Source organism: Muntiacus reevesi, chromosome X (assembly GCF_963930625.1).
Source record: "Muntiacus reevesi chromosome X, mMunRee1.1, whole genome shotgun sequence".
NCBI classification, from domain to species: domain Eukaryota; kingdom Metazoa; phylum Chordata; class Mammalia; order Artiodactyla; family Cervidae; genus Muntiacus; species Muntiacus reevesi.
In genome coordinates, this window is record NC_089271.1 from 91,878,226 (window position 1) to 91,950,314 (window position 72,089).

Below are 72,089 nucleotides of genomic sequence, written 5' to 3' on the forward strand. Positions count from 1 at the left end.
AGGCTATGATTTTGATGGTAAATTTAATGTGCCACGAAAAGAATGCATTAATCTTGTTTTCCAAGTCAACTGAAGCTATTGAGTACTTGCACTGGATTTGGGGATATATGGAATTTGAGATCCATTTCAGCACAAGCACCTGTTAGTTCATATTCTAAGATAGTCCTGAACAGAAATTGAAACAGATCTTGTTTATATGATGAGAAAGCTAGAATGATTATCTTTTTTGTCCACTTGAATCCACTGTATTAAAATATTTTTTCACTCCAATTGTTATTGTGTGATAATTGCTTTAAAACAACTAATATTTTATTCACTTATTCTTTTATTTTATTGACTCTGGGGATGGATTAGTATGCTTCAATTTCCATAGAAAGTTAATGTCAAGTTGATTATTATACTGATATTCTTGTTTAATCAACTGGGGAAGCTTAACAAATGGATGTAGAAAGAGTTTGAGGGGATACTCACAGGCAGAAAAGGAATATACCACAGGTTGCTATGGATAGCAGTCACTACCATCACTACATTCACAACCATCACTGTGACTGTATGTGTATGTCTGTGTATTTGTATATGTTGGGGAAGGTGACATAATATATTGAATAAGCTATGTCTCAGACTTCTGTCACTTGGAATAAATTGTTAGTGTCTCATGAGAAGAGCTGGAAGTAGCTGAGTCACCAGTTATTCATTCACTTTCCTTGATTCTGTATTCTAAAATAGCCTGACAGCCGTATAGGGAAAGCCTAGCCAGCGTTTGATACTTTGAATTGGATTCCATTGATGGACATAGACTAAAATTTGGAAGATCAGAAAGAAGGCTAAAGTTTTCCATTCTTTTAAGAAATCTGATGTTAATTTTATGCATTTATAAAATTTTATATTTTTAACTTTGACATATATTAAAAATTCCCCTACAAAATTGATATTATGTATTAGAAAAAAAAAGAAACTTTAGTGAAGAATTAAAAGCTCTCTAAATTGTTCTATATATTGAATACACAATTATCAAGAAATTTTTATAGCTAAAGAAGGAAATTCTAATATTCATATAGTGTTGGTAGGGTGCTAAAGTAGCATCAATATTTTCATTATACAGGGCCATTATGGGCTCTACTTTTGCTGTAATTTTAAAAGAAGTTTCCTTTCTCTTTATCGTTCAGAAATTTTGAATGCCTTTTAATTTCCACAACCTACATCATACAAAAAGCTCCAAGGTAACAGCTTGAAATTGCAATAGGGTCTTTGGGATAAAAGTGAGAAAAAATAAAAAATTTCCATGTATCTTAATGTTCTTGGGAGTCATGTTAAAAACATGTTTTAATTAATTAATTAATTAATTATTATTTATTTTTGCCTCACTGTGCAGTGTGTGGGATCTTAATTCCCCAACCAGGGATTGAACCCACACCTCCTGTATTGGAAGCACAGAGCTTTAACCACTAGACCACCAGGGAAGTCCCCAGCATGCTCTCATTTAGAGAGAACTCCATACCTGGGATTTCTTTTTCATTAGGTATATGTTAACTAACCACCTAAATAGTGATTATTATCATAGAGATTTCAAATTATTACTTTTACAGGACATACCTATTTATTGGTTAATAGAAAACTTGTTGTTGTTCAGTAGCTAAGTCATGTCCGACTGTTTGAGACCCCATGGACTGCAGCATGCCAGGTTTCCGTGACCTTCACTATCTCCCGGAATTTGCTCAAATTCATGTCCATTGAGTCAGTGATGCTATCAAACCATCTCACCCTCTACCACTCTCTTCTTTTGCTTTCAGTCTTTCCCAGCATCAGGGTCCCTTCCAATAAATGAGCTCTTCGCATCAGGTGGCTAAAATCTTGGAGCTTCAGCTTCACCGTCAAACCTTCCAGTGAACATTCAGGATTGATTTCCTTTAGGATTGACTGGTTTGATCTCCTTGCTGTCCAAGGGACACTCAAGAGTCTTCTCCAGAACCACAGTTTGAAAGCATCAATTCTTTGACTCTCAGCCTTCTGTGGGCCAAATCTTACATCTGTATACCACTACTGGAAAAAACATAGCTTTGACTAGATGGATCTTTGTCAGCAAAGTACTGTCTCTGCTTTTCAATATGCTGTCTAGGTTTGTCATAGCTTTTCTTCCAAGAAGCAAGTGTCTTAATTTCATGGCTGCAGTCAGTGATTTTGGAGCCTGAGAAAATAAAATCTGTCACTGTTTCCACTTCTTCCCTTTCTATTTGCCTTGAAGTGATAGGACCAGATGCCATGATCTTAGTTTTTTGAATGTTGAGTTTTAAGCCAGCTTTTTCACTCTCTTCGTTCACCTTCATCAAGAGACTCTTTAGTTCCTCTTCTCTTTCTTGTATCAGAGTGGTATCATCTGCATACCTGAGGTTGTTGATATTTTTCCCCACAATCTTGATTCCAGCTTGTGATTCGTCCAGCCCAGCATTTTGCATGATGTACTCTTCGTAAAAGTTAAACAGGGCGACAACATACAGCCTTGTCATACTCCTTTACCAATTTTGATCAGTCAATTGTTGCACATAAGATTCTAACTGTTGCTGCTTGACCTGCATACAGATTTCTCAGGAGACAGGTAGGGTGGTCTGGTATTTCCCTATCTTTAAGCATTTTCCACAGTTTGTTGTTATCCACACAGTCAAAGACTTCTGCATAGTCAATGAGGCAGAAGTAGATTTTTTTTAAATGGAATTCCTGTGCTTTTTTCTATGATCTGATGGATATTGGCAATTTGATCTCTGGTTCCTCTGCCTTTTCTAAACCCAGCTTGTACATCGAAAGTTCTTGGTTCACATACTGCTGAAGCCTAGCTTGAAGGATTTTTTAGCATAACCTTACTAACATGGGAAATGAGGGCAATTGTATAATAGTTTGAACATTCTTTGTAATTGCCCTTCTTTGGGATTGGAATGAAAACTGATTTTTTTCTGTCCTGTGGCCACTGCTGAGTTTTCAAAATTTGCTGACATATGAGTGCAGCACTTTAACAGCATCATCTTTTAGGATTTAAAATAGCTCAGCTGGAATTCCATCATGTCCACTAGCTTTGTTTGTATTAATGCTTCTTAAGACCCAGTTGACTTCACACTCCAGAATGTCTGGCTCTAGGTAAGTGACCACACCATCGTGGTTATCCAGGTCATTAAGACATTTTTTGTACAGTTCTTCTGTGTATTCTTGCCACCTCTTCTAAATCTCTTCTGCTTATGTTAGGTCCTTGCTGTTCCTGTCCTTTATCATGCCCATCCTTGATCTCTCCAATTTACTTGAAGAGATCTCATTTCTTTCCCATTCTATTCTGTTTAATGATTTTGTTTTCAGCCTAAGGGAAATGGAAATCATTCCACCAAATGGTGGAAAATGAATCATTATTTTTGTTAAAACCATGGGAATGAAAAACTCATTTGGACATATTTTTCTGTAATGGCCCTTAGAAAAATTTTAATTTATTAGGTATGAATTTGGAAAGATTAATTTTTGTTTCTTATATTAATTTTATTGTGGGCAGGAAAGGGTCACGTCAGCAAACCTTGGTTGTTCAACCATGTACATTTCAAAGAAGGACCTGTGTTCTGACTTTCCCTTGGCTGGTTCTGGGAATAACTTCTGAGCCCTTGGTATATTCAACCTGATAAGTTTGCTTTTATATGTCTGAGTTCCTGGGCCATGCTGTATATATTTGACCAGTTAAGTTTGCCCCAACAATGTGATTCACTGTGAATGCCTGTTTTTGCTCTGGAGGATGAGCGAGAATTAGAGTAGCTGTGATCAGCTACTTTACCTCTAATAAAAGCCTCCAAGGATCAAGTGAGATTCTGTGATTGGCATACATAATTTCTGATAGGATTAGATGTGTCCACATGTGATGCTTCTGGAAAGGGACACTTGGAAGCTTGCACCTACTTATTCCTACACTTTTTCCATATGCCTTTTCCCTTTGCTGATTTTAATCTGTGTTCTTTCACTGTAAAAAACCATAACCATGAGTGGAAGCATTTCTATGAGTTCTTTGAATCCTTCAAGCAATTTATGAAGTTGGGGGTGGTCTTGGTGGTACCCAGAAGAGTTGGAATTAGAAGTAGAATTCTCTAGAATGACCTTAACTCACTGAAGCATAGTAATCACATTACCTGGAAAAAGAAAGAATCAAATCTTTGATGCTTGAAGGGATACTGGGTCACCTATTATATGAGACAGCAGCTGTGCTTCAGTCAGTCCCTAAATACATAAGGAAATGAAAAATAATGAGAAACAAACTAAATATAAAGTTCTTTAGTTACTTTAATCTGTAATGGATAAAATGAAAGTAGAGTGTTGGGGTGGATCCTAGCACTAAGCTCAGAGACCAGCAAGTCTGAGATACAATTACTAGCCTAGAGCTGCTACCAAAGGGAAGAATTTTACTGAAACAACAGATAGCCCATCTTTGACCTCTAATCACAAAGAAGATATTACAGGTAAGCAGGAGAAGCAAACATGAGAAACTACTGAGACAAGTGGGTAGGGTATTAAAGAGTTTTCTCCTTCTGTGGATCAATATCATTAGCTTCCTGAAAAACGGATTGTGATAGTTACTGATGTAGGAACAGTCTCCTTGGTGTTGAATGTTGCAGAATGGAGGAGCATGTTTGGATTGATTCAGGGCCCACTGTTTACTATTGAAAAAATGGCTCTACACCATCTAAACACTCAGCAATTTCTTCCCAAGGGGATAGCTAGCCTGTGGACTGGATAAAAGCTACTATAAACTTGTTTACCTTGAGAAAGGGAATGATTTTCCCCCTCTTTTAAAAGCAAAATGGAGTTCTTAGGGTGAAGTGGTTGATATGCTGTATATGCATTCTATGCTGAATCAGCTTTACAATGATCAGGAGGTTCAACTACTTAATACATCTCTTACCCAGGTCATGGTAAATGTTTTGATTTAGGGAGACTCTTTTGCATGGTTACCACATGTAATGTTGTTGCAAAATCAAGCAATGATCCAAGAAGCTGTATCAGATTTATCTCAGCTTCCCCCTATGGGTCTCACAGATGCTAAGAAAATTGGTGTTTCACACAAAAACAGAGAAAGAAAGGGGGGATAGACAAGGAACTTGCTCCATCAAAGTAGAAGTCTTTAAATAGTTGTTAAGGAACAGCATGGGGGCTTCCCAGGTGGTGCTGGTGGTAAAGTGTCCACCTGCCAATGCAAGAGATACAAGAAATGCAGGTTTGATCCCTGGGTTGGGAAGATCCTCTGGAGTAGGAAATGGCACTCCACTCCAGTATTCTTGCCTAGGAAATTCCATGGACAGAGGAACCAGGTGGGCTACAGTCCATGAGACCACAAAGAGTTGGACACAACTGAGCACATACAAGGAATGGAATGAATAAAGTAACATTGATGAGGTTCAGAGTATTGTAATGGGAGGATATGAGGATACAATGATTGATAGAATTAAGGTCAATATTTGAATGAAAACTAAATGTTTGAATGGCCTTTAGGTGAAGTGGCTGTGTTTACTTTTCCTGCCTGTATGATTGAGGATGTATGTCTGCTGGGGAATATGTTATCTTCTTGTATGGGAAAATAGAAGGAATGTAAATTCACCCTTTGGCCAGTATTGATTGGATGTGTTAAATGCTATCCTACAGAATTTCCTAAGTCCACCCAGGTTGTTACTTTGAAATGGTGTAGAATATTTGGTGGAAAAAAGTAGACTACCACTTTAATTAATTACATGTTAGAATCTGAAGCACTACAACCAACAAATTCTCTCTAAATAGCCCTGCATAGCTAATGAACAGACAGATGGCACCTGGAGACAAATATAGAACTATTAAGGTTTGAATAATGTATCTCATTTAGCATCATCAGTCCAGAAAAGTGAAAAATGCAAGTTAAAAAGGTGATTACTCAGTGACTGATTTTGAAAATATTTTTTTCTTGATGCTAATCATGAAAATGAGTCAATTACAATTTTTCTTTATGTGAAAATAGTCTCAATTTACAATTTATTGTATTGCCACATGATTATTTGAAATCACTGGCTTAGTGTCACAATTTGATTATCTGATTTTTGTATTTTATGCAGGTATAGAGTGCAGTGGCAATGACACAACACACTGAGGATGTCATGTTAATATCAGAAATTGAAGAGCAAGATACAACTCACTCAAATGTAATGGTGACACACATGACTAACAAAGACTAGTTGAAAAATCCAGCAAATATCCTAATGATATTCCTAATGGTGAATTTCATATGAATAACATGTGCAAGAGCTGTTAAGAGAACTGATGTGGTTTGGGAAAGAATCCACATAAGTTTTAAAAAGGGAAGAAAAGAAAGTTTTCATTCATTTACCAAGTGAGGAAAGGGGTCAGACACATAGACTGGTGTTGACACTGAAGGGTGGAGGCTTGAGTCTTTTATTGACTTTAAGGGGCAAGGTGCAGAAAAGAGGGAGTAGTCCACAGTTGTATCTGGGCTGGCTATGCTTCTATCAGTTCAGTTCAGTTCAGTTCAGTCGCTCAGTCATGTCCGACTCTTTGCAAACCCGTGAACTGCAGCACGGCAGGCCTTCCTGTCCATCATCAGCTCTATTTTCATTCAGAGGCTCTTTAGTTCTTCACTTTCTGCCATAAGGGTGGTGTCATCTGCATATCTGAGGTTATTGATATTTCTCCCATCAATCTTGATTCCACCTTGTGCTTCTTCCAGCCCAGCGTTTCTCATGATGTACTCTGCATATAAGTTAAGTAAGCAGGGTGACACTCTACAGCCTTGTTGTACTCCTTTTCCTATTGGTAACCAGTCTGTTGTTCCATGTCCAGTTCTAACTGTTGCTTCCTGATCTGCATACAGGTTTCTCAAGAGGGAGGTCAGGTGGTCTGTTATTCCCATCTCTTTCAGAATTTTCCACAGATTATGGTGATCCACACAGTCAAAGGCTTTGACATAGTCAATAGAGCAGAAATAGATGTTTTTCTGGAACTCTATTGCTTTTTTGATGATCCAGCAGATGTTGGCAATTTGACCGCTGGCTCCTCTGCCTTTTTGAAAACCAACTTGAACGTCTAGAAGTTCAGGGTTCACGTATTGCTGAAGCCTGGCTTGGAGAATTTTGAGCATTACTTTACTAGCGTGTGAGATGAGTGCAACTGTGTGGTAGTTTGGGCATTCTTTGGCATTGCCTTTCTTGGGGATTGGAATGAAAACTGACCTTTTCCAGTGCTGTGACCACTGCTGAGTTTTCCAAATTTGGTGACATATTGAGTGCAGCATTTTCACAGCATCACCTTTTAGGATTTGAAATAGCTCAACCGGAATTCCATCACCTCCACTATCTTTGTTGACTAGCTCACTTGACTTCACATTCCAGGATGTCTGGCTCTAGCTGAGTGTGAGTGATCACACCATAGTGATTATCTAGGTCATGAAGATCTTTTTTGTACAGTGTATTCTTGCCACCTCTTCTTAATATCTTCTGTTTCTGTTAGGTTCATACCATTTCTGTCCTTTATTGAGCCCATCTTTGTATGAAATGTTCCCTTGGTATCTCTAATTTTCTTGAAGAGATCTCTAGTCTTTCCCATTCTATTGTTTTCCTCTATTTCTTTGCACTGATTGCTGAGGAAGGCTTTCTTATCTCTCCTTGCTATTCATTGGAACTCTGCATTCAAATGGGTATATCCTTCCTTTTCTCCTTTGCTTTTCGCTTCCTGTCTTTTCACAGCTATTTGTAAGGCTTCCTCAGACAGCCATTTTGCTTTTTTGCATTTCTTTTTCTTGGGGATGGTCTAGGATGTGTTTTTTCCAAGAATCTGTAACTTCAAGTCTTCAGTAATTTTCCAGTCCTTGGATGTCTGAAAGTGACTTCATAGTGTCCTTTGACAGGTGCTACTCTATTTTGAACAAAGATATATGGGTTTATAGGAGTCACTGAGACATTCCATAGCTAACTTAAACTAAAATGCTCTCATTGCCTTTCTCTGGAAATAAGAAAGAAATCCAGCATCTTGTTGGGTCTTTTGAATTTTGAATGCTCCACCTCTGCGACTACTGCTAGCTCTAATCCATAAAGCCATCTGTAAGAAGATCATGCTTGAATGGAGACCTAAAAAACACCAGGCTATATCTGAAATGCGTAAATAGCTGAATCAGTGATTTTGAGCCCTTATGATAGACTCTCAGATATGATTTTAGAAATATCTGCAACTTGCCCTTATGCAGATTTAAGCTTATGGCAAAGCACATTAGAGCTGCCCAGCAGTGACTACTGGAAATTTAGACCAGAAAGTTTCAAGACATGGAAACATACTATACACTGTTTGAGAGACAATTATTGATTTACTAATTAGCACTTATCCTATTTTCTCATGGGTGGTACCCTATGCATAGCTCTCAATTAATCAACACATAGCTGCTTGGTTTATGGTTGTCGTTTACAAGGTGGATGGGAAGCATCTTCAGAAGGCTGCTGCTGTATAATATACTAATGGAAAAGCTCTGATTTAAGATGATAAAAATAAATCAGCACAATGGGCAGAATCCATGCTCTTTGCTGTGATGGAAGAATTGAATAGCAATAAAATTGCAAAAGTTTGGGTTTATTCTGACACAGTGGTGGGATAGATGGAATAGGGAGGTGGCCAATGGCTTGGCTATATGGTCGGGAAGATGGGTAATGAACAATTGGACTCAAATGATTCCTGTATGTGTCACATGTGGGGGTGCTCAGTCACTCAGTCATGTCTGATTCTTTGCGACCCCACAGACTGTACCCGCCAGACCCCTCTGTCCATGGAGTTTTCCAGGCAAGAATACTGAAGTGAATTGTCATTTCCTTCTCCAGGGAATCTTCCCAACCCAGGGGTGGAACCCATGTCTCCTGAATTGGCAGGCAGATTTTTTAGCACTGAGCCACCTGGAAATCCCAATATGTCACAGCCATATGGAAATCATTATAGGAATTTAAGAGGCACATTGAAGAATTGCCTTCTCAAATCATAAGGTGACTCTCACCCCGATCAGAATGGCTGTCATCAAAATGTGTACAAATAATAAATGCTGGAGAGGGTGTGGAGAAAAGGGAACCCTCTTATACTGTTGGTGGGAATGCAAACTAGTACAGCCACTATGGAGAAGAGTGTGGAAAGTGAAAGCGAAGTCGCTCAGTCGTGTCCGACTCTTTGCGACCCCGTGGACTGTAGCCCTCCAGGCTCCTCTGTCCATGGGATTCTCCAGGCAAAAATACTGGAGTGGGTTGCCATTTCCTTCTCCAGGGGATCTTCCTGACCCAGGGATCAAACCCAGGTCTCCTGCATTGCAGGCAGATGCAGGCAGATGCTTTAACCTCTTAGTCACCAGGGAGTGTGGAGATTCCTTAAAAAACTGGAAATAGAACTGCCATATGACACAGCAATCCCACTGCTGGGCATACACACCAAGGAAACCAGAATTGAAAGAGACACATGTACCCCAATGTTCATTGCAGCACTGTTTACAATAGCTAGGACATGGAAGCAACCTAGATGTCCATCAGCAGATGAATGGATAAGGAAGTTGTGGTACATTTACACAATGGAATATTGCTCAGCTATAAAAAATAACACATTTGAGTTATTTTAATGAGGTGGATGAAACTGGAGCCTATTATACAGAGTGAAGTAAGTCAGAAAGAGAAACACCAATACAGTATATTAACACACATATATGGAATTTAGAAAGATGATAACAATGACCCTATATGTAAAAGAGCAAAAGAGACACAGATGTAAAGAACAGACTTTTGAAGGGTGGGATGATCTGAGAGTATAGGATTGCAACATGTATATTACGATATGTAAAATAGATGATGAGTGCAAGTTTAATGCATGAAGCAGGCATTCAAAGCCAGTGCTCTGGGAGAATGCATAGGAATGGGGTGGGGAGGGAGATTGGAGGGGGGTTCAGGATGGAGGGGTGACACATGTATACCCGTAGCTGATTCATGTCGAGGTATGGCAAAAACCACCACAATATTGTAATTAGCCTCTGATTAAAATAAATAAAGTTTTTAAAAAAATCATAAGGTGATTGGAATCAGCAAAAGCACATTCTGATGCCCATGTTTGAGGCAGCCACTTGGGTCCATAAAATGAGTAGATAGGGTAGCTGCAGTGATGCAGAGATGGCAGATCCTTAATACAACCTACTTGTATATTCTGAGGTACAGAATGCCTCAGAATATCCCATCTTCCAGACAGAGAGGGGAAATCTACAGAGGAAAATGGAGCAGATCCCCTGCGGGGGGAAAGACCCCACATAGCTAGCATCTACAGTACATCAGACTACTACTGGTAGCCTTGTGCTCAGTTGCTCAGTCTTGTCTGACTCTTTGCAACTCCATGGTGTAGCCTGACAGGCCATCCTCTGTCCATGGAATTTTCTAGGCAAGAAAGGGCTGCCATTTCCCACTCTTGAGGATCTTCCCAACCCAGGGATCAAATCCTCATCTCTCGCATTTCCTGCATTGGCAGGTGGATTTTTTTTTTTTTACCACTAGTGCCACCTGGGAAGCCCACTGGTAGCCTTAAGATAGTCTTAAATAGGTCCTGACAGATGGTAGATATAAATTCTCAAAACTCTATAAAGGATTGAAACAGAAGATATTATACCAATTAAGACCATCAGGTTACATTTCTTCAGTCAAGAGTCATTTTATAGTTGATAAGTTTCAACAATAATTAAACAGACATTATATCAAGTGGTCGTATCATACAGCATATCATCCTCAGAATAGTGATTTGATAGAAAATTGGAACAGTTAATTAAAACAGTAATTGTCTAAAATGAGTGGATGTAAAGGCATGAAAGGGCTTCCTTGGTGACTCAGTGGTAAAGAATCCAACTGCCAATGCAGGAGTTGCAGGTTAGATGCCTGGGTTGGGAAGATACCCTGGAGAAGGAAATGGCAACCCACTTCAGTATTCATGTCTGGAGAATCCCATGGACAGAGGAGCCTGGAGGGCTACAGTCCATGAGGTTGCAAAGAGTTGGACATGACTTAGTGACTAAACAATAACAACAACAAAAGGCATGATAGCTCAGTTTTACACACCTTCATGCATGTGAGCTCATATTCAATGGGAGAAAGGGCAAGATATGATCCTCATTTGATAGATTCTTATGTTTTTCTTGGGGAATTTGCAGGAAAGTGATATAGACAAGGGTGCTGGAACAACTATACAATGCTTCCCCCAATTATTGCAACTTTCTTTTTTTCCATCTGATTCAGTGATCCTGTAACTAGGGCTGCAGGTGCCAGATGCAGAGATGATCCCTAAGCAAGAAACTGTAACTATATTTTTAAGCCTTTCTTTATATCTTTAAGCCAGTATTCCTAAGTGTCTGATGAGATGGACTGTGATAGGGTCCACATGGGGTCTCATTGATAAGATGGTTCATTATGTCAACCTCGCAAACAAGGAATAAATCACAGTGATCCTTGAGACTGACCAAATTGCCCAAATGGCATCCTGTTAGCTCACTGGTGCCTATTTTCTCAAAGCTGCGAGACCACCAGATTCAAGACCTCCAGCTACGTGATCATCCCTGCAGAGAATTTTTCATTGGTGGGATATAAGAAAGACCCTGACAGAAAGGGAGGATGCTGGTTCTCCTTAAGAGCCAGCCACCCTCTCTTTTCCCTCTAATGCATTTCCCTTTTCTTGCCTGACTGCCTGGCTTGCTCTCTTTTTCTCTGCACTCGCCTTACATTCTGGTGCTGAAACCTGGGAGGGAAGATCCACTGCAAGTGGGTGGTCCCCTCCCTTGGACCTTGACGAGAAACTAAGATGAGCTCCGAGATGGGACTCTCAACTTGCCTTGCTGGACTGACAGCCACACACCGGCCCACATTTCATCCATCAGTTACAAGGGTGAGTGAAATCCCATTTTCTTGGATCCTCTCTCTCTCATCTTGTTTCCAAGTCCTAGCACTAGGCAGGAAGATCCCCATGGCCCTCGGGGCCCTCAGCCTTGTGCCCCTTCTGACTTTGAAATAGGGGACGCCCATTTCAAAGCAGACTATTATTACTCTCTGAGAAAGTCCTGAGAATGGGGACGCCTTTTCTCTCGGACCTTTCTCCTCGTGTTTTCTTGCCCTCGTCTAACTTCCCTATTAGCTACAATGTGAAATTCTCAATCCCAGCCCTCAAAATCTACTCCTCTAGGATGTCTTCTCCGAAACCTAAAAGCTGTGGGCTTCCAAGGGGAAATAAGACCAAAAAAACTTATTTACTATTCTAACACTGGCCACAATACAGACTTGATAACAGCTCCCACTGGCCTGAAAATGGAACTCTAGATTATAATACTCTATGGGACCTCGATATCTTCTGCCATCGAATGGCAAGTGGTTAAAAATCCCTTAAATTCAGGTTTTCTTTGCTCTCTGCTCTAGACCCTCTCTCTGTGAATCCTGTTCTACTTCTCAAATACTCTTAGCCCACTCTGGGCCACATCATCCTAATATAATGTCTCCTGATCCCTGTTCAGAATTTTCTTCTTGTTCCTTCGACCCTTCCTACTGCAGCCCACCCCCTATCGCTCCCAAATCCCTTGCAGCCTCTCCAGATACAGTTCCACAACCTCCACCTTACATACCCTCCTCCCTCACTACTACTCAAGTACAGGCTGACTCCAAAGCTCCCAACTCCCCTCCCCAGCTGGTGCCTGAGATAAGCTCTGAGGCCTCAACTCCACCCTATACCCTGAGGGTCCCAAGGCTTTATCACCACCTCCCTAGATCCCCTCCCCTTCAGTTCAGTTCAGTCGCTCAGTCTTGTCTGACTCTTTGCAACCCCAATGAATCGCAGCACGCCAGGCCTCCCTGTCCATCATCAACTCCTGGAGTTTACTCAAACTCATGTCCGTCGAGTCGGTGATGCCATCCAGCCATCTCATCCTCTGTCGTGCCCCCCCTTCTCCTCCTGCTCCCAATCCCTCCCAGCATCAGAGTCTTTTCCAATGAGTCGACTCTTTGCATGAGGTGGCCAAAGTATTGGAGTTTCACCTTCAGCATCAGTCCTTCCAATGAACACCCAGGACTTATCTCCATCAGGATGGACTGGTTGGATCTCCTTGCAGTCCAAGGGACTCTCAAGAGTCTTCTCCAACACCACAGTTCAAAACCATCAATTTTTCCAAACTCAGTTTTCTTCACAGTCCAACTCTCACATCCATACATGACCACTGGGAAAACCATAGCCTTGACCAGACAGAACTTTGTTGGCAAAGTAATGTCTCTGCTTTTTAATATGCTATCTAGGTTGGTCATAACTTTCCTTCCAAGGAGTAAGTGTCTTTTAATTTCATGGCTGCAGTTACCATCTGCAGTGATTTTAGAGCCCCCCAAAATAAAGTCTGATACTGTTTCCACTGTCTGCCCATCTATTTCCCATGAGGTGATGGGACCAGATGCCATGATCTTAGTTTTCTGAATGTTAAGCGTTAAGCCAACTTTTTCACTCTCCTCTTTCACTTTGATCAGGAGGCTTTTTAGTTCCTCTTCACTTTCTGCCATAAGGGTGGTGTCATCTGCACATCTGAGGTTATTGATATTTCTCCCGCAATCTTGATTCCAGCTTGCGCTTCTTCCAGCCCAGCGTTTCTCATGATGTACTCTGCATATAAGTTAAAAAAGCAGGGTGACACTCTACAGCCTTGATGCACTTTTTTTCCTATTGGTAACCAGTCTGTTGTTCCACGCCAAGTTCTAACTGTTGCTTCCTGACCTGCATACAGATTTCTCAAGATGCAGGTCAGGTGGTCTGTTATTCCCATCCCCTTCAGAATTTTCCACAGTTTATTGTGACCCACACAGTTGAAGGCATTGGCATAGTCAATAAAACAGAAATAGATGTTTTTCTGGAGCTCTCTTGCTTTTTTGATGATCCAGCGGATATTGACAAATTGATCTCTGGTTCCTCTGCCTTTTCTAAAACCAACTTGAACATCTGGAAGTTCTTGGTTCATGAGAGAGCCTGATGAACTATGGGCGGAGGTTCGTGACATTGTACAGGAGACAGGGATCAAGACCATCCCCATGGAAAAGAAGTGCAAAAAGGCAAAATGGTTGTCTGGGGAGGCCTTACAAATAGCCGTGAAACAAAGAGAAGTGAAAAGCAAAGGAAAAAAGGAAAGATATTCCCATTTGAATGCAGAATTCCAAAGAATAGCCAGGAGAGATAAGAAAGCCTTCCTCAGCAATCAATGCAAAGAAATAGAGGAAAACAACAGAATGGGAAAGACTAGAGAACTCTTCAAGAAAATTAGAGATACCAAGGGAAATTTTCATGCAAAAATGGGCTCAATAAAGGACAGAAATGGTATGGACCTAACAGAAGCAGTAGATATTAAGATCAGGTGGCAAGAATACACAGAAGAACTGTACAAAAAAGATCTTCACGACCCAGATAATCACAATGGTGTGATCACTCACCTAGAGCCAGACATCCTGGAATGTGAAGTCAAGTGGGCCTTAGAAAGCATCACTATGAACAAAGCTAGTGGAGCTGATGGAATTCCAGTTGAGCTATTTCAAATCCTGAAACATGATGCAGTGAAAGTGCTGCACTCAATATGCTAGCAAATTTGGAAAACTCAGCAGTGGCCACAGGACTGGAAAAGGTCCATTTTCATTCCAATCCCTAAGAAAGGCTATCCCAAAGAATGCTCAAACTACCGCACAATTGCACTCATCTCACACGCTAGTAAGTTAATGCTCAAAATTCCCCTCCCCATACCTGGTCCCAAACAAATTTAAAGCAGGAAAGGTCACCGCAGGTCCCCACTTCCCCTGCTCCACTGCTCCCTTTAGGGGAAGCAGCTGGAACAGAAGGCACTGTTCGGATTCCTGTCCCACTCTCCCTCACTGATCTATTTCAGATTGAAAAGCATCTTGGCTTCTTCTCCTCAGACCCTGATAATTATCTAAAAGAATTCAAGTAACTTACCCAGTCTTATAACTTAACCTGGCATGATATTTACACCATACTTTCCTCCACTCTTCTCTCAGAAGAGAAGGAACGAGTATGGCAAAACTCTCAGGCGCATGCTGATGAGATACACAGGACAGATGACACTAAGCCCGTAGGGGCAACAGCTGTCCCCTGAGATGATCCCAAGTGGGATTATCAGGCAGGGAGACCTGGATGAGCAGCCCATAATCATATGATTGTTTGCCTCATTGTGGGCCTTCAAAAGGCAGTTTGATAAGCTCTGGAAAATAACTCAAAGACTAGATGAAAACTCAGCACAAAGTCTAGTCAGGTTAACAGAAGTGCTACAAAAATATATAAAATTAGATCCCACTTCAGCAGAGGGCACCGTTGTCCTTAACATCCATTTTATCTCCTAGTCGTCCCCAGATATCCAAAAGAAACAAAAAAGGCAGAAGAAGGCCCTCAAACCCCTCAACAAGACCTTGTAAATTTAGCCTTTAAGATTTTCAATAACTGGGAAGAACAGACAAAGCTAGAGAAGGCCCAACAAGATCAGGTCAAATACCACCGTTTAGCCACTGCCCTACATGGTTCCAAGCCTCCATCAACTAACAAAGAAAGGAAGTCACCTGGCCCTGCTTCAAGGATGGCAAAGAAGGCCACTGGGCCCACTCATGCCTAAAGCCAAGGCCCCCTCCAGGTCCATGTCCCAGCTATGGCATAAAGGGACTTTGAAAGATCAACTGCCCAAATCTCCCTCCAGGGATCTGGACATCCCCTCCTGGTCCTGAGGAGGAGTCCTCTGACCCAGCTCTGCCCAGCCTCCTCAGACTTGCTGCTGAAGGCTGAAGGTGCCCAAGGGCCCCAGGCCCCCACTCTCATCACCTGTACGGAGACCAAGAAAACTCTTACAGTAAGCCAATCTCCTTTCTCATTGACACAGGGGCTACTTACTCTACTATGCCTGCCTACTCCAGTAAAACCAAGGTCTTTCAGGTCTCTGTTATGGGGGTTGACAGATTAATATCTGCCACGAATAACCGAGCCTCTACCTTGCACACTTCAAGATACCCCATTTTCCGATTATTTTCTCATACTCCCAAAATGCCCCACTCCTATTCTTGGGAGAGATCTTCTCTCAAAATTCAAAGCCTCTATCACTATCCAAGCCCACCCTCTGATCTAGCCTGGCTACTGCTCCTCAACCCCTCTTCCTCTTCCCCCGCCCCATTGCCCTCCTTATCCGTAAACACCATAGTTTGCCTCTCAACCCATCTGTTGCCTCTCACCATGCTCCAATTCATATCCGCCTCAAAGACCCCTCTAAACTCCCCAATCAACCCCAACAATGCCCTATTTTCCAAAAACATCAACAAGGGATAAAGTCTATCGTCACTAAACTCCTACGTCAGGGCCTCTTGCACCCAACTTACTCTCCCTATAACACCCTTATCATACCTGTCAAAAAGCCAAATGGTTTCTATTGCTTGGTCCAGGACCTGAGACTTATCATTGCAGCTGTTATCCCCATACACTCAGTAGTTCCAAATCCCTATGCTCTTCTCGCTCTCATTCCCTCTTCCACTACCCACTTCACTGTTCTAGACCTCAGAGATGCCTTCTTTACTATCCCTTTACACCCAGAGTCTCAAGACCTCTTTGCCTTTACCTGGACTGATCCAGACAATCATCACTCCCAACAGTTGACATGGCCAGTCCTCCCACAAGGCTTTTGTGATAGTCCTCATTTCTTTGGCCAAGCTCTAGCATCAGACCTAACCTCTCTTGACCTTCCTCCAAGTAGTCCTCTAACATGTGGATGATCTCCTCCTCTGTAGTCCTTCGCTTACACACTCTTAACAACACATTATACAACTCCTCAATTTTCTAGCTGATTGAGGTTCTTGAGTATCTCCTAGCAAGGTTCAGCTCTCTCCTCCTAGAGTCACCTATCTTGGAGTCCTTTTAACACCAACAAAAAGATATATTACTACTGATAGTAAGTCCCTTATATCCACCTTACCACTCCCTACATCAAAAACAGAGATCCAGTCCTTCTTGGGGTTAAATGGATATCTACACCTATGGATTCCTAATTTCATCCTCTTGACACAACCCCTATATCAAGCTACCCGAGGAGATCTTTCAGAACTCCTAGAGAAAAATCAAATATCTTTTCAACCTTTAACACCTTTAAGCAAACCATTCTCTCAGCCCCATCTCTAACACTCCCTGACCTTTCTCTCCCCTTTATACTCTGTGTTACCGAGAGACACAAAATTGCCCTAGAAGTTTTGGGACAAAATCAGGGCCCCTCCTTTACCCCTGTTGCTTATCTATCAAAGCAATTAGATACCACAATTCAAGAATGACCAGCCTGCCTACATGCTCTGGCAGTAGCTGCACTCCTCGCTCAGGAAAGTAAAAAACTTACTTTTGGACCACCCACTGTCATTTGTTCACCACATGATTTTAAGGACTTTCTCACAAATCCATGACCCTTCTATCTCCTTCACACATTCACCTAATTCATGTCACCCTTCTTGAATCTCCCGAGTTTTCCTTTGAATGCTGTCCTACTCTCAACTCTGCCATACTTATCCCTAGTTCTTTTGAGCCCTCCATTCATACTTGCAAAGCGGCTTTAGAAGACCTGATGTCCCATTTCTCCCACATTTCCTCAACTCCTTTAAATAACCCTGACTTTACTTGGTATGTTGATTGCAGCTCCTCTATGACATCAGAAGGAAAAAAAAAAGTAATTGTATATGCAATTGTCTCTGACACTGAAATTATTGAATCCCAACTTCTCCCCTCAGGAACCTCTTCCCAAAAGGCAGAACGTATTGCACTAACTAGAGCCCTTACCCTTGCAGCTAACAAGAGGGCAAACATATACACTGATTCTAAATATACTTTCCACATCATACACTCACATGCTGCCGTCTGGAAGGAATGAGGGCTTCTGTCTACTAAAAGCTCTCTCATAACTAACACCCCACTTATACTCCAACTTTTAAAAGCAGCTAACATGCCAATTGAAGTAGGCATCATACATCGCTGATGTCACTAGGTAGCTTCAGACCCCATTTCAATGCCCCTGTCTGGGGCATTGATATCACAGACAGAGAAGCAAAGCAAGGTTCACTCTGACCACCAGCTCAACATCTTATAGTAATCCCCAACATAAAGCCCCTTTACCTCCCTGAAGAAAAATACAATACAAGAAGAAGCACAACCACAAGGTGGCTGGTTACAAAAACAGGGCCGATATGTCCTTCCCCAATCTCAGGCCACATAGATTCTTACAGGCATTCATCAGGCCCTACACTAGGCACTAAATCTTTTTATCATCTCTTAAGACCTCTTATCACCTATCCTAGCCTTCCTTCACTCCTAGAACAAATCACTCACTCTTGCATTATCTGTTCCTCAGTTTCTCTGCAGGGATCCCCTAAAGCCTATTCCCTCATTCCCAACACATCAGGTTCCAGGACATATCCCAGGAGAGGACTGGCAAATTGACTTCACTCACATGCCTCCAACATGAAAAATAAAACTCATGTTCACTATGGTATACAGTTTTTCAGGGTGGATTGAGGCTTTTCCTATGAGATCAGAAACTGCCTCAGAGGTAACACAGTTTCTCATACGAGAAATCATCCCTCGCTTTGGCCTCCTACTCTCTCTCCAATCCAATAATGGACTAGCTTTTCTCTTCCAAATCACTCAACAGGTATCCCAATCCCTTGGCATAACCTGGAAATTACATATTCCTTATAGACCCCAATCCTTTGGAAAAGTAGAAAAAGCAAATTATATTCTCAAAACGCACCTAACCAAACTCTCTCTAGAACTACAAAGGCCATGGACTGAACTCCTTCCCATGGCTTTGGCTCACATTAGGGCTACTCCACAGGCCCCATCTTTCCTCAATCCTTTTGAGCTCATGTATGGATGCCCTTTTCTCTTAGGTCAGTTCTCTACTGCTAGCCCCTTGCTGGGAGAGTATCTTCCCACGCTTAACCTCATTAGACACCTCATGAGAGAACATGCAGATTGCTCTCTCCCAAAGACTCATCAAAGGAATTCAGCTGACTTAACACTCATAACCCAGAGTCCTGCTTAAAACCTTACACCATAAGGATCTGCAACCTCGATGGACTGGTCCATCTGTGGTTGTTTTAACCACACCAACAGCTGTTAACTAGCAGATCATTCCTCTTGGTTTCATCTCTCTAGATTAAAGCAGGCCCCAGAAAACTCTCCATCTCTGCCAAGAAACATTCCCTGCTCAGATGCTCCTCGCTACACCAGCACTGTTCTGGGACCCACCAGGTTTTGACTGGATCGAATTCCAGAAGAAACAGAACAGCCAAAAGCAAATATTGATAAGTAAAACAAAAACAGATGTATTGGCTACTAATTGGAATGGGATTTCCCTTACTTACCCTATTCACAATAGGACTTTACTCTGTGTCTTCCCCTGAGTGGACTATCATTCAAAAGCTTTCTCTCTGTTTTACCTACTCCATAGTTCTTGGTTTTTTTGGGGGGGGAGGGGGCGTGGCCCTTCTCTTACTGTGATCAACCTAGATGAATTCATTATCCACTTTCCTTCACATAGTAACACAAGCCATTACCTTTCCTGGAAACACCAATGTTACTGATCTCCCCTTACTCCTTGACTTTATAACTGATCTTTGGCTACAGGGAGATTTCAGAGTTCACACCAACCCAAATTGATTTCTACACCTGGATTCTTATTTTTATCACTTTCTCCCCTTAGTCATAAGACATCACATCATTATTTTACTCTTATTCCCTCTCCTTTTACAGTCCAAACTTCCCATTAATACCTTTCTTATAACTCACCCTGTCCCAAACCTTGCCTACCTATTCAGAACTCTAAGCCTGACACATTGTTTACTCAATACCTCAAACCCAACCCTAGCCAGTGGTTGCTAGATTTACTTATCCATTACCTCGCCCAGAAGATCAGCACTCCCCATTTCCACAGATAAATCGACTCACAAAAACACTCCTCTTTATCACACATATAGAGGAGAATCTCTCTTTTAATCATACATATGTTATTTATATTCAATTGATCAAGTTCACAATCCTGACAAGATACTGACCTACCTCCTTACAGATCTCACTTCTACTCATAAAGGACCAGCTATAGGAGGACCCACCACTTCTGACATTTGTCTACAACAACAGGCTCATTTCTGTTTTTCCAGACAAAACTCTATAAACAATTCTTACCCCCAACTAGGAAATATTCTGCCACACCTCTGTAATCACATTTCACATATCTCCTTCCCTTCAGGCCGATCTATCATGTCTCAGGAACTGCAGGGCATTCTCTTACTTTCTCAGGGAGACTTCCTTCTGTACATGGGGTAAATACTCCTCTTGTAGGGGCTACACTGGTGAGTTCACTGTCAGTTACAGAGACTACTAACAAGTTCCCAGAAAGACTGGTATTTGCTATTGATTTAAGCTGTTGTCTTCTTACTCCTGGAATATTTTTCTTATGTGGAACCACTACCAATTTAAGTCTTCCACTTACTGGACAAGAACATGCACCCTGGTATATCTGGCCCCAGATACTTTTATTGCTCCTAACAATCAGACCCTTTTATCCTACTAATTCATAACCAACCCAGATGGGAAATTCAACTCATTCCTCTATTAATCAGTTTAGGAATAGCTGCTGGGATTGGAACAGGGACCGCAGGACTCACAACCTCTTTAAATTACTATCAAAGCCTTTCTAAAGACTTCACTGAGAGCCTAGAAGATAGCTACCAGCCTTCAGTTCAGTTCAGCCACTCAGTCGTGTCCGCCGTTTTGTGACCCTATGGACTGCAGCACGCCAGGCCTCCCTGTCCATCAGCAACTCCCGGAGTTTACTCAAACTCATATCCATTGAGTCAGTGATGTCATCCAACCATCTCATCCTCTGTCATCCCCTTCTCCTCCTGTTGTCAATCTTTCCCAGCATCAGGGTCTTTTCCAATGAGTCAGTTCTTCGAATCAGGTGGCCAAAGTATTGGAATTTCAACTTCAGTATCAGTCCTTCCAATTAATATTCAGGACTGATTTCCTTCAGGATGGACTGGTTGGATCTCCTTTCAGTCCAAGGGACTCTCAAGAGTCTTCTCCAACACCACAGGTCAAAAGCATCAATTCTTCTGTGCTCAGCTTTCTTTATAGCCCAACTCTCACATCCATAACATGACTACTGGAAAAATCGTAGCCTTGACTAGATGGACCTTTGTTGACAAAGTAATGTCTCTGCTTTTTAATATGCTGTCTAGATTGGTCATAACTTTGCTTCCAAGGAGCAAGTGTCTTTTAACTTCATGGTTGAAGTCACCATCTGCAGTGATTTTGGAGCTCCAAAAAACAAAGTCTGCAACTGTTTCCAATGTTTCTCCATCTATTTGCCATGAAGTGATGGGACTGGATGCCATGACCTTAGTTTTCTGAATGTTAAGTTTTAAGCCAACTTTTTCACTCTCCTCTTTTACTTTCATCAAGTGACTCTTCAGTTCTTCTTCACTTTCTGCCATAAGGGTGGTGTCATCTGCATATCTGAAGTTACTGATATTCCTCCAGGCAATCTTGATTCCAGCTTGTGCTTCATCTAGCCCAGTGTTTCTCATGATGTACTCTGAATATAAGTTAAATAAGCAGGGTGACAATATACAGCCTTGATGTACTCCTCTTCCTATTTGGAACCAGTCTGTTGTTCCATGTCCAATTCTAACTGTTACTTTCTGACCTGCATACAAATTTCTCAAGAAACAGATCAGGTGGTTTGGTATTCCCATCTCTTTCAGAATTTTCCACAGTTTATTGTGATCCACACAGTCAAAGGTTTTGGGATAGTCAATAAAGCAGAAAAAGATGTCTTTCTGTAACTCTCTTGCTTTTTCAATGATCCAGCGGATTTTGCCAATTTTATCTCTGGTTCCTCTGCTTTTTCTAAAACCAGCTTGAACATCTGGAAGTTCAGGGTTCACGTATTGCTGAAGCCTGGCTTGGAGAATTTTGAGCATTACTTTACTAGCGTGTGAGATGAGTGAAATTGTGGAGAAGGGAATGGCGAACCACTTGAGTATTCTTGCCTTGAGAACTTCATGAACAGTATGAAAAAGCTACCAGCCTTATCACTATCCAAAACCAGCTAGATTTCCTGGCAGCCATGGTCCTCCAAAACAGAAGAGAATTAGACCTCCTCACAGCAGAAAAAGGAGGCCTATGCCTATTTTTGAAGGAAACCTACCATTTCTATGCCAATAAATCAGGCATTGTAAAGGAAAGAAATCTGACAAACAGGGCCTTGATAACATGTCAACACCCCAGTAATTCATGGGAAAACTGGTTAAGCAATTGAAATTCGATGCCCTGGGTCTTTCCTTTTCTAGGCCCTCTCCTTCTACTTACCCTTATTCTAACTTTCGGCCCATGTTTAATGCATCTGTTTTCAAAATTTCTTCAGGATCGCTTACAAGCCTTCACCAACTGAACTGCCCACGAGCTACTTCTAACTCACTCAGATTATCAAAAACTTCAACCTCACACAAATCCCCTTGATCCACATTCCAGCCTTTTCTTATCTCACCCCCATGACACCCCTGTCCTGCATGAAGCAGTTATAGAAGATTGACCTTCAGCCCTTATCCTAAATCAAAAAAGTGGGAATGATAGGGTCCACATGGGGTCTCACTGATAAGATGGTTCATTATGTTGACCTCGCAAACAAAGAATAAATCACAGTGATCCTTGAGACTGACCAAATTGCCCAAATGGCATCCTGCTAGCTCACTGGTGCCTATTTTCTCAAAGCTGTGAGACCACCAGATTCCAGACCTCCAGCTACGTGACTTTCCCTTCAAAGAATTTTTCATTGATGGGATATAAGAAAGACCTTGACAGAAAGAGAGGACACTGGTTCTCCTCAAGGGCCAGTCACCCTCTCTTTTCCCTCTAATACATTTCCCTTTTCTTGCCTGACTGCCTGGTTCGCTCTCTTTTTCTCTGCACTCACCTTACAGACTGTACCTTACATACACCTGGCAAAACTGGGCTTGACAGTAAATGCATCTGTATTGCCTAATGATCCAGAAAGCCCATTAGTTCTGTATTTATATCACCTTGTCTTACATGGATGAGAACCTATGCTCTGGACCAACATAATGGCTAAACATATCATTTCTTTCAAAGATAGAAAAGTCGGTGTGAAAATCAATGCAAAATGGAGAGAAGGAGCAATATTAGTTGAGGTTAAAAGAATGACTAAATGAAAAAAAAAAGAATGACTAAATGAGCTATGGAATAATGGAAATTCACTATTGATGTCTCAAGAGAGTCTCAGAGGTGAAAAAGGTTATCATCTCTTAGCACAACTAGACTCTAATGCTCAAAAAGATGAAGTCACATATTTTCCAAGACCACCCCTGCTTTTTGAACCAGATAGGGTCAAATAGAAAGCCGCAAACCCAATTGGCATTACTTTTGGAGGGATTTTGGTCATTCAATATGATGAAACTTGCTTGCGTGCTAAGTCGCTTCAGTCGTGTACAACTCTGTGGGACACTATGTACTGTGATCTGCAAGGATCCTCTGTCCATGGGATTCTCCAAGCAAGAATCCTGGAGTGGATTGCCATGCCCTCCTCCAAGGGATATTCCTGGCCCAGAGATTGAAACTGTGTCTCTTACATCTCCTGCATTGGTAGGCAGGTTCTTTACCACTAGCACCACCTAGGAAGCCTATGATGAAACCTGCCCTATAGTTAATGACTGAGGTCATTAGGAAATGGCAACCTGCTCCAGTATGCTTCTCTGGGAGATTCCATGGACAGAGGAGCCTGGTGGGCTACAGTCCATAGAGTCACAAAGAGTCAGACATGACTGAGTGACTGAGCATGAGTGGAACACTAGCAATGTTCCAGTATCTTTTGACTCTTATTTTTCAGTTTATATCTAGTACAAAGGGTATCATTTGGGAAGGCATTTGCAGAAACTACTCCCTACTGAGCAGTTGGTCCATGGAGTATATAGCTCCTGACAGACTAATTAATCTGTGTTATAAAAAACTGGAAAGGTCCCTGGTTATAACGAATGAAAGGTACCAGCAGCCTTCCCACCATGTCACAATATATTGTGCACAGAAATATATTACTCTTCTTTTTGTGGATGAAATATGAAAAAGATTCTTGGTGGGAGTAAAGCAGTGGACATCACATGATACGTTTGAGTTCCCCCAGGGAATGACCCCATCTTGAGCAACTACCTTAATCAAATGTAATATGACAATATTGATACCGATGAGCCAATGTATTAGTAGATTGAGTGAAAGCCTTCTCAGTGTATAACACTGATAGGAAATGATTGGTCTAGGATGGGCTGGATTTAGCTAACCATTAGCTATAGAGTATGTTAAATAGTTCTGCACAAATTTATCACAAGGTACAAATAATGGTAGATTAAGAAGGGAAATGAGTAGTCAAAATAGTATTAAATATGAAAATATTTTCCTTGGTAGGATGGATTAATCATTTTATTAAGTCTATCCCTTCCCTATGGTGGCTTCTCCACTCTTAGGCATATTCATGATTATACTATTGCTATAGCTGTTATATAAATGCTACACCAAATGTAGATGCACAGAAAAATGTGATAATTTTTCTACAAGAGGATTTACATCAAGTGTCAGGGAAACTGACTGGGCAGGAAAGTATTAACTAAGCTAGCCTGGATTCCTCAATTCCTGCATTTTCTAAAGAAAGTTCTCTCTTCAGAACCAGCCTTTGACTAACTCCTGGGAAATAATCTCTGTGTGCTGGAATATTCTACCTGACCAGTTTGATTTTGTATGTCAGGTAAGTTTATAATTTACGCTGAAGGCCCATTTTAGCTTGGGAATGGGAAGAGGGGCAAAGGCTTAAATAGTTGAGGTCAGTCACATTCATGTGTGCTTGACTGCCCCAGAATCCCTAGTCACCAAAGCTCAGGTGAGCTTCCTCGGTTGGCAATGCTTCACATGAGTTGTCAACACATTGTTTCTGGAGAAATTTAAGCATATCTTTGTGTAAATCCACTGGGAGGGGTCGCCTGAAAACTTGAGACTGGTTTCTCCTGAATATCATCTCATGTACCTTTTCCCTTTCATATTTTGACCCATTTGACCTGAATTTTCACTGTAATAAACTGTAACTGTAGACATAACAGCTTTAAAAAATTTACTTGAGTCTTTAGAGAAAATGAATCAGCATGAGGGTGAAACAATTTGTGTATTTAAAGATAGGCCACGTGGAGGAAAATTTAAGTCAAGATAAATAAACCAAGTTCAGAATGTTCCTTAATGTGATTTTGTTCATTCATTATTTGGAGTGGTAGAGATTAGAGTGGCTGACCTCTCAACTATGAATATGACCCTCAGAATGAACATATGTATCACAGTTTCCATACAATGCTACACTCATGTAGGAAGTATGGTAACATTTTGGTTTTATGAGCATCTGTGTTATTGTTTTAGACTGATCATACAGAATTACAGGCAGAGAAGGTGGAAAATCTGCATCATTTACAGGCCTATTCAAAGTCTATCATCATAGTGTGTTTGTATGTGTCTTGTTTTTGTGGGTTGAGGTATATATATTTGGGGTTGAGGATGCTTTATTAATTCTTTATTGTGGAAGACATAGTGGCAGCTCTTGTTAAAAGAATCCTGAAGAGGTTGCGTCACCTGCCTCTTAGTTGATTTTATGAACTAAGATGATAGGGCACCTATGCTAGATGGGGCAATTTGATATTTCATAAAACAAAGATCTCTCTACTTTTCTATGCAAACTTACTTGTTTTAGAAACTTTCTTAATAGTGCCTTAATGATGTGTCATATGCCATTATATATCTGCATAGAATAATAATCATTTTCGTACTTTAAGAAACACACACAAATGAGGTTATAAGACAGGAGTTGACATTTCTTTTCAGTGAATTTTCAGATATTTGATACCTTATATTTTGGAGGTCATACTAATCTCTGTCCTAATTACTCAACTCTGCCATTGTAACAGGAAAACAGCTGTAGACGTCAAAATAAAAAATGGAGAGGGTAACTCTGTTCAAATATGATAGATTTTTTTTAAAGGCAGTGGGCCAGGTACAGTCACCAGGATTTAATTTGCTGACCCCTGTTATAAAGGATTAAATTTTAAATGTTTGGGAAAATCTAATACTATTTTAGGGGGCTCTAATTCATCATCACCTTGCTTACAACTACTCACGTAGCTGAGCACCATTTTGAAAACCAGTTCTCTAAAGGAATATTTGTCTTTTCCCACCAGTCATTTAAATCTCAACATGGTTTCCCTTTACCTGTAGCATAAAGCACAAGACCCTTAACAAAGACTGTTTTATGTCAGTTTGAGTGCCAGCTGGTAGATATTATTGATGATGCAGTAAGTAATTTATTCTATTAATTATTTTTGAGAAAAAAAGTATAGTCTTTTCAGTATGCATTACTTACTTTCTTGCATGAAAGAGGAAGCAGATGGTAGGTGAGGGATATCTGAATCCCTTAATCAACATTCTTGAGAGTGTGCATAGGTGCTGTGGCCAGGACTCTGATAATCATGTTTGTCCTTTACCACCTGCCTCCCATTTGTATCTGATATTTGAGAATACCACAGGGAGGCAGGAAATCAAGGGCAGAAAGAAGCAGGTTTCCTTTCCTTTCTTCTTCCTTTTGGTCTCAGTGTCATCCCAACAAAGGCCCTTCACATAGCAGTGGTTTCAGTAGGAGCACTAAGGACAGCTTTGATATTTCTTCTTATTACAGGGACGTTGGACATCACACCCCTTCAGAAAATTCAGCAGCATCAAAAATGCACAACATGAGAGTTGTGAGTTAAGTTTTATTTGGGGCAAAATGAGGACTATAACCTGGGAGACAGCATTTCAGACAGCTCTGAGAAACTGCTCCCAAGAGGTAAGAGGGAAATGTCAGTATATATGTGATTTTGGTGAAGGGGGAGTCCATGAAATCAAGCATGTATTTTTGAGGAAGATTTCTGCTAGTCATAAGGAGCAGATGTTATCATGAAAGCATTTACTGCTTTTCTAGATATAAGGAGATGCAAGAATTAATTGGGCCCATAAAATCAGCTTCTGAAAATATCTTATGTGAAGATCTGTTCTGCCAGATTTTCCAGAGCACAGAGGGCCTCATTTCTGGCCTCCAACTTGAACTCCCTTCAGGAGGTGTTGAAGGTCAGCAGCTGTAGCCGCTCATGCGATTTAATCCTTGTAGAGGTAGATGTTGTTGTTCAGTCACTAAGTATTGTCTGACTCTCTGTGACCCCATGGACTGCAGTATGCCTGGCTTCCTTATCCTTCACTATCTCCCTGAGTTTGCTCAAACTCATGTTCATTGAGTCAGCGATGCCATCCAACTGTTAGGGGAAGCACACTGACTGAAACCTTCCATCCTGGCCAGGCACCATAGTAACTATTTGCATAAGTTGTTTTACAACAGGAGGTCCTGGTAAGGAACACAGAACTAATAAGCCTCCACCAACTGGAAGAGTTCTGGAAAGGTCAAAAGGAGACACCACAGGTCCAACCACCTCCCAGAATCCTTCTCTCTAGCATCCATCTTGACTGAACAAGGCATGCGCCACCAGGAAGGACTCTGAGTCAGAATGATTGGTTAAAGACAACCCAGAAACTAATCCCATTACCATAAAACCCAAGACTGTGAGCCACGTGGCAGAGCAGTTCTCCTGGGTTCCCTTACCCTACTGCTCTCCACCCAGGTGCCCTTTCCCAATAAAATCTCTTGCTTTGTCAGTACATGTGTCTCCTTGGACAATTCATTTCTGAGTGTTAGACAAGAGCCCAGTTTTGAGCCCTGTAAGGGGTCCCCCTTTCCTGCAACACAACCATCTCATCCTCTGTTGTCCCCTTCTCTTCCTGCCCTCAATCTTTCCCATCATCAGGGTCTTTTCCAATGAGTCAGCTCTTCACATCAGGTGGCTAAAGTATTGGAGCTACAGCTTCAAGTGCCAGTTTGTAGTTGACACCTCTTTCTCCTTTACATCTGAGTTCTAGCACTCAAGAAGCCTCTGAGATCCTAAGGTTCAGCACCAACCAAGCTTCTCTCCTTCCTCAGAGATAAGTTCTTGAGCTTGTGGAGTCTCTTCTCAGAGTCTCTTTAAAAGTCACCATTAGCTGCCCATTCTCCTTTCCTCAGAAGTCTGGGTTCCAGCAATTAGGGTCCCGTCTTCCCTCTGTTTTTATATTCATATCCCGTTGGTTTGCCCTGCCCTAGGAGTGGTAATTCCTTCTTGTTCTTCCTATCGCTGTATAGCATTAGTCTTTCTTTTTGTCTATTTAAATATCACTAGCCTATTAAGCAATTCCTCCTATTAAATTCTCATTCTTACAAACGTGTGATTTCTAAACAGAAATCCAACTTCAACCTGACTGATATATGTGTATTTCTGATTGGATCCTGCCTTTGCTTTTCATGACTACATCTTGGATCTGCTGTTTGAATATCTCTCATAATTGGTGTGTGTGTGAGTGGGGATTCTCTGTCAATTTTTTTTTCTTCAAATATTTCTTCTTCCCATATTTGTCTCCATATCCTTCTGGAAATCCAGTTATATGTATAGCTTTGAAATCACATTTTGTCTCCTATGTCTTTTATATAGCTTTTTTTTTTTTTTTGCAGTTTCTCTAGTTTCATCTGTACTTTTAAAGCTAACATATATCTCATTCTTTCTTTCTTTGCTGTGTCTAATTTGTTATACAGTTGAATCCTTATTTCAGCAATTTGCAGGAGGGGAGCTAGGCTTCCAGGTTTCTCCCATTACTTTGGTATAGAAGGGAGGGAATGCAGAAACAAAGGAGAAGCAGTCAGGAAATAATAGTGCAGCTATAGGGCAGGGTCCGGGTTCCTCCTCAAGGGATATACATTGAAATCTTCTGCAGGAACTAAGGCCCCCACCCTTGTGGAGGATGGCAAGTTTGCTTGAGAACAAGATTCCTGAAGCAGTGCCTTACCATTAACGAATCAGAAGAAAGTCTGGACATAGTGGAAGATAATGAAGTCTCTGACCCTCTCACAGAATAATTAATTTCCCTTTCTCCCTTTGAAAACTTCCATGACCCATCAGAATCTTTGGAGTTGGTTTTTTGATAGAATCTGCCTTCCCCCAGGTTGCCAGCCTCCTGAATAAAGCAACCTTCCCTTTCTACCCATCACTGTCTCTCGAGTATTAGCTTTCAAATGTGAGCAGCAAAACCTGAGTTCATTAACAACAGGGCAGTTAAATGGTTTTACTGAAGAGATTTTGATATCAATTGTTTATCTTAAGAATATGTTAGTCTTTTGGTAGAAAAATAACTCAAATTATTACTCATGGGCTTTGTGGAATGTGCCCCATCAAAGTGATTCATATTAAGATGTAGACAAGTGAGACTTCTGAGGGATGTGAAAATATACTATGGAATTACTTTATTGGGTTGGCCAAAAATTTTGTTTGGGTTTTCCATAAGATCTTACAGAAAAACCAGAATGGAACTTTAGGCCAAGCCAATAAAAAGGTTATTCATATAGTTTATAAAAAATATATGTATGAATACAATATTTATATTTTTCAGTACTATTTCACTAAACATAATCCCTTCCAGGTCTTTCTGTGTTGTTGGGAATGGTAAAATTAAAATTATTTTTTATTGGCAAATAATATTCCTTTGTAAATATATACCACTGCTCCTTTACTAAATACTGTATGTTTTCACTTATAGTGGAATTTGAAAAATAAATGAATGCATATAACAAAACAGAAACAAACTCATAGATACAGAGAACAAACTAGTGGATGTCCATTGGGGAGAGGGGTCGGGAGGGGCAAGACAAGGGAAGGGGATTAAGAGGTAAAACTACTATATACAAAATAAATAAACTACAAGGACATAATGAACAGCACAGGGAATATAATGAACATTTTATAACTTTCTATAAAATATCAAATCATGTTGTACACCCAAAACTAATGTTACATTGTAAGTCAACCATACTTCAATAAAAAATAATAGGAAGAACAGGAAGGTGGAGGAGTACGTGGACATGGAGTACATCTCTCTCCACAGATACATCAGGAATACACCTTCAGACACAGAAGTGCATGCAGAACACCAGCTGAGAGTGTACAAGAGTACCTGACCAGGGGAAAAAATAATACGTAGAACCACACAAAACTCGGTAGGATGAAGGAACAAGGGGGAAAAACAGAAGTGTTGTAGGACTGGACCTGCCCTCAGTGAGTGGGGGAAATGAAGCTGGGGTCTGATCCCCACATCAGGGCAATCATCTGAGTTAGAGGAGAAACATTTAAGGCTGAGAGTGAAACAGCTGATCTGTGGCAGCCTAAATGGAATGAAAATCAGACAGTCCTTGCTACAACCATACATACCCCAGACAGGAACGCTGGTCCCCTGGAAGGTCCAGTGGTTAGGAGCTGAAGTTTAGGGACTGTGGAGCAATCCCAGGGCGAGGACTGCTGTTGACTGTTGAGAGACGGATTCAGGGAATGTGAGGGAGGAGACTGTGGGGGGAAATGCTGGTGCAGGAAAGCCAGGCAGCCATGGAAGCAAGGTGATACTGCTGAGTCATGCGTAGAGGTTGGAGCCATCACCATAGCCTCCCTCTCCCCACACACCAGCATCAGCTGCTGAACAATAGAGAGGCTGGCCCATCAAATGCCTTACACATTGAACCACAGAATAAGACCTCACCCGGGATGCTCCTTTAAGTGACTGATGCACCTAACTACAGAGTAGGACACCACCCAGGGTGCCCCTTTAAGTGCTTGATGCACTGATCTAGAGTAGGACCCCAGGCAAGGGAGCCCTCTAGTGCTTGAGCAGGTGGAGTTATGTAGAAAGACTGGCCAAAGAGGCCTTCTGATCACCAGCTACAAGAGGTTCGAAAAAAGACTGATAGGGCCTAACTCTTGCGGCAGAGGCAGTCTGTGTCCCTGCACACTTGGCGCTGCCAGGGTCCCCTCAAGACAAGCAGTTGTGCCACCTTCACACTCAACTATCACTGGGGCAGATCTGCCACAGGCCAAAAAAAAAAAAAAAAAAGTCTTGCATCTATGCAGGCAGGGTCACTTCTGTCATGTCTGACTCTTTGCGACTCTGTAGACTGTGGCCCACCAGGTTCTCTGTCAGAGAGGGGGTTCTCCAGCAAGAATACTGGAGCGTCTTGGCCAATACTGGTTACCATACCCTTCTAGAGCACCATATTTCCTGCTGCCCTAGCCTCCAACCCCCCTGAGTATCTGGTGCTGCCAGAACCTCTGCGACCCAAGCAGCTGCACTATCTCCACACCTGATCCTCACAGGGGCAAACCCAAGCCCTCTAGGGCAGCCTCAGGAGCAAAACCCCAGTGGATGACTCACATGTAGAGGTGGAAATAAAGCCACAGTTGAGACACAGGGGCAGAGTGGCTAAGGAAGAAGACCCAAACCCTAACCACCAGTTGTACAAGCTGTAGATTAAACCCACACAATCAACTAGGCAGACTCTGTGTCTATGGAATATGTAAAAGGCCATTGAGAGCTTCCACAAAAGAAAATCCACTAGTTCTGATAGCTGTGGACATTGGAGGCAAGAACACACAGGAGTAGGACCAGATTAGAATCTGAGCTGCCCCCACAGCAGGTCCAAAAATCAGCACAGAGCTGGTAGGGCATCCTAGGGAGGTAAGGTAGACTGTGACTCCCAGTGAGAGAAAGGACTCTGACAGTGATGACGCAAGAGAAACATTATTCTTATTTTTTGACTAGTTCTTTAGATTCTTTTGGATTTTTTTTCATCCCCCTCCCTTTTCCCCCTCTGTTGTAGCTGTCGATTTTGTTGGCACTAAGAAATCCAATTGTGCTTTTGAGCTTTTTTTTTTTTTCTCAGTCACATTTTTTTATTATTGTCATAAACCTTAGCCTCTACGTTGGGCTTTTGCAGTTCTGTGGAGTTTTTCCTTTTTTTCTCTTTTTTTTAATTTTAATTTTTTAAACCTAATATTATTTTTTCTACATTTATTCCTTTGCTTTTCCTATTGTTCTTTTCCCCTTGCAGTTAAATTTCAATGTATATAAATCTTCTTTATCTGTCTCTATTTAACTTTGCATTGTGAGGCGAGCAGAAGTAACACCATGGCAGGCAGCTTAGATTAGGAGTAGGCCTTCCTACTTCTGGGTGGTAAGATTATCAGGCCACCTGGATACAACCAATCAGCTTAACACTGACCACTGTTTGCCAATTAGGAACAGGGCAGAAACCCCCGGGAAAGTCCCGAATGCGCGAAAGTTTTGACCAATGAAATTGCTTTGCAAACTTGTAACCAATCCACTTAAACCAACTACCAATGGCGTGTGCTCACCCTATAAATTTGTGTAACAGCTTGGGCTCGGGGCTCTCTGACCCCACACCACTGCGTTGGATGCGGCAGGAGCCCTGACTCGAGTCAGCAATAAACTTCCCTTTTAGTGAGTTGCATTGTTTGAAGGCCTTCTCTCTTCCCGCTCGGGGATTCAGACATTGGGCATAACAGCATATCTATTCTTCCTTACTTTTCTTTCTCTCCTTTCCTCTCAACATATTTGTTAGTTTTATTTTCATTCCTTTATTCCCCAATTGGCACCTTGCTTTAGTTTTGTTTTCCAGTTTATGCCTTGGTTAGTTTTGCTCTGGTAAATATAATTTTTTTTTTCCTTTGTTCACTGGGTCAATCTATTGTACTTTATTTTTACTGGACTCTTTTCACTTTGCTTATGGGTGTATATGTATATGTGTATATTCAATTACTTTAATTATTATTTGCCTGATTTTGTAACTGTGATTTATCTGGGGCTTATCTTTGGTTTCTCATTTTGGGATATTTGTTTTAATCTCACTGAATACCATAACAAACCACTTGTGAAATCTTCATTCCTGACTGAGATCAAGCCCTGAGCCTTTGGAGTGGGAGCACTGACTCCAAGACCCTAGGCTACCAGAGAACTAACCCTAAGGAGTATCAAATAGTGAGAACTCCAGCAAAGGAAACCACTTGCATACAAGACCCAGCATCACCCAACCACCAGTAGCACCCTGTGCAGGATGCTTCATCTAAACAACAAACAAAACAAAAATATAAACTCAATATCAGCATACAAGATTCCCACCTCACCCAGTCTTGCCCATCAGAGGAAAAACACACAAACAAAAACCCAGCACAAATCTAACCTTATATGAAGCTCACACAAACAACTGGATCAACCTTAGGAGGGCAGAAACCAAAAGGAAGAAAGAATTCAACCTTCTTCAAGGAAAGAATTCAACTTTACTTTGAAGCCTGGGAAAAGGAGACCTCAAACACAATAAGTTAAAAAAAATAATGAAAAGGCAGAGAAATACTACACAAATGAAAGTACTAACTAGCAACAAAGAAGTCCAAATAAATGGAGAGGAAATAGGCAAACTACCTGAAAAAGAATTCAGAATAATGATAGTAAAGATGATCAGAAAACCTTGAAAACAAAATGGAGAAAATGCAAGAATCATTTAACAAAGATCGAGAATAATTAAAGAATAAACATACAGAGACAAATAACACAATTCCTGAAATTAAAAATGCTCTAGAAGGAACCAATAGCAGAATATCTGAAGCAGAAGAACGAATCAGTGAGCTGGAAGATAAAATTGTGGAAATAGATTCTGAAGAGCAGAATAGAGTAAAAAGAATGAAAAGAGCTGAGATTAGTCTCAGAGACCTCTGAAACAATATCAAACACACTAACATTCAAATTATAGGGGTCCCCAAAGAAGAAGAGAAAAAGAAGGGTATGAGAAAATTTTTGAAGAGATTATAGTTGAAAATTTCCCCCAATGGAAAAGGAAACAGTCAGTCAAGTCCAAGAGGCACAAAGATTCCATATAGGATAAACCCAAGGAGAAACACATCAAGACACATACTAATCAAACTAACAAAGACTAAACACACAAAAAAAGAATATTAAAAGCAGCAAGGGAGAAACAACAAGTAACATATAAGGGAAATCTCATATGCTTAACAGGTGATCTTTCAGCAGAAACTTTGCAGGCCAGAGGGAATGGCAGGATGCATTTAAAGTACTGAAAGGGGAAAAATTTACAGCCAAGATTACTGTACCTAGCAAGTATCTCATCCAAAATTGATGGAGAAATCAAAAGTTTTTAAGAACAGCAAGTTAAAAGAATTCAGTACCACCAAACCATCTTTACAGCAAGTGTTAAAGGGACTAATATAGTCAAGAAATACAAGAGAAGGAAAAAGATCTACAAAATCAACCCCAAACAATTAAAAAAATGGCAGTAGGAACATATATATCAATAATTACTTTAAATGGGAATGGATTAAATGCTCCAACCAAAAGATACAGACTGGCTGAATGGATACAAAAACAAGACCCATATGTATACTGTCTACAAGAAACCCACTTCAGACCTCAGAACACATATAGAGTGAAAGTGAGAGGGTGGAAAAATATATTCCATGCAAATGGGAAGTAAAACAAAGCTGGAGTAGCAATACTCATATCAGACAAAATAGACCTTAAAGAAGATTACAAGAGATAAGGAAGAACACTACATAATGATCAAAGGATCAATCCAGAGGAAGACAAAACAATTGTAAATATTTATGCACCAAACATATGAGCACTTCAATACATAAGAGAACACTAAGAGACATAAAAGGAGAAATTGACAGTAACACAATAATAATAGGAGTCTTTAACACCCCACTCACACCAATGGACAGATCATCAAAACAGAAAATTAATAAGAAAACACAAGTCTCAAATGATACATTAGATGAGATGGATCTTATTGATATCTTCAGGACATTCCATCCAAATGCAGAAGAATACACCTTCTTCTCAAGTGCACATGAAACATTCTCCAGGATAGACCACAGCTTGGGTCACAAATCAAACTTCAGTGAATTTAAGAAAATTGAAATCATGTCAAGAATCTTCTCAAACCACAATGCCTTGAGACTAGATATCAATTACAAGAAAAAACTGTAAGAAACACAAACACTTGGAGATAAAACAACACGTTTCTAAGTAAACAATGGATTACTGAAGAAATCAAAAGGGAAATAAAAAAATTTCTAGAAACAAATGACAATGAAAATATGACAACTCAAAACATATGAAATGAAGCAAAGTTAGTTCTAAGAGGGAAATTATAGCAATACAATCCTACCTACCTCAAGAAACAAGAAAAACATTGACTAGACAACCTAACTTTACACCTAAAACAATTGGAAAAAGAAGAACAAAAGAACCTCAAAATTAGTAAAAGGAAAAAAATCATAAAGATCTGAGCAAAAATAAATGAAAGAAACAATAGTAAAGATTAATAAAACTAAAAGCTGGTTTTTTGAGAAGATAAATAAAACTGACAAGCTTTTAGCCAGACTCATCAACAAAAAAAGAGAGAAGAATCAAATCAACAAAATTAGAAATGAAAAAGGAGAGGTTATAACAGATAATGCAGAAATACAAAGATTATGAACAGCTATATGGCAATAAAATGGACAACCTGGAAGAAATGGACAGATTCTTAGAAAAGTTCAATCTTCTAAGACTGAACCAGGAAGAAATAGAAATTATGAACAACCCAATTACAAGCACTGAAATTGAAGCTATGATCAAAAATCTCTCCCCCCCCCCCAAACAAAAGCCCAGGACCAGATGGCTTCACAGAAGAATTCTATCAAGCATTTAGAGAAGAGCTAATGCCCATGCTTCTAAAACTCTTTCAAAAAATTGCAGAGAAAGGAACACTTCCATACTCATTCTACAAGGCCACCATCACCCTGATATCAAAACCAGACAAAGACAACACAAAGAAAGAAAACTACAGGCCAATATCACTGATGAACACAGATGCAAAAATTCTCAACAAAATTTTAGCAAATAGAATTTAGCAACACATCAAAAAGCTCATACACCATGATCAAGTTGGGTTCATTCCAGGGATGCAAGGATTCTTCAGTGTACACAAATCAATCAATGTGATACACCATATTCAGAAATTCAAAACCATTTGATAATCTCAATAGGCCTTTAACAAAATTCAGCACCCATTTATGATTAAAACTCTTCAAAAAATGGGCATAGAAGGAACCTACCTCAACATAGTAAAGACCATATATGACGAACCTACAGCAAGCATTATTCTCAATGGTGAAAATCCGGAAGCATTCCCCCTAAGATCAGGAACAAGACAAGGGTGTCCACTTTCACCACTATTATTCAGCATAGTTCTGCAAGTCCTAGTTACAGCAATCAGAGAAGGAAAAGAAATAAAAGGAATTCAGATCAGAAAAGAAGAAGTAAAGCTCTCACAGTTTGCAGATGACATGATATTGTACGTTGAAAACCCTAAAGATAGTATCAGAAAATTACTAGAGCTAATCAATGAATTTAGCAAAGTTGCAGGATACAAAATCAATACACAGAAATCACTTGCATTTCTATATACTAACAATGAAAATTCAGAAAGAGAAATTAAGGAATCAATCCCATCCATCACTGGAACAAAAAGAATTAAATATCTAGGAATAAACTTACCTAAGGAGACAAAGAGCTGTAAACAGAAAATTACAAGACACTAATGGAGAAATCAAAAATGACATAACAGATGGAGAGAATGGGTAGGAAGAATCAATATCGTGAAAATGACTAAACTACCAAACACCATCTACAGATTCAATGTGATCCCTATCAAATTACCAATGACATTTTTCACAGAACTAGAAAAAATTTCACAGTTCTTATGGAAACACAAAAGACCCTGAATAACCAAAGCAGTCTTGAGAAAGAAGAATGGAGCTGGAGGAATCAACCTTTCTGGCTTCAGATTATACTATAAAGCTACAGTCATCAAGACAGTATGGTACTGGCACAAAAACATAAATATGAACCAACAGAACAAAATAGAAAATCCAGAGATAAATCCACACACCTATGGACACTTATCTTTGACAAAGGAGGCAAAAATGTCCAATTGGCAAAGACAGCCTCTTCAGTAAAAGGTACTGGGAAAGCTGGACAGCTACATGTAAAAGAATGAAATTAGAGCACTTCATAACACCATACACAAAAATAAACTCAAAATGGTTAAACTTCTAAATGTAAGACCAGCAATTACAAAATTCTTAGAAGAAAACATAGGTAGAACACTCAGTGGCATAAATCATAGCAAGATCCTCTATGACCTACCTCCATAGTTCAGTTCAGTTCAGTCAGTCATGTCCGACTCTTTGCGATCCCATGAATCGCAGCATGTCAGGCCTCCCTGTCCATCACCAACTCCCGGAGTCTACTCAAACCCATGTCCATCGAGTTGGTGATGCCATCCAGCCATCTCATCCTCTGTCATCCCCTTCTCTTCCTGCCCCCAATCCTTCCCAGCATTAGGGTCTTTTCCAATGAGTCAACTCTTTGTATGAGGTGGCCAAAGTATTGGAGTTTCAGCTTCAACATCAGTCCTTCCAATGAACACCCAGGACTGATCTCCTTTAGGATGGACTGGTTGGAACTTCTTGCAGTCCAAGGGACTCTCAAGAGTCTTCTCCAATACCACAGTTCAAAAGCATCAATCCTTCAGCACTCAGCTTTCTTCACCGAGAAATGCAAATCAAAACTACAATGAGATATCACCTCACACCAATCAGAACGGCCATCATCAAAATGTCTACATACAATAAATGCTGAGAGGGTGTGGAGAAAATGGAACACTCTTGCACTGTTGGTGGGAAAGTAAATTGATATAGCCAGTATGGAAGACACTATGGAGATTCCTTTAAAAACTTGGAATAAAACCACCATATGACCCAGGATCCCCAGTCCTAGGCATATACCCTGAGGAAACCAAAATGGGAAGAGACACATGTATCCCATTGTTCATTGCAGCACTATTTACAATAGCTGGAACATGAAAGTAACCTGGATGTCCATCAATAGATGAAAGGATAAAGAAGTTGTACATACACACAAGGGAATATTACTCAGCCATAAAAAGGAATGCATTTGAGTCAGTTGTGATGAAGTGCATGAACCTAGAACCTATTATACAGTGTGAAGTGAGTCATAAAGAGAAAGATAAATATCATATTCTATTACATATATACAGAATCTAGACAAATGGTACTAAAGAATTTATTTACAGGGCAGCAGTGGAGAAACAGACATAGAGAATAGACATATGGACATGGGGAGAAGGGAGGAGAGGGTGAGATGTATGGAAACAGTAACATGGAAACTTACATTAACGTGTGTAAAATAGATAGCCAACAGGAATTTGCTGTATGGCTGAGGAAACTCAAACAGGGGTTCTGTATCAACCTAGAGGGGTTGGATTGGGAGCAAGGTTCAAAAGGGAGAAGACATACCTATGTATACTTATGGCTGATTCATGTTGAAGTTTGACAGAAAGCAGCAAAATTCTGTAAAGTAATTATCCTTAGATTAAAAATAAATAAATTAAAAAATCTAAAAGTGAAAAGAAAAAATATATTAAAATAATGAATATATATGTATGGATAGAATAAAAATTTGGATACATAGATACTCATGTTTACTTTGAAAGTCTCTACCAGTTCTTAGAATTTTCAGTAAGCTTCCTTATGATGAAGGGGGAAAAAGAGATGGAAATAATATATGCCATTGTGCTATACACAGTATTCTGTTTTGAGAGGAAGACAATTAGACATGCAGGTTGGCCTTGTCATTAGGTGATGGTGAAATATTCCATGGGCTGGAGGGTCTTGCTTGTAAACCTTGTCTCTAGTTGACCTAGTGTCCGGGGTATGTTTCCTTTTCATTCTCATTGTGCAGAATACCAGCTCTGGTCAGCAGGTGGCACTTATTCCTGTGATTTCTCAGAACAGAGAGGTATTACTTTTACTTTTTGCAAAGGATGTTTAAGATACAACATGGAACAAATTCCAAACACATATAAATCCATACATGCATTGGAATAATATTGCTAATTTACAAAGCGCTATGCAGTGATGTGGAATAAGTTGCATGACAAATGAAAATTCTAGAATGTCGTCATTTACTGAAAAAATTTGAGGGGGCAAAATGCCTCTCAAATAGGGTGTACACACTCTCATGTCTCCTTAACTAAGGAGGACAGATCATATGAGCCTTTACATAGGCTAATCAGAGACATGAGGGATATTGTAGATCTGATCTTACCACTTTGCAATGCAGGTGACGTTTTGCATTCTGGTTGTTGTGTTGTACTTTTTGGAGACAAATGGTGAGAGGTTGATGTTTTGAAAGTCAACTCAGATACTGTATGAAGCAGATTTATGGCTGCCTTCCTGAATTCTACAAAACAGCTTTCTCAAACTTTTTGTTCTGAAGACCCCAAAAAGCTTTTTTTAGGTGGCTTTTATTTGCCAGTATTTGAAAACAAGAAAATAATACTGATCAATTTTAATGTATTTATTCACTTAAAGTAGCAACATTAAACTCATTTCATGCTTCAATAAAAAGCATTCACTTTTGGAAAAATAAATATATTTTCAAAAACAAAAGTATTCTATTTTTTTTAGTGACCTTTGATCAACATTTTAAAGATAAGAGACATTATTACTTTATTTCACCAAAATGGAGAATAAGGAACAGAGTGGTTAAGTGGCATTGGGAAAGTCACACTGGGGGATGAATGACAGATCTGAGACGCAAATCTTCTTCTATTTTTCTGAAATTAAAATGAGTGACCACAACGCCTCACTATTTGCTCTCCCTGAGAAACTAGATAGGCTAGCTAGTCTTAATAGTTTTGATAACCACCTCCATTTCCTATATGTTAAGAACCTTTTGAAATCCTTTATGTAGTTTGCACACTGGTGTATCTCTAACCCATCAGGGCCCTTCTCCTGTGTCTCCCACACAGTGAGGGATGATCTTGTTTTGCTCTGAAGTGGGTAGATCCAGTGGTGGGCTGGAGCTTGCTCAGACCAGCACAAGAAAGCTGGTTCTCTGCATCATTTGCTAACACAGTTCTCATTGACATCATCTCAGTGGCTAAAAATAAGAGGTCACAGTGTGTGTGTGGGTGGGGTGGGGTGGAGTAAAGGGGTTAAACCAAGGAACCTGTAACTGCTAGAAACCAGACTGCACTGCCCCCTCCCCTGGGGGCCTGTTACATACACATTATTGCTTAGGACCGACCACATAGGCATTGCCTCTAGGCTTATTATAGGAGAAAGTGCTGCATTGCTCACTGTGAGACAAAACTTGTGCGTGCTTGTGCACCCTGATGACTTTGTGCAGGCCTTATCAATCTTACTAGATTAAAAAAAAATCTCAAGGTAGCTGTAACAAACCTGCCTCTAAGATTATCCCCTGACAGTGTGGTTTCAGCATTACCTGGGCAAAGCAGATTGCAAATGTGAGATACTTTGATTTATCTCCCTGCTGCCCCAGGGCCCCGGCCACTTCATGGTTGTTTCTCCTGGAGCTGTGACTCTGCTCAGGAACCATTTTCTTCTCGAAGCCCTTATAATACACACTTGTAGAAATGTAGGCACAACTTCCTTTGACCCTGGCAAAAACCTGATTTTCTAGTTTGCCTTCATCTGACATCCAGATACTTTATGCTCTGTGGGTCATTTTGAAGTGACCAGCAACCCACAGGCTTCCACCTGCACAAGTGCACCCAGAGTCTTGTATTTTTGCAGACCAAAATGTGGTTTGTAACAGAAACTGGAATATGAGTCTGTGTCTCTAACTGGGGAACCATACTGCTTAACCTCTCTTTACTTCCTTGCTAATCCCTTGTGTAAAAAGCGTGCTTTCTCTAAATGCCTCTACCATGGCAAGTATTGTCTCCAATATTTCCTTCATTAGATTGGGATGGCATACGTGACTAAGGTCAAGTATAACGCTACGATTCTGAGAATGTGCGTTCATTTCCTGGTTTCCTTGAAAAGCTAACATGAACAAGAGCATTTTGATAACAATCTGGTTTCTATGACAACTGGGATATGCCATTTTATCCTGCAGGCAGAAACATTTAACAAGGATGGTACAGGCTGGATGAACTAGCAGCAAAAATCTGCAGCCTATACTAGCCTATACTATCACTGTGAGACAGTGTATGTGTGTGCATGCTTGTGTATGTGTGCTTTGGGAAGGTGAGGTGTTTAGTTGGGGATTAGGAACTTTAAACTCTCCTGTTTTATTGAAGAAATTGGAAATTTCCACTAAAGAGAATCTGAGGTGATGAGTCACCTTTCTGTGTTTTTCTGTGTCCTAAGATGACTCCTGTTGTGTTAGGGTGTTGCGATCTGACTTTTTTAAAGCCGAGACCTCCAAATATGTCTGATCTTAAATCTTTGTTTAAAAAAGATTTTTGCTTAAACTCTTAAAGATGTATTTTGTTCTTTTTATATCTCTACTAAGAAATTATTATGTGTGTCAGGGGAGTGTATTTTCCTCGGTTCTGTCCCATCTCAACAAAAATTTGAAGCAACGGACGTTAGAGCCCTTGGCATGTCATAGCTCTTGGACAAACCGTGTTATAGCTCTCGGGTCTCAAACAGACTGTGTTATAGCTCTTATACATATCAGTGTTACAGCTCCGTGTTACAGCTCTATTTTATATAGAAAATAGCAGGAAATCCATCCTCGAGGTGTGAGGGCATGCCAACCCAAAGATGCGAAGAGAAGAGAGTGGGGGAGCGTGCCAGCACTCGGGACAGAGAGAGACCCCCCGGACCTTTGACTCATTGTTTTATATGCTTTTTCCTCCCCCTGGGCCTGCCCTATGTAAATCAGGCTAACCAAGAGTGCTGTTTGCTCTACCTGAGGTCCTCACTTCAGTCCTCGGACCTTTCTACCTTTCTTTGTTCTGTTTTCGCAGGCTTTTCCCTTCCTTGTCTTTTAGCCACCACCATTCTGGACTCCTGTTTCCTATTCTAACTACCTAACATGTGTATGTTATGGGGGAGAAAATGTGAAGTCAAGATATAATGAGATAAATGAGCAGGATTAGAAAATCTAATGTAACTGTGTGTAACTTCGGAGTTGAAAGGTGTGCACCTTGAGCAATTGACACATAGATTAAGAAAGATCTTCTCTTTATAAAACAAACTTGCTGTCATCACACTGCTAATTAAAATCTGTAAATGGCTCTCCATTTATCACATAAACATAAGGTACAAACTCCTTAATAAAGTTTCTGATTTTTGTTTTTGTGGTTTAGGAAATTGCTATTGCTGGTGGTATAATTATTTCTGTATTTATTATGTTTTAAAAGAAAATCATGGCATCTAAAGGAACTGCTGTTGTTGTTCAGTCATGTCTGACTCTTTGTGACCCCAAGGACTGCAGCCCCCCAGGTTTCCCTGTCCTTCACTATCTCCTGGAATTTGCTCAAACTCATGTCCATTGAGTTGATGACGCCATCCAACTATCTTATCCTCTGTGTCTCCTTCTCCTTCTGTCCTTAATCTTTCCCAGAATTATGGTCTTTTCCAATGAATCGGCTCTTCACATCACATGGTCAAAGCATTGGTGCTTCAGCCAAAGGAATTATTGTTGCATTTGTTGTCAGGATATGAGCTTTAGAAAGACATAAGTACTAGGTAAAGGGTATCTATGTCTGTTCTCTGCACCAAATCTTACACAGTGGTCTGTGATGCTGAGACTCTCATACTATTGTTAAATGAATTCTTATTCAAGTTGTTATTTGTTTCAACAGTGAATAAGGGGACAAGTAAACTAATGAACACTTTTCAAATAAGAAATTGAGATACTGGTATCATTTTTCTATAGGAGAAATTGTGTATGAATTGCTAAGAATATTAATCATTTGCATTGCCACGAATGGAAACAATGGCATTACTATCAGTTTTCTACATGTCGATTTCTTTCTCTTACGGACTGATAAAGTAGTCTAATCAATCAAATATGATGAAAAGGTCATACCTCTACAGAATGAGCTAATCCCTGTAGGACCCATTAGGCAACATGTGACATTCCACTGTAGGATCCCAGGAATTTCTTGTGCCTATTTCTGAGTCTTTGACATGTTTTCCAGGCAGGGTGGTATTAAGAAAGGGGCTCATTTTTAAGAGAATTCCTCACTAGAATTGGTTTTTATTTTTTTATTCCCTGCACAAGCGGTCAAAGTCACCACTCTGATCAGCAGGTGGAACTTATTGTGCTCATTGTATGTGGCTGAAGAACAGATTAATGAATATTCTCAATAAACATTCTCTTTATTTATTCTCAGTAAAGGAAATAAGCAAATTTCCTGCCATCACACCACTAACTGAAATCTGTAAATGATTCTCACTTTATTATATAAGCATAAGATAAGAGTTCCTTAATAAATGTTCTGAATTAGAATTCTTAGTTAGATTTCTTAGAATTCAAAGTTAACTGATTTTTTTTTAAAGGAAAGAAATTTAAAAAGAGGGCCCTTGCTTGTTAATCATGACTGTTCTTGGTTTTGTCTCTTCTCTTTTATGTTTTTCTCATTGACTTTGTTTTCTAGAAGTTTTACTATAACTGGCCTAAGGATGTGTTTGCATGTGTGCACGTATGTGAAATATGTTTTTGTTTTAAAGCACATGTGGAATATTCTGCTTGATATTGTTCATTATTTTGGAAAATTCTCCGCTATTGTTCTTGCCTTCCCAGGTTCTCTTCTGGCACTCTTTACAGATCTCTTAGGTGTGTAGGTACATAAATTTTAATAAGAAGTATTTCCTTTGATCAATATAAAATTGCAGTCTAAGAACTTTTCAAAGATATTTTTCTTACTTTCTCTTTGTAAGGTATCATTTTGCTAAGGTTGCATACTTTTCTCACTTTTATCTGATATTTTATCTCCTATCTCCTTAAAATCTCTATAAAGTCAATTAAAGTGCATATGTACATATAAATGCATCCTCTGTGTAATATTTTATTGTATTAAAGGGAAAAAAATCAGGTCTACATTTGCTATCCATTTCCATCGTTGTTTCTCTCTTGTTTCATGTGTTATCAGATTTCAGCTTACCATTCAAGACTCAAATTCATCCCATTTTTATCCTAAAATAAACATACATATCATTGCTCTCCACCTGTAGTGTTTTACATTTGCACTTCATTGATCTCTAACCTGACTATATTAACCAAATTTTTCTTCTGTGTCAGTGCATTTAGATCTGTATCAGTCTTTGTAATGGATAAATAATATATCCTTCTTAACTTAAACTCAATGTTTTAGTCTGTCCCATGGGTAGTACTTTCCTTATACCTAATTTTGTCATTGTTATAATGAACTACAATGCGATGGCCTATTTTGTGTACATGAGCAACTCCTTAAACTTATGCACAACACAGGAAAATCAATAAGTTCTGAAAGACACATTTTATTCTCTCACTTGAATATTAGTAATTATAAAGGTCTCATCTTCAGGAAAATAAGCTACTCTTGACTTTTAAACTCAGAACACTATGCATGATATTATTGCAAATACAGGGTATACTAGATACCTTTCCTGTGGCAGAGTAATAGGTAACCTTTGAAAGAAAGTTGGCCTGCTGGACTGGAGAAACAAATTGAGTTTTATATGAACTTTGACAGGGAGACTATTCAGTTCAGTCAGTTCAGTTGCTCAGTCATGTCCGACTCTTTGCGACCCATGAACCACAGCATGCCAGGCCTCCCTGTCCATCACCGACTCCCGGAGTTCACCCAAACTCATGTCCATTGAATCAGTGATGCCATCCAACCATCTCATCCTCTGTCGTCCCCTTCTCCTCCTGCCCTCAATCTTTCCCAGCATCAGGGTTTTTTCAAAGGCGTCAGCTCTTCACATCAGGTGGCCAACGTATTGGAGTTTCAGCTTCAACATCAGTCCTTCCAATGAACACCCAAGACTGATCTCCTTTAGGATGGACTGCTTGGATCTCCTTGCAGTCCAAGGGACTCTCAAGAGTCTTTTCCAACACCACAGTTCAAAAGGGAGACTATTCACCCTTGTCTTAAAATAATGCCTTCAAGATAAACCATGAGTGTGGTATGGCTCTTTTTCTGAAGTGCTCATGCTTTTCCTTTTCTAAATAGGATATGATTTTCTAAGGTGTGTACCTGAACTCTAGGTTTTTCTGACTAGTTATTTGTTTAGAGAAAACTTGGGAGTTAGAGATTCAGTACTGAAAGTTCAGTAAATTGAGTACGTGTTTGCACATTTATGGCCATGCGAGATAATTTGCAAAATGAGAAATGTCTAACTTTTATTTCTAGTTAGCAAACTGAGGATAATTTTTGAGTCCTCTGTTTGTAATAGTTGTCATTTAAATGCTATGTACAAAAAACAACCCTCCTAAAATTATGCATGACCCATCTGAAGAAATACATGAACAGGCGAACAACATGACAACAATTTTTATGATTGAAATTTCTTACCCAATCGTTCTAAAAATTCACTCCTAGTCTAATACAATCTTATAAACTTTTTAAAAAGCACATGTGAAAATTTATGCTGAAATTGATCTGGAGATGGTAAAATGCAACAATAGGCAAGAATGCATTTTCTTTATAAAAGTAATTTTATACACTATGCTTTTATTATGATAAAGGGAACTTCTGACTCATTTTATGAAATTTCTGTTTTTCAAGCCTTTTAAATGATAAAGCATACAGCCTACAAGAAACTCTGCTGCTGCTGCTGCTGCTGCTAAGTCGCTTCAGTCATGTCTGACTCTGTGCGACCCCATAGATGGCAGCCCACCAGGCTCGCCCATCTCTGGGATTCTCCAGGCAAGGACACAAGAGTGGGTTGCCATTTCCTTCTCCAACAAGAAGCTCTACTAAATAGTAATTGTAGGCAAGTGGCATTGGGGTGAAGATGAAACAAAATGAATTACTGCCTCAGGGTAATGACATGGTATGGCTTTTATCAATAAAACTACCCCATTTTAAAATAATTCCTTGACAAGGATTGTTTATCTTTCTCCCTCAGAAGTTATTTAAGCTCTCACTTAAGAAAGGAGTTAACAAACTAGAGCTTATAAAAGAATTCTTCCAAAACCATGCCTGTTGATTGGAGAAGCAAAGTTAATTTTCATCTAATTATTCCATTTTTTAAAGAGAAAATATAGAACAGAAGTTAAACAGGAACTTTGAAAAATTAAGATATTCAATAGAAAATTTTAGTTTTTGATTTATCTAAAATTGACTGAAATCATAGATTTCAGAGCTGTCAGTTGTAACGTTTCCCTTTTGTTTTAATCTCATTGTGTTTTCACAATTTTCAAACAGCGTTTGGCTGAACTCTAAAGTCCGATATCAGATACACTTTTATACCTATGGATCTATGAGAAATTGAATTTATTTTAAAAGTTAGTGAGGTGTTTTTCAACATTCTATGGCATTGGTACTGGTGTGCAAGTGGAAATCACTATTTATATCTTTATATATTTTTCTGTCTCTTTACTTATATGTATCTATTTATCTGTTCCCTCTAGCGGAAGAGAAGAGAAAGGTATTTCTATTAGTACAAAATGTGAAAAGGAAATATCTTTAAGATTATATATATGGGACCAAACAAGTGGTTAGAGAGTAGTTTAATATTTTTATTTAGCATACTTCCATTTTGATTGTTTCTCTCAAGCATGCATTGCTTGGAAATCAGAAAATAATTATAATTGGTGTTTTGGTTACATGTCAAAAATACCGTGATAAAAGGTTTCACTCTTTAAAAAATAAAAGCAAATGTGAAAAAAAAAAAAAAACAAATGTGAATATCAGCAAATGTTAAAATAGGCTGTGCAAGTTTTAAAATGTTTTTTATATCATATATATATATATATATACACACACATAGAATAAAACTTCTGTGGTACATGGACTCAAATCTTTGTAGAAAAACATTTCTGTGTGATTGAAAAACTGAAAGCTGATGATACATAGATATAATTTATAACACCATTTATATATATATATTTTAAACACAATTTCAGATTTTTCTGATAAGCATTTAGATAAGAAAATAAGTGAAGCTGAAAATAACATTTATACATGAAACAAATATTTGTAGGAGTGTGTACAAGCAGTGAGCATGGAATATATGCACCAATACATCAAGCCTCTTGTGAATGGTGTGGGGGGGGGGGCGCGGGGGTGTTGGAGTGTGATGAGGCATTTGTTAGGAGGCTGACCAATTTGATTTAATGGAAAATGCTTACAAATTCTGCTTAGGGGAGACTGGAGTGGCTGAGCCACCGTTTTTCTCTCTCCCCTTTTTTTCCCTGTGTCCTTAAATGACACCTGTAATTTGAGAGCCGATTCGTCTGAGTTCTCTAAAACAGAGGCCTCCAAACCTGTATGATTATGTACCCCATTCAACTGTTTGTACAGGTTAACACCAAGCTATGTATATTTAAATACTGTTATAAATTATATGTCATATATAAAATTGTGTGTAAGCAGACATACATATATATGCATTTATTATGAAAATAATTTTTACATTATGAAACATATATTTTTGAAGTAAATAATACATGAGCTAAAATATACAAGTGAATTATAATAATACATATTTCTCAAATGAATACAGAAAGCTGCAAAAAATATATGCCAATCCATTAATACAGAAATTGGCCAACCCATTAACAGAATATCTGGGTGGGAAGGTGGCAAGAGAGATTGAGAGAATGATTTCACCTTTCACATTATTCATGACTGTTTTGATTGGATTTTTTAAACTTTGGAAACATTTAAACATGTTGAAAATTTTTTTAAAAGAGGTTTACTAAAGATGACATTGAAAATATTTATTTATGTAAAGAAGTACTCAAATATGCTGCTGAGTGAAGAAATATAATTTTAAGTAATATGTGCATGTTATATGTATACAGATGCATAGGAAATGTGTTGAAAGAACACACACTATCATATTAACAGTGAGCGTATTCTCTGTATACCTTTCTACATATGTTATAGTCTCTCTAAGCTCTTTTGTTGTTTTAGAATAAAAATATGTTAACATCAGACCCCAGTAGGGTTTCATACACACAATCACAGTGTTACACACACAGACACCCACATAGAGTACTATTAAATCTTTGTGTACAAAAAGGATGCTATCATGAAAGCAGTAGCTTGCATTGTTCTGAAATAGGAAAGAACTAGCATAATCTAAGAAACATAACATGGAAATACTTTGATATGTAGCAGAAGGAGGAAAATAAACATGACATCTACAATATGGCTGAGATTAAGTTATTACTTCTCTTTCAGAATAACATTTTCTAGAGTTGGAGTGAGGAAATTATTATCTTTGTAAATTTTTTTTGATGTGGATCATTTTAAACTCTTTATTGAATTTGTTACAATATTGTTTCTATTTTATGTTTTGTTTTTTTGACCAAGAAGCTTGTGGGATCTTAGCTCCCTGACCAGATATTGAACTCGCATTCCCTGCATTGGAAGGTGAAGTCTTACCACTGGACCACCAAGGCGGTCCCTGGGGTAGGGAAAATTATTAATCAAATCCATTTTATTTGATTTTGTTCCTACTTTGTATTTTATAATCAAAATTAGATGTGTACCATACCTGGATCACCACATTTGATACATTTGACCCTGGAAAAGCAGTGTGTACTTCAGAAGTTCTGAGCAGGGCAGAGGCTCTGGTGAATAGTAGTTGAAGTAAGAATCAAGAGATCTAGCTATTGATACTATTAATTGTATAAAACAGATAGCTAATGAAAACCTACTGTATAGCTCAAGGAACCTTACTCAGTGCTCTGTGTTGACCTAAATGGAAAGGAAATCCAAAAAAGAGAGGATATTGTATATGTATACCTGATTCACTTTGTTCTACAGCAGAAAATAACACAACATTGTAAAACAACTATACTCCTATAAAAATTAATTTAAAAATAAATAAAAAAAACTCCTAAAAAAGAGATCTAGCTAGCAGAACTAGACTTGATCCATGTAATATTGGGTAAGATTGTTTCCATTTTCCTAGACATGTTTTCACAATCATTTTATTTTGAGACTTTTGTGGTACTCCTTACTCTACAGCTACTTCATAATGTAATAGCAGAAATTTGGTGTTCAAACAACAAAATGATTTAAAACTATAATACAGGAATGAAGATATACAGGTCCCAGTTGAAGGCTTGTATCTCAAGCAATTTTATATTTTAATCATGATAAAATATGTACATCATGCACTTTATCATTGTAGCCATTTTAAGTGTACAGCTCAGTAGCATTAAGTACATTCATAGTGTTGTGCAATCATCACTACCATCCATTTCTAGAATTTTTTCATTCTTCCAAAACTGAAATGCTGTACCTATTAAATAGTAACTCCTCATTCCTTTTTCCATTTGGCCGTGCAAACCACTATTGTACTTTCTGATTCTATGAATTTGATTACTCTATGAATTTGAGACACTTTCATATTCACATAAGTGGAATCATACATTAGTGGTCCTTTTGTGTCTTGCACTTAGCATAACATTTACCACTTTCAGCATTTTTAAAGCATGTGTCAGAATCTGCTTCCTTTCTAAGGCTGGATAATTTTCCACTGTATGAATATATGACATTCTGTTTATTATAATCCTCTTTTATCAACATGGGTTAGACATTTTGGCTGTTATAAATAATGCTTCTTTGAACATGGGTGTAAAAAAATCTCTTTGGTTCTCTGACTTCAATTGTTTTGGGCATATAGCTAAAAAGTGGAATTGTTGGATCATAATGCTATTTTTTACTTGGAAAATTATATTTAATTCTTATAGAAATAAAAAATATTTTTAATTATATATATAATTCTATTTAAATTTAATTTATTACTTTTTGATATGCCATATTGTTTTCCATAATGGTTGCCCCAGTTTATGTTCCCAATAGCAGTGCACAAGGGTTCCAATTTCTCCACGTTTTCTCCAATGCTTGATACTTTCTCTTTTGTTTTTTTTTGTTTGCTCATTGTTATTTGGATAATAGCCATCCTAATAGTTGAAATATAGTATGGCACTGTAGCTTTAAATTGAGTTTTCCTAATGTTTAGTGACAACGAGCAAATTTTCTGAGGGATGCAATATCCAATGACCCAGGAATTAGAAGAAATATATAAACCTGTCCTTACTGCACCTACAGGAATCACATGGCCTTACTGGGTGAAGGACCTTTGTTGGGCTACCACAGCAAAAGGAATCACAAAGGAAAGGCAACCTCCTGCTCTCTCTCCTCAATTTCCTGTCTCCCTATGGCATTCTGAATGATCAGACCCAAACCGGTGGTAAAGGACAAACAGGGCTGCCAAAGTCCTGGCCACAGGACCTGCACATATTCTAAGAAATGTTGATTAAGAGATTCAGATATCACTTTCCTACCATCTTCTACCTCTTAAAACATATTTCATACATTAAAGGAAAGAAGGACTATGCTTCTATCTCAAAATATAATTAATAGAATGAATTACTAATTGCATCATCAACAACATCAAATATCAGGCACTCAAGCTGATGTAAGAGTCTTTGTTAAGGGACTTGTGCTATATGTTACAGGTAAAGGGAAGTTATATTGAGATTTGAATGACTGGTGGAAAAAGACATAAACATTCTTTTTGAGAATTGTTTCCCAAAATGATGCTCAGCTATGTGAGCAACTGTAAGCAAAATGATAATGAATTGGAGCTCAGAAAGATAGTATTAGATTTTCCCAAACATTTAAAATCTATTCTTTTACAACAGGGTCACAAGCTAGAGCTTAGTGGCTATATCTGGCCTGATGTCCTTTTTATAAAAAATCAATTTTGGAAAATAGCTATCCTCATTTTTTATCTTATTGTGTATGGCTGACCTTCTGTTACAATGGGAGAGTTAAGTAATTGGGACAGAGACTTGTATGGCCCTCAAAGTCTAGGTTATTGAATATCTGGCATTTTACTAAAACATTTGCCCATTTGCCAATTTGCCAACTCCTGTTTCATAATTTCGTTTACTTGCTTCCTGAAGTGTAAAAAGATTATTACTCTATGTAGATACTATCATGACATATGACACATCTTTAAAGTATTAGAAAAAAGCTTTCTTAAACAAGGATTCTTGCTTAGAAAAATATAGAGACTTTTGTTTCATTAAATTGGATGTCAAATTGCCACAGTTAGCCTGCCAGGCTCTTCCACCCATGGAATTTTCCAGGTAAGAATACTGCCATTTCCTTCTCTTCCAGACAGGAAGATCTTCAGGGGATCTTCCTGACCCAGGAATTGAACCCATGTTTCCCTTGGCTCCTGCATTGGCAGGTGGATTCTTTACCACTGAGCCACTAGGGAAACCTTCAAGGAGCATACTAGCAACTTTTAAATAGTAGGTGTTTCATGGACCAAACTTTTCAGCCAATGGTAATGGAGAAAATTTTCGATTGCTTACAGGCTCAGATTTCTCCTCAGACTCACTGTTAGGATTAACTTGGAACTGACAATCCCACATGCTTGCTCCTGAAGGGATGCCCAAATCAAGCCTCCAACAGACCTCCAATACTCAGTTGCCAAAATTGCCTCCTGGACTCGAGAACAGGGAGGAGACATTGGAAACACGCCAGAGATGCCCTTCACTGAGTGCCTCAGAACAGACTTCTGCCAAGAGGTCTCTGACTATTTGTTACCATTGGCCAAAAAAAAGCACACACTCAGTTCTAATCCAGTTGTCTCACAGGAATTCCTGATAGCAGACTGTGCTGCACAGAAGGTACAGTCCACTGAGTTCCTTGCAGTGCTCTATTACCTCAACCTCCAGTCGTAGGTCAATGGAACCTCCAATCAATAAGAAATTCCCTTGGCATTTGAGTCACACGATGACTATGTACTTTTGCTGACTCATTAAATTTAGCATTAGAATATCAGCATCATCCCAGACCACAAAGTCTTTGATGTGACTCGCATTGTTACAATAGAATAAAAGTAGAAGAGGAGATGTCAGAATCTGTCATTGTGATGACTCTGTGCACAACCAAGGGCTAAAGCAATATATAGGAAAGGGCTTTTTTTTTTTTTTTTTTGCTCCTTTGAACAATACTGGAGTTGTGATCAGAGATACTCTAGTTATAACAGGTTGTCATAAGGTTAAGTAAGTTGGTGTGGGTGGAATGCCCACGAACTCTTACGATACTTTGAATAAACTCATAATGGTGAAAGTAGAGCTGTCAAACTCGACAGGTACAAAGGCAAACAAGTTTCACATGTATTTAATGTTTGGGTCAAAACAGGCAGAACAATATATAGAAAAAATATATATGAAGAGAATAGCAAAAAGTAAAAGAATTCTGACAAGAGACTGAACTCCCACAGTTTGCCCTGTCTTTGGCAAACACAGAAATGAATTTCAACCAGTTACATTTAGGGTTCACCTCCTTCAGGACATGCGGATATTAACATGCTGCCAATGCATAAGGATGTTCAGTTGTATGACTCTTACAGATATGATAGTTTAAGAATTTTGAAAATAAACCAAATGATAGTTGACAAAAAATATACAGATTTATCACTGTACACAAATATATACAGTTTCTGTCACACACAGCTCTTCAATTTAGACACAACTGTTCTATGTTACTGTTAATCTCAGAATTAAAAAGCAAACAGAAAATTCCCTTTTTCTTTCTTAGTCCTGGGCTCTCTTAATCAAGAATTCACCACATTCTTCCTGGGATACCCAAGAATAAGGTCAGGTGGGACAGAGTCATACCTACATACTAGTGAAGGAGAGTTTTCAACAGTTTCTCTGTGAGGAGAAAACCAAGACAGATGTCACAGCCCACATTCTAGCTGTTACATTTCTTAATGGATGTAAAATACTAGGGCAATTCCATGGGTAGCTTTCCAACTAGATAATCATTCAGTACATTAACTGAGGTTTGAGTGTGTGGTTGTAAGCATTTTCCTTAGCCGATCTGTGTTCCAGTCTCCTTTTCTGACAAATAGACAAAATATCAATATCTCTTCAATGCAAGGCTTGATTAGAGGTCACAGATGTATGCTATGTTTCATCTGGAATATCAAGGATGACTAAAATGTTTAAAAGCAATCTAAGTTTATTTCTGGTAGTGCGGAGGGACGCACAGATCATGGGAGCATAAGATTTCAGTCTAGAAATGCTGGACTACAATTTTCAGTATTTAAATTACCAGTAGATAAATATTTATTTATTTATACAACAAATCATTTTATTAGTATAAGTATATTCCAACTATTGTGTGGGATATACACATAATTGAATTTCCCCCCATTTTTTTAATCTAAAATTCACATTTAACTCAGCATCTAGTATTTGTCTGTCAACGTTGCTGACTAATCCTTCAGCTATTCTATGGAAACACTTAACCTCAGGCTCTTACACACTAGACATATGTAGTCATATTTACTGCGTAGCAATCACCCATATTATTTGTTCACAGTGTGTATGTCCCTGTCTGTCTGGATGTACCCAAGCAGGTCTCAGGCAGTGGGCTCCAGGGGAAGGGGCTAATTGCACAGCTTGCCTTTGTATCGCACTGAAGCCACTGGAAGGAAAGATGTGGGGTGCCCACCAGTTCTGCCAGAGGCAGGTGGGTGAAACTTGAGGCTATTTACACTGAATTCTGAGATTGGGAACTGGCCCTGGGATTTGCTGTGAGCTGAGCTTTCTGGAGGATGAAGGCCCTCCTCAATGTCGCCATCAGTTGTTGCCATGGCTGTTCTTGAGCCCCTCCCTGATAAGGAGGCTCATTACCTCATAAGCAGCTCACCACCTGTGGAAATAACAGCCTCTGTTGGTCTACTATTCAGCCCAGCTCCTTCATTTCTAGCCAAGGAAAGCTTGCCTCTGGAGGGAAGGGAGTTTCCCTCAAAGCAGGGTATCCAATGAGGACTTCTAATCTCGAATCCTGCTCCTTTCCCGATGAACTCTACTTTCTATTTCCTTTCTTTCTTTTAAAATTTTAATTGGGGTATAGTTGCTTTCAAATGTTGTTAGTATCTGCTGTACAGCAAAGTGAATCAGTTGTACATATAAATAAATACCCTTTTCTTGAATTTCCTTCCCATTTAGATAGCCACAGAGTACTGAGTAGAGTTCCCTGTGCTATACAGAAGGTTCTCATAAGTTATGTATTTTATACATAGTATCAATACTATAAGAGGAGGGCATGGTAACCCACTCAAGTATTCTTGCCTGGAGAATCCCATGGACAGAGGAACTTGGCAGGGTAAAGTCCATGGAGTCACAAAGAGTCAGACAGGACTGAAGCGACTTAGCATGAACATCAATAGTGTATGTCAATCTAAATCTCCCAATACATTCCATCACCCTTGCCCCAAACTGGTTTTAGAAAAAGCAGAGGAACCAGAGATCAAAATGCCAACACCAGTTGGATTATCAAAAAAGCAAGAGAGTTCCAGAAAAACACCCATTTCTGCTTTATTGACTATACCAAAGCCTTTGACTGTGTGGATCACCAAAAAACTGTGCAAAATTCTGAAAAAGATGGGAATACCAGACCACCTCACCTGCCTCTTGAGAAATCTGTATGCAGGTCAAGAAGCAACAGGTAGAACTGGACATGGAACAACAGACTGGCTCCAAATAGGGAAAGGAGTACGTCAAGGCTGTATATTGTCACCCTGCTTATTTAACTTAAATGCAAAGTATATCATGAGAAATGCTGGGCTGGATGAAGCACAAGCTGGAATCAAGATTGCCTGGAGGAATATCAATAACCTCAGATATGCAGATGACACTGCCCTTATGGCAGAAAGTGAAGAAGAACTAAAGAGCCTCTTGATGAAAGTGAAAAAGGAGAGTGAAAAAGTTGGCAAATAGACGGGAAAACAGGGGAAATAGTGATAAACTTATTTTTTGGGGGCTCCAAAATCACTACAGATAGTGACTGCAGCCATGAAATTAAAAGATACTTGCTCCTTGGAAGAAAAGTTATGACCCACCTAGATAGCATATTTTTTTCCCATTTATTTTTATTAGTTGGAGGCTAATTACTTTACAATATTGTAGTGGTTTTTGCCATACATTGACATGAATCAGCCATGGATTTACATGTATTCCCCATCCCGATCCCCCCTCCCACCTCCCCCTCCACCCAATCCCTCTGGGTCTTCCCAGTGCACTAGCCCTGAACACTTGTTTCATGCATTCAACCTGGGCTGGTGATCTGTTTCACCCTTGATAATATACATGTTTCGATGCTGTTCTCTTGAAAGATCCCACCCTCGCCTTCTCCCGCAGAGTCCAAGAGTCTGTTCTGTACATCTGTGTCTCTTTTTCTGTTTTGCATATAGGGTTATCATTACCATCTTTCTAAATTTCATATATATGCGTTAGTATACTGTATTGTAGACAGCATATTTAAAGCAGAGACATTACTTTGCCAACAAAGTCAAAGCTATGATTTCTCCAGTAGTCATGTATGGATGTGAGATTTGGACTATAAAGAGGGCTGAGCACCGAAGAATTGATGCTTTTGAACTCTGGTGTTGAAGACTCTTGAGAGTCCCTTGAACTGCAAGGAGATCCAATCAGTCCATCCTAAAGGAAATCAGTCCTGAATATTCATTGGAAGGACTGATGTTGAAGCTGAAACTTCAATACTTTGGCTATCTGATGCGAAGAGCTGATGCCTTTGAAAAGATCCTGATGCTAGGAAAGATTGAGGGCAGGAGGAGAAGCGGACAACAGAGGATGAGATGGTTGGATGGCATCACTGACTCAATGGGCATGAGTTTGAGTAAGCCCCGGGAATTGTTGATGGACAGGGAGGCCTGGTGTGCTGCAGTTCATGGGGTTGCAGAGTTGGACACAACTGAGTGACTGAACTGAACTGAACTGAACTCTTTCCCCAGTGGTATCCATAAGTTTGTTCTCTACATCTGTGTCTCTATTTCTGCTTTGCAAATAAATTCATTTCTACCATTTTTCTAGATTACACATATAAGTGATATACAATATTTGTTTTTCTCTTTCTGATTTGCTTCGCTCTGTATGACAGTCTCTAGGTCTCTCCATGTATCTGCAAATGGCACAACTTTGTTCTTATTTATGGCTAAGTAATATTCCATTGGATATATGCATCACATATTAAAACAAAACAAAACAAAATATGACAACTTATTTTATTTTGGAGTACCACCCCAAAACTTTGGAGAAGAGCTAACACCTATCCTACTTAAACTGTTACAGAAAATTGCAAAGGTAGGTAAATTCCCAAGCTCATTCTATGAGGCCACCATCATCCTAATACCAAACCAGACAGACATGCCACAAAAAAGAAAACTGCATGCCAGTATCACTGATGAGCAGAGATGTAAAAATCCTCAGCAAAACTCTAGCAAACCAAATCCAGCCACATATTAATAAGACCATACATCATGACTAAGTGGGCTTTATCCCAGGGATGCAAGGATTCTTCAATATTCACAAATCAATCAATGTGATACACCATATGAACAAATTGAAAGATAAAAACAATATGGTTATCTCAACAATGCAGAGAAAGCCTATGACAAAATTTAGCACCCATTTATGAAAAAAACTCTCCAGAAAGCAAGCATAGAAGGAACATACCTCAACATAATAAAAAGCCATATATGACAAGCCCACAGCAAACATTATCCTCAATGGAGAAAAATTGAAAGCATTTCCTCCAAAATCAGGAACAAGACAAGAGTACCCACTCTCACCACTACTAGTCAGCATAGTTTTGGAAGTCTTAGCCATAGCAATCAGAGAAGAAAAAGAGGTAAAAGGAATCCAGATTGGAAAAGAAGAAGTAAAAATCTCACTGTTTGCAGATGACATGATCCTCTACATAGAAAACCCTAAAGACACCACCAGAAAATTACTAGAGCTAATCAATGAATTTAGTAAAGTTGCAGGATATAAAATTAACACACAGAAATCCCTTGCATTCCTATACACTAACAATGAGAAAACAAAAAACTAAGGAAACAATCCCATTCACCATTGCAATGATAAGAATAAAATACTTAGGAATAAATTTACCTAGAGAAACAAAAGACCTATATATGGAAAACTACAAAACATTGATGAAAGAAATCAAAGATGACACAAATATATGGAGAAATATACCATGTTGGGGATTGGAAGAATCAATATAGTGAAAATGAATACACTATCCAAAGCAATCCCTATCAAGCTACCAATGGTAGTTTTAACAGAACTAAAACAAATAATTTCACAGTTTGTATGGAAAAACAAAAAACATAGAATAGCCAAAGCAATCTTGAGAAAGTAGAAGGAACTGGAGCAATCAACCTGCCTGACTTCAGACTATGCTACAAAGCTGCAGTCATCAAGACAGTATGGTACTGGCAAAAAGACAGAAATATAGATTAATGGAACAAAATAGAAAATCCAGAGATAAATTCATGCACCTATGGACACTTTATTTTTGACAAAGGAGGCAAAAATATACAATGGAGAAAAGATAATCTCTTTAACAAATGGTGCTGAGAAAACTGGCCTGCCACTTGTTAAAGAATGAAGCTAGAACTCTTTCTAACACCAAACATTTTTTAATTTTTTAATTATTATCATTTATTTTTATTTTTACAAACACACAATGGATTAAAGATATAAATGTAATACCAGAAACTATAAAACTCTTAGAAGAAAACATAGGCAGAACACTCTGACATAAATCACAGCAAGATCCTCTATGATCTACTGCCCAAAGCAATGGAAATAAAAACAAAAACAAATAAGCATAAACAAACAAACAAACAAAATAAATGAACAAACATAAATAAATAAAAATAAATAAACTTAAAAGCTTTTGTATAACAAAGTAAACTATAAGCAAGGTGAAAAGGCAGGCTTCTGAATGGGAGAAAATAATAGCAAATGAAGCAACTGACAAAGAATTATTCTCCAAAATACACAAGCAGCTCATGCAGTTCAATACCAGAAAAACAAACAACCCAATCGAAAAGTGGGCCAAAGAACTAAACAGACATTTCTCCAAAGAAGACATATAGATGGCTAACAAACACATGGAAAAATGCTCAAATCACTCATTATTCAGTTCAGTTCAGTTCACTTCAGTCGCTCAGTCATGTCCAACTCTTTGCGACACCATGAATTGCAGCACGCCAGGCCTCCCTGTCCATCACAAACCCCCGGAGTCTACTCAAACTCATGCCCATCGAGTTGGTGATGCCATCCAGCCATCTCATCCTCTGTCGTCCCATTCTCCTCCTGTCCCCAATCCCTCCCAGCATCAGGGCCTTTTCCAATGAGTCAACTCTTCACATGAGGTGGCCAAAGTATTGGAGTTTCAGCTTCAGCATCAGTCCTTCCAATGAGCGCTGAAAAATTGATGCTTTTGAACTGTGGTGTTGGAGAAGACTCTTGAGAGTCCCTTGGACTGCAAGGAGATCCAACCAGTCCATCCTGAAGGAGATAAGTCCTGGGTGTTCATTGGAAGGACACTCAATATTAGAGAAATGCAAATCAAAACCACAATGAGTTGTCATTTCATGCCAGTCAGAATGGCTGCCATCAAAAAGTCTACAAAAATAAATGCTGGAGAGGGTGTTGGTTCAGTTCAGTCTCTCAGTCGTGTCTGACTCTTTGCAACCCCATGAACTGCAGTATGCCAGGCCTCCCTGTCCATCACCAACTCCCAGAGTCTACCCAAACCCATGTCCATTGTGTCAGTAATGCCATCCAACCATCTCATCCTCTGTCGTCCCCTTCTCCTCTTGCCCTCAATCTTTCCCAGCATCAGGGTCTTTTCAAATGAGTCAGCTCTCTGCATCAGGTGGCCAAAGTATTGGAGTTTCAGCTTCAACATCAGTCCTTCCAATGAACACCCAGGACTGATCTCTTTTAGGATGGACTGGTTGGATCTCCTTGCAGTCCAAGGGACTCTCAAGAGTCTTCTCCAAACTGTTAGTTACCGAAGACCCTTCCTTTCTGCTAGGCATAGAGTGAGTGAATGAAAAATTCTAGGTCTCAGCCTCTTGGTGTGAGGTTAGAAGTAGGTCTATGTATCCAATAACCCATCTATTCCAGGGATGCCCAAAGAAATGGCATCTGACTTTCCAGTCTTGGGGTTCTGATAGGTCTAGCACATCCTAACCATCTGGGGGAGAATAGCAGTTTGAACTTGTAGACGCCATAGATCCTCCCATGCTCAGGACCAAGCAAGCAGACAAAAATACAGCAGCTTGCTTCTCCTTGCAGAGGGAAAAAGTTGCTGGAAAGCCCCCAAATCTTCAGCCAGCATGATGAATAGAGATCTTCTCCTGTGAAAGGCCAGTTCATGAACTGGTTTGGAGGAGTGACTACTTTGTCTAATGTTCAGACATCAACACCAAGAGTCAAAAAATAATAATAATAAATCAGGCAAACATGTTCCAAACTAAAGGAACACGATGAATCTCCAGAATCTAACCTTAATGAAATCAAGATACATGATTCACAGAGATTGATAGAGAATTCAAATTAAGTGTCATAATGTTGTTCACACAATCAAGAGAACAATACATGAACAAAGCAAAAATTTCAATAAACTGAAAGATAATCTTAACAAGTACCACATAGAATTCATGGAGCTGAAGAACACAATCACTGAAGTGAAAAATCTACTAAAAGAGTCAACTGAGACTAAATCAAGCAAAAAAAAAAAAAAAAGATAATCAATTGGAAATAATTTAGTCAGAAGATTAAAAAAAAAGAGTGGGAAATCATATGGGATACTGTCACATAGATTATGCCTTGTGGGAGTCCCAGATGGAGAAGAGAGTGATAGAACAGGAAAGTTTATTTGAATAGCTTCTTTTCTTCTTTGAAGAAATAATGGATGAAAACTCCCCAAATTTAGAGAGAGAAATGACACACATATCCAAGAAATCTAGTAGATCCCAAATAAAGAAGCCCAATAGATTCTAAACATGTAACCAGAGAAATACACAGTGAGGCACATTTTAATTAAACTGTCAAAGGTCAGAGACAATTTTGAAAACACCAAGATGAGTAACTTTTCACATACAAAAGAACCTTTTAAGACTATGAGTGAATTTTTGAGGAGAAGACTTGCAAAGGGAGTGGGATTATATATTCAGACCACTTAAAGAAAAAAAATGCCAACCAATAATATTAAACCTGGCAATACTGTTCTTTAATAATTAAGGGGAGAAAGAGACTCTGCCTACACAAAAAGAAAAGCAGATCAAGGACGGAGTCTATAAGATTGCAACACAAGTTAACATAAAGCAAGGGTTGTATGTGGTGAGGCTGACAGAGGATCTACTTCATCTTCTGAGGGAAGAAAGATGCCTGCAATCTAGTTGCCATTTCTCAAAAACACCGTATCCTGCCTGCAGTTCAGGAATTGAAGAAACCGTTGTTCCTAAGTCACAGAATTCGTCTTTTCCTTGATCTAGCAAAAACATGCCCATTTGTGACAATGAACTTTTGGGCAATTAGAAAACAAGATTAAAGACAAGGAAATCCCAGTCACTGTCTTCTGAAAGCTCTCCTCAAGACTGAGACAATGGTCTTTGCTCTCCTTGACATTGTTTATTGATCTTTCTTTCTTTTCTGTTAAAAACTATAAAGTAACAGTGAGCATTGAAAAAAAAGAAAAGAAAAGCTAAGGGAGTTCATTCCTACTTGCCTGCTTCACAAGAAATGCTAGAGAGAGTTGCTCGAGTTGAAACAAAAGGATCCTAAACAGGAACACAGCATAGGAGAGTATGAAACTCTTAGGGAAAGGTAAATATATGGAAAAATAGAGAATACCTTATTATTGTAATGGTGTTGGGAAAGAAATGATTTTAATTATAGTATTAAAGGCAGAGGACAAAAGTATTAAGATAAATATTAAAACAACTATAATTTAAAAATACTTTAAAAAATCAACTCAAAATGGATTAAATACTTAAATATAAGACTTGAAACTGCAAAACTCCTAGAAGAAAACATAAGGAAGAGCTTCATGACATTGATCTTGAAAATTACGTCATGGATTTTACATCAAAATCACAGGCAACAAAACCAAGTGAAACTATATCAAATTAAATATCTTCTGCACCACAAAGGAAACCCTCAACAGAGAAGACAGGCAACTTATGGAATGGGACAAAATATTTGCAAATCATTTATCTGAGAAGAGGTTAAGCTCCAAATTATATGAGGAACTCCTATAATTTAATAGCAAAAGAAGTAATAACTCACTTTAAAAATTGGCAAAGGAATTGAGAAGAATTTCTTCAAAGAAGACATACATGACAGCAGAGATATGGAAAGATGCTTAACATTATTAATCATCTGTGAAAAGCAAATTGAAACCACAATAAGATATCACTTCATAGCTGCCAGATTGGCTATTATTTTAAGATAATAAAAGATAACAAATGTTGATAATGTGGAGAAACTGGAACACTTGCATATTGTTGTTGGGTATGCAGAATGGTGCAGCCACTATGCAGAGCAGTGTGAAATATCATATGATCCAGTGATCCCATCTGGGTATTTATCCAAAAAAATTTGAATCAGGATCTTGAAGAGACATTGACACTTCCATGTTCACTGAAGCACTATTAACAATAGATAAGATGTGGAAGCAACCTAAGTGTCCACCAACAGATGGATGAGTAGAGAAAATGTGGTGTATGCATACAGTGGAATATTATTCTGCCTTTAAAAAGAAAGGAATTGAGCCATATATGACAACATGAATGAACCTTGCTTGCACGCTAGTCACTCTGTCATGTCCAACTCTTTGTGACCCTTTGGACTTTAGCCTGCCAGGCTCCTCTGTCCATGAAATTTTCCAGGCAAGAATACTGAAATGGGTTGCCATTTCCTCGCATAGTGGATCTTCCTGACCCAGGGATTGAACCCATGTCTCCTGCATTGCAGGCAGATTCTTTACCCATTGAGCCATTGGGGAAGCACCCCCCCACCCCATCCCCTGTCAAATGAACCTTGAGGACATGTTAAGTGGGAAAATCCAGTCATAGAAAGATAAATACTGCATGCTTCTATTTACACGATATATATAAAACGGTCAAAGTCATAGAATCAAAGAGTGAAATGATGATTTCCAGTGTCCAGGAGAAGGGGTAAATGGCAAGTTACTAGTCAGCAGGCACAAAGTTTCAGTTAAGTGAGGTGAATAAGCTCTAGAGATCTGCTACATAACATTGTACCTATAGTCAGCAATAATGTATAATTTAAATTTCATTGAAAGTGTAGATATAATGTTAAATGTTCTTACCACAATAAACTTTAAAAATTTAAAGTATTAAGATGTAATAATTAAGAGTTTTTAATTCCTAAACTTTTAACAAAAATGAGTTGTTTTCTTCAACTGGTCATCGGTTGAAATAAAATCACTAATCAAAAAAGTTTTCATTTATCTAATTGATAGTCATGCTCTATAGAAATAGTATTTTGGAAGCTATATTCTGATTACCATATCCAGGTGACTGATTAACATATACCTCAGGGAAAAGAAATCCTAGTATGGAGTTCTCTTTCAATAAGTGCACATGTCTTAAAATGACTCCCGTGAATACCAACATCTGCGGACTAAAATTCATTTTTTTCACTTTCACCAAATCCACATCACCAAAATTCCAAGCTATTATCTTAGAGCTTCTTGTAGCAGGTAGCCTGTGGAAATTTATAGGCACCACAATGGAGTATTTCCTAAAAGTCATGTGTAAGGAAACTTCTTTATCACACTAAAAGATCAATTTGTAATGGTCTGACATAGTAAAAATATTTTAGCTAGTCTGGAACCTTACTGATACATTTTATAATTACTTACTAGATATGTTTTATAATTGCCTTGTGTAATTAGAAGGAACTTTTGATAATTATTTTGGTATTACATATATAGGACAATTTAAGGAGAATTCAGGTCATCACTGAATATTTTTTCTGCTAAGTTATACCCATGTTGTCAAGGGAGTTCTTTTTTGGTTTTATTATTTTTTTTAACTGAAGGATAATTGCTTTACAAAGTTGTGTTTGTTTTTGCCATACAATAATGAGAATCAGTCGTTGTATAAGTATATATTTATCTTCCCTCCCTCTTGAGCCTCCCTCCCACACCACCCCGCATCCCACCCCTCTAGATTGTCACAGAGAGCTAGGCTGAGCACTGTCAGGGGAGTTTTCAATACATAGTGTTAAAACTGAAAAATATTACATACATTTTTTAAATCATGAAATTAATTTAATCCTCTTTTGAATTGCCCACATTTTATTCTATGTCCACCAACAGAATCTATTTGAAAGAATCAAAGGCTTAATAGGCTCTCTGCTCACAGATGTCAGCCTCTTTTAGAGCACAGAGGCAAGGAAATTTAATAAACAACTGATGACTCAGTTATTTACCATTCTCCTCATTAGGACCTGACAGGTTCTCCCAAATTACAGGGGGGATCAGAAACTCAGGCTGTCCAATAGAATAACTCATTCCCTCAGACTCATACACATGAAAAGACACATAATAACAGTTATAGTGATGGTAGAAGCCTTAATAGGTCTGTTATAGATACATGGATACTATTCTTTCTCTATGAATATCTTTGCTAACTGTTTCTACCTCTGACCATTAGATAGCATATTCCAGTTGTCATGGAAACAAGAATATCAGCATAACAATCATTTTTACATTAGCTTTCTTAGGAAACTGAAGTACAAATTCTTCCTCAGAATCACTACATTAATTAAATAAATGAATACATGAATAAAATACTAAGAGAGATTATTTCAGCAATTCTCCCAAAATTTATTATTGGAATGAAATAAAAGAATTTTGAAACAATGAGTTAAATTGGAAGAAAAGGATAGTTAATTATTCTGGATTTCCTGTCAGACACATAAAAACCAGGTTCACTGTCTGTTAAGGACCACCTTAGAACCTGAAAAAACAGATGCTTGTGCTGAAAGGGATTTCAAAATACAAATAGCCCCAAACCCAGTGTCAACATTTAAGAACTCCAAATGACCTGATTCACAAGATTATCACATTCTTTCCTTACCTTAAATTTATCATCAAAATCAAAGCATTGTACCACAGCTTAGTGGTTTATTTATTACTCAGATGCTAAAACTAAATGACTGACTGACTGAATCAATGAATGAAGTAGAACAAAGAATGTTAAAATTTGGACATCTAGATGACCCTAAGCAGGAAGCAGAAGCTGAGTGAAATGTGAGCAGGAGACTTTTCCCTCCACCAAAATTCTTGTTGGTAATGGAGATAGTTGATTAAAGCAGTCCCCAGGAATGTACTGAGGTCATGTCCAAGAATTTTTGGTACTTTTGGAACAATATGGTGAGGAGAAAATTTAGTGACTGTTCAGATATAGTACTTTCAGTTATAGTACTAGGAAAACCAGGCATGGAAGAGCTGCCTGGGCTAAGGAAACTGGCATATTTTTGGATAAAATGCTTATGGAAATGGTAGGATGAAGAAAATGATTACAGAAAAGATAAACTGACTTCTAGTTCCAAAAAAATTGACACTGAATAACTTTCCATTTTTCTCTTCTCTAAATACCATGGGAGCAAAAGGCAAAGGGTTTGGAAAGATATATCCATCTGAATGCACAGTTCCATAGAAGAGCAAGGAAAGGTAAGAAAGCCTTCTTAAGTGAACAATGCAAATAACGAGGAAAACAATAGAATGGGAAAGACTAGAGATCTCTTCAAGAAAATTAGAGATACCAAAAGAACATATCATGCAAAGGTGGGCACAATAAAGGACAGAAATGATATGGGCCTAACAGAAGCAGAAGAGATTAAGAAAAGGTGACAAGAATACACAGAAGAACTATACAAAACAGATCTTAAAGACCCGGATAACCACAGTGGTGTGGGCACTCACCTAGAGCCAGATATCCTGAAGTATGAAGGCACATGGGCCTTAGGAAGCATTACTATGAACAGTGGAGGAAGCTAGCAGAGGTGATGAAATTCCAGGTGAGCTATTTCAAATCCTAAAAGATGATGCTGTTAAAGTGATGCACTCAACATACCAGCAAATTTGGAAAATTCAGCAATGGTCATAGAACTGGAAAAGGTCAGTTTTCATTCCAATCCCGAAGAAGGCCAATGCTAAAGAATGTTTTAACTACCTCACAATTGCACTCATTTCACATGCTAACAAGGTAATGCTCCAAATCCTTCAAGCTAGACTTCAACAGTACATGAACTGAGAACTTTCAGACATACAAGCTGGATTTAGAAAAGGCAGAGGAACCAGAGATCAAAATGCCAACATCCACTGGATCCTAGAAAAAGCAAGGATATATCAGAAAAACATCTACTGCTTTGTTGACTACCCTAAAGCCTTTGACTGTGTTGTTCAATTGCTAAGTCGTGTCCGATGCTTTGCAATCCCATAAACTGCAGCATGCCTGGCTTTCCTGTCTTTCAGTTTCTTCCCGAGTTTGCTCAAATTCATGTCCATTGAGTCAATGATGCCATCCAACCATCTCATCCTCTGTCACTCCCTTCTCCTCTAGCCCTCAATCTTTCCCAGCATCAGGGTCTTTTCCAATGAGTCAGCTCTTCACACCAGGTGGCCAAAGTATTGAAGTTTCAGCTTCAGCATCAGTCCTTCCAACAAACAGAATATTCAGTTTTGATTTCCTCTAGGATTGACTGGTTTGATCCCCTTGCTGTCCAAGTGACTCTCAAGACTCACAATTCAAAAGCATCAATTCTTTGGCACTCAGACTTCTTTATGGCACAACTCTTACATCCATACATGACTACTGGAAAAGCCATAGCTTTGACTAGACAGATCTTTGTTGGCAAAGTGATGTCTCTGCTTTTTAATACACTGACTTGGTTTGTTATAAATTTTCTTCCAAGGAGCAAGTGTCTTTTAATTTCGTGGCTGCAGTCACCATCTGAATTGATTTTGAAGTCTAAAAATATGAAATCTGACACTGCTTCCACATTTTCCCCATCAATTTGCCATGAAGTAATAGGACCAGAAGCCATGATCTTCATTTTCTGAATGTTGACTTATTTCATATAATGTACTCTGCATATAAGTTAAATAAGCAGGGTGACAATATACAGCCTTGACTCACTCCCTTCCCTATTTTGAACCAGTCCATTATTCCATGTTCAGTTTGACTGTGTGGATCATAGGTAACTGTGGAAAATTCTTAAAGAGACCACAAAAAAACAAACAAAAATTCTTAAAGAGATGGAAATACCAGACCACCTAACCTGCCTCCTGAAAAATATGCATGCAAGTCAAGAAGCAACAGTTAGAACTGAACACGGAGTAATGGACTGGTTTTAAAAGTGGGAAAGGAGTAGGTCAAGGCTACATATTGTCACCCTGCTTATTTAACTTATATGCAGAGTGCATCATGCAAAATGTCAGGCTGGATAAAGCTCAAGCTGGAATCAAGATTGCCAGGAGAAATATCAATAACCTCGGATATGCAGATAACACCACCCTATTGACAGGGAAAAAAAGAGGAACTAAAGAACTTCTTGATGAAGGTGAAAGAGGAGAGCAAAAAAGCTGGCTTAAAAGTCAACACTCAAAGAACTAAGATCATGACATCTGATCCCATCACTTCATGGTAAACAGGCATGTACACAATGGAAACAGGGAATGCCTTTATTTTCTTGGTCTTCAAAATCACTGTGGATGGTCACTGTAGCCATGAAATTAAAAGATGTTTGCTCCCTGGAAGAAAAGCTATGACAAACCTAGACAGTGTATTAAAAAACAGAGACATCACTTTGCCAACAAGGGTCTGTCTAGTCAAAGCTATGGTTTATCCAGTAGTCATGTATGGATGTGACAGTTGTACCATAAAGAAGGCTGAGCACAGAAGAAATGATATTTTTGAATTGTGGTGTTGGAGAAGACTCTTGAGAGTCCCTTGGACAGCAAGAAGATCAAACCAGTAAATCCTAAAGGAAATCAACCCTGAATATTCATTGGAAGGATTGATGCTGAAGTTGAAGTTTCAATACTTTGGCCACTTGATGCAAAGAACTGATTCATTGTAAAAGACCCTGATGCTGGGAAAAATTGAGGGCTAGAGGAGAAGGGGGTGACAGAGAATGAGATGGTTGGATGGCATCATCGAATCAATGGACATGAATTTAAGCAAACTCTGGGAGATAGTAAAGGACAGGGAAGCCAGGGGTGCTATAGTCCATGGGGTAACAAAGAACTGGACAAGACTGAATGACTGAATAAAACAAAACAAAACAAAAATTCAGCAAACATAAAAGGACTCTGAAGATAGAAGAAAGAGCTGGCAGGCCATAGAACTTAAGACTTGAGGAAAGACACCGCTGTGAATCTCTTGAACTTTCTCCATATCTCTTATATATTCCTAAGTTCCAAAGAAACCCACAACCTGGAAGTTCCCACAGGCTTAAAACAAACACATAAGAAAACAAACTCTTTCTGTCCAAAGGAGGTGAAAAAAGCCAAGCAGTTAAACATCTGTCCAGAAGAGCCACCGTATCCAACAACAGAAGCAGTGGTGACCCAATCAACAGCGGGGGTGTGGTCATGAAGGCCAAGCCAGGGACCTGTTCCAGAGGCCATGCATGGAGCAGTGGTGGGTTAGACCACCACAGTATCAGCAACCAAGACCCAGTATTTCATCTGCTCCCATACAGTGACTATGGGCACACAGGTGAAACCTGCAGAGATTGAGAGGGAGACTAGTAGAGCCAGAACGAAGCCAACCAGAGTAATACTGAATTGGGCTTGAAAATTAAATTACCATTTGAACTAAAGGTCACAAACATTGACTGGGATCTATAAGCTAGACCTAAAAAAGGATGAGTGCCTCTCTGTTGAAATAGAATATTTACATAAAATCAAGTATATTACAACACAGTAAAGTGTCCAGGATTTGTTGGAAAGTCACTCATCATACCAAGAACCATGAAGAACAACTTGAGATGGATACACTGCTCCATAGTGCTCAGGAACACAGGACGGAAGATAAATATGAGGCTGCTACATTAGGGATTATGCTCGTTCCTAGGCAACTATAAAACCTACAGACTATCACTGATAATATGTTCATAGGTGTTTTACATTTATGCTATTGCAAAACTAATTTTAAAAACAAAATTTAGGTACATTTGATGAATACCACACTAACTTATCAACAGAATACATAAGCACACACACACAGTTTCTGTAATATATGTTTATTCAGATTAGAGTGACTGAGATTACCACAGTTTTACTTCCTATTAGCAAGCATAGGGGCATCCCCTGAGTGGCCAGCCAAGGGACTCGAAAGCAAGAAGAACCTGTCTCAAACCTCCTAGGACCCATAGTGTATGTCTCAGGCAAGTCCAGAAATATAACTGTATATAAACCAAAAGAAGACTTTTAACTTTTTTTGTGTAAGGAAAAAAATGAAAAAGGAAACCAAGACACATAGCCTTTATATACAGAAGATAAATAAGATAAATATTGGTAGGATTGCCAGATTTAGCAAATAAAATAACAGAAAGTCCAGTTAAACCTGAATTTCAGTTACACGACAAATATTTCATTTATCATGCTTACACTAAAAAAATTCTTCATATGACGTTGAAATTAATTGAGTGTTCTGTATTTTATCTGGCAACTTCTGCACTGAAATCATTCACAACTCTACTTCCTAATCAGAGAGATCCACAGAGACATTTGTGGGCTTGAATTCTAGCTCTGCCACTCACTACCTCTGTTACTTTCAGTATAATGTTTCTGTTTCCTAGTTTTATCTTCCTAGTTTTATTTGCAGGGAGTATTTTTTAACACTACAGAGAATTCCTCTTAATTTAACACTCTCAATAGTTTTATATGTAAAACTCACAATTAGTCCAAGTTTCATTGGGCCAACTTTCTTTAAATAATACATTTCATTTCTTCCTTTCTCTATAACCTCAAAGACAGGAGATTTCCTAAAGCTCGTATAATTGTAAATTACCCAGGCATCAGTTTGGGGATTTAAAAACCAGTTATTTCCTTTTTTTTGGAAGTGAAAGGTATGTGAATTGGGTGTGTGAGTCTTTCAGCATTTATTGATATCTCTTTGCTGTGCTTCAGGAGAGAAGTGACTATTGCCATGACTATTCATTGCATTGTTTTTATAATAAAACAAAACAGCTGATAACAAAGTAGCACTAGAAGGGATAGAATAATCAATATAAGGTCTCTGTGTGTGTGTAAGTACTCAGACATGTCCGACTCTTTGTGACCCCATGGACTTTAACCAACCACGCTCCTCTGTCCATGGAATTTCCCAGGCAAAAATACTGGAGTGGATTGCTATTTCCTTCTCCAGGGAATCTTTTAACCCCAGGACTGAACTTGCATCTATTGCATCTCCTGCATTGGTAGGTGGACTCTTTATCACTGCACCACCCTATGCATCCAACAAAAGAATGAGATGGATTTAAATATATTAATATAGAAAGAGAATCATATTACATACCAAAAGATAACATGTCATTAATTTAAAATTCCATACAGATGGAAAGCAATATTCTCTGTATTATTTTATTTTAACATAGGCATCCATATTTATGAAAAAAGATCTTTAATAGCATATACAAAACTTATAAAATAGATTTGATCCACTCCTTTCAAGAAGTGAAAGAAGAATATACTCAAGTAATGAGTATCTAATTAGATACTAATATTACAGTCATATTGTAAGATTTAACTAGGAGAATGTACTTCTATTTAATTTATGCACCTAAATAATAGTTTCTGAAAAACAATAAAACAATGAAAAGATATAAAGTTTATGTCAAGAATATACTTAAAGAATTGAAGAATGGGACAATATTAATACAACATAAAAGAGAATTCAAGGGGAATCACTTTGAAAACACATAGAAGACATTTTATACTTAGTAAGAAGTTGTATACAACTAAGAAAAAAATCTAAACAAAAACATTAAAACTTAATAGAATTGGAGGTAGTGACAAATTCAACAATAAATAAAATTTACTCAAATATAGAAATCAAGAATTTTTAAACAGATTAGTCAGAGTGAAAAGAGAAAAAAATGAATAAAAAATAAAAAGAACTTTTAGTGATAAAGCAGAGGCAAAAAAATGAAAGTGTAGAAAATGACATAAATTTGTAAATCACAGTGCAAAGAAGAGTGAGAGAGACTGAAGAATAAGCAATATTTGAAGAGAAGATGGACAAAATTCTCCAAAAATTATTGAGAAAAATCAAGTAACAGATTCAAGAGGTGATCCTGAAAAGCACAGGCTAAGAGGAAACTTGAAAAACCACCACAGGAAAAAAGACCCTTAACATTTGTCAGGGTCCAATCAGAAAAAAAAGCATATCAGTTAGACTGTAGTCAGAAAACAGAAACCACACAAGTTGCCAAGAGTGAAGATTGAATAGAGGGAATTGGCTAAATAGGCTGGGAGCATCTAAATAAACACAAAAGTAAGACTAAATTTATATAGAGAAAAAAGGAATGCCACTCCTGAAGCTGGGCAAGCCAAAGGAAGATCTGGGTGTTCTGAAAACTGTAAGAGGGGAGGATGGTTCCCTCAGTGCTAGAACTCGGACCTCTGAGGAAAAGAGACTGCATAGCTAGTGTTGGTTCCTAAAATGGTTCAGCAAAGGAAAACCACACACCAGGGAATGCTATCTTTGAGAAGAGGGAGCTTCCAGGCTGGTGCTGAGCCTCAGAATCTCAGAGAAGGATCCCACTCCACACACTAGTTGGGACCCAGACCTGTCAGCAAAGGGGATCCCAGAAAACTTGCTGTTGGTCTTTCTGACTGGTGCAATCATGAGTGCCTTGGAGTTGGAGGATAAACAGAATGGACATTGCTGAAGGTCCTTTACTAATATGACACTATAAAGAATAGGAAGCAGAGAGGGAACCCTTTCTTTCGCTCCCCCTTTCTCCCTTCTGTTTCAACCATTTAACCTTGGTTGAATTATGATGAGGTTTGCATGTATTTCAATTTTTGGTGCACCTATAAAAATACTCTTTGTTCATTTCAATTTACATTTTTTGTTGATTACACATAGAAATATGATGGATTTTTATATACTAAAAATGTGCAACCTTGTTAAACTCAATTATTAGAATGGCTTTTTAAATTCTTTGGGATTCTTTATGTCAGGAATTATGACATCTGAAAATAAAGACAGTTTTATTTTTTCTGTTTCATAAAATCTCTTTTCCTTGTTTAATTTTAATACCAAAGGACACCAATATGTTAAAGACGAGTGTTGAGAGCACACTTCTTTGTCTAGTTCCCAAACTTAGGGGGAAAAGTATTGTCATTCACCATTAAATATGATGTTGAGTGTAAAAACTTTTTATTTGTACCATACTTGAGTTTGAGGAAGTTTCTACTTATTACACGTTCTTGCATGGTTTTTGTCAATTTGATTTGGACAAATTCATATTGAATGCTGTTAAATGTTTCTGTATTGATTGAGAATACTTTCTTTTCTTTTGTCTTCATATGGTGAATTGCATGAATCGATTTTTGAATTTTTTTTGTTGTTGTTGTTTAGTCACTAAGTTGTGTCTGACTCTTTGCAACCCCATAAACCGTAGCTCTCCTCTGTCCATGGGATTTCCCAGGCAAGAATACTGAAGTGTTTTGCCATTTTCTTCTCCAGGGGATCTTCCTGACCCAGGAATAGAACCCTGGTCTCCTGCATTGCAGGCAGATTCAGTTTAGGCCAACCTAAAATTCGTGAGTATTTCCCATTTGTTGATGATATTATCATTTTTCCATGTACTGTTACATTCAATTTGCTAGTATTTTGTTAAGGATGCTTGCCTCTATATTAATGAGTCATTAGTCAGTAGTTTCAATTGTTTAACATGTTTTTATCTTTTTATGCCTTCAGTAAAATTCTGTTCTAATGAAATGAGTATGAAGTAAATCCTTTATTTTC